The sequence below is a fragment of the Argentina anserina genome, chromosome 1, assembly GCF_933775445.1.
Source record: "Argentina anserina chromosome 1, drPotAnse1.1, whole genome shotgun sequence".
Classification (NCBI taxonomy): domain Eukaryota; kingdom Viridiplantae; phylum Streptophyta; class Magnoliopsida; order Rosales; family Rosaceae; genus Argentina; species Argentina anserina.
Window position 1 is genome coordinate 19,927,836 of NC_065872.1, and position 72,089 is coordinate 19,999,924.

Genomic DNA, 72,089 nt, shown 5'->3' on the forward strand with positions numbered 1-72,089 from the left:
TACTTTTTACCTTTACTAAAATTAATTTACATTTACCGTACGTAAATCACATTTTTACATTGACCGTACGTAAATAAAATTACAAAATTACCCTTTCGGAAACACTGTTTTTGGCAGGCCGCGCGTGGTGCTCACGCGCCACTCACTGTGGCAGTGCGTGGGGCCTACGCGCCGAGCCCAAAACCGGCGCGTAGCACGCCACCGCCGCCCCAAAACCAATCCTTTCCTTTCCCCTTTCCTCTCCACGGCCTCACGCCGCCTCTAGACCCCTCCACGCTCCCACACGCGCCGCCTAAGGCGGCGGTAACCTCCCTCTCCCCACCTCCTCCAATCTGTCTCCAATCAATCAAAATCCAACAACAAACACACACAATCCATCACTTACATCCAACCATACCTCGATTTGAAGTTACAAACCCCTATCTTGCATCGGAGAAGCTCGGATTCGTCGGCGATGTTCAATCTCTAGGGATGAACTTGAATCGACGCGATTTGGCCCCAAATCAGATGGCAGAGGGTGCGAAGGGTGAGGATCGACGTCGTGATGCCCTCCTCCGAGCCCTTGCGTCGCCAGAGATCGAGTGGCGGTGAGTTGCAGAGGCTTAGTGGCGTCGCGTAGGCCTCACGGTGGCGCGGAAAGTGACGTCGTGCTCGGGGTTTGGAGAGGAGAGCCGTGCGGTGCTCCTCGGCTAGGCGGTGAAGACCACGTCTCCTTGTGAAGGGAGATCGGTGGTGAGGCCGAGAGGAAGAGGGAGAGAGCTCGGGGAGAAAGAGAGAGAAGAGAGAAAGAAAAGAGGGAGGCGGAGAGAATGAGGAGAGAGAGAGAGTTTCCAATTTTGGAAACCCTAACTGATAAAAATCTCTTTATATACTAGTTTCCAAAATCGGAAACAACTTCTATCGTTAATAACTTTTACGTAAAACGTCTGATTAGAACGTGTCACATATCCACGAACTCGTATCGACGAGCCCTACAACATTCGTGAAGGAAGTTTTCGCAACCGAGCGACGAAGTAAAAGTCAATATATACGTTGCGGAAAAGTAACGTCTTTCTAATTTAAACGTTCCGAGAGCGTTTCCGTTTCCGTTTCGTAAGGTCGCAACCAATCAAATTCTTTTTAATTAAATTTCACAACTTGAAAGAATTCAAATCAAACTAAATATTGTTTGAATTTTAGGGTTATTACAATCTCGGCATCAGTTTGTCAATGAATCAGCATCCCACTAAACACGGTAATGTTGCCGGGCGGAACGGAGACGCCATGGATAGAATACGTGTCATGTTTTGGGGTATCCACCACATAAGTATGCCAATTAACACCAACCAAATGCGAAACATGAGTATGAGTTTGTTTGTGTAAGCTTGTATTCAACGCCTTGATTATATTATTGGCAATGCGACTAACCCTCTCACTGTCCCGGTGTGTACTTGGAAGCTTCACCTTCAACATTTTCTCCTCGACAAACTCAGATAACCTGTCCTCCATCGTCTTCTTCACAACCCCAGGCGGCAGCACAAGTAACACATGCCGGCGATTGGTGTACAGCACAGTCACTGAAGTCCCTACCTTCTCCGCGAACAGACTTAAACACTTGATTTCCCACCCAAAGAGAAATAGGAGTAAACCAAAACCATGCCATGGTTCCATTCAACGAATTGCAGACTATCCACCGCGTGAGACGATCTCAACTGTGTCTTCTGGTACTTATTGTCTGTGGCTAATTTAGAGGAGGCCAAAGGTGAACAAGCAGGCTTGGGGTAGTAGCCTCTCGAAATGGACTCTGCTAGGGTTAGGATTGTAATACCCCGAATTTTCGGGTTTAATTCGTATAATTATTGTAGATTATTAAGCTTGGTAATTGGAGTAAAATCGCATTTTTTCGCCTTCGCGTCATCATCTTGCGAAACGAAATTGATTTCGGAATTTTAAGTTTAAAAAACGATACGTTTTCTATGGCTCAAGAGTCGACTTTTATTATGTCACTTATCTCTGACAATTTCCTTCACATAAGTTGTAGAGCTCATCGATACGATCTCTTGGAAACACGGCACACCTTAATCGGATGTCGTATGTGAAAGTTATTATCAACGGAAGTTGGTTTCCGATTTTTGAAGGCTATAAAGGACTTTTTTTTGGAAACATGGAGCGAATTGAAGGTATGGTTACGATCTCCACCATGTGATCTACGTTTTCAATGTTGGGAGTTTGCTGATTTAAGAGGTTTGGGCGGAGGTGATGGTGGCGCGCGTGCCGCCATCTGTGGCGGTGCGTGGGAGTAAATGACGGCGGCAGGGCTAGGCAATTGACCTAGGACGGTGTAGGAGGAGAAATGGAGGGGTTTTGGGGGCTGCGTGTGAGTTCACGCACGCTTTTTTGGGCGGCGCGTCAACCCCACTCGTGGCTACTATGGGCGGAGCGTGAGCGCCACGTGTGACTGCAGGAGGGTGGCGCGTGAGCCCACGCGCGGCCGTTTGCGGAAGCGCGTGAACAGTGTTTTCGTGAACAGTGTTTCAGCTGTAATGAGTCATCACCAGTGATTTTATGTATCGTTTTCTAAGCACGTTGTTATGTTATTAGGTGACCGACTAAACGAGTGAGGGAATGATCCTCAGTGTTGTTGAAGTTGCACGCTGAAAATAAGGTGAGTAAATTTCACTATGACAAGTTTACCCTTGGCGGTGACTCGTATTTATGATTTCTTAAAAAAAGAGTGGACTGTGACATCTATATAATATAGCATATATACATTTTATATATAGAAAACCACTAACCAGGAATGTACCAGCTCACCCTACCTGATATAGCAGTGCCAAAGTCTGCGTCTCAAGTCTTGCTCCGCGTAGAATCACGTCCCTCAAGCTCATCTCGTACCTAAACAATAACAAAAAAGGGAAAATAAGGTCCATGACGTTTTTAGTTCATTTAGTAATTGAACGTCGGTTCGACTAGTTTGACAACCCGAGTCGAGTTCTCGGGATGATTTTTCTAAAGATGTGTGTGAGTTTTGATTGTTATGTATTCGCATCTTAGACTCAAGACGCGAATAACATATTATCGATGAAGGTTACATTATTCTTCCGACACTTAATTTCTTACGTTTACAAGTTCCTTTGTTTCTAAACTAGGCGGGAATGGAGTTTAACTTTTACCTAAAAATTATTTGATAAAGGTTATTCATTACCTTAGTAACAACTACCATATATTTTACCTAAATATAAAAGTAAAACAGCCTAGGTAAAAGGGTTATTTACTAAATCTGTGAAAGTAAAACAAGATAATTGAATTTCTACTGTCGGGTAAAATAATAAACAGTTAAAGGGTAAATTCACCGCGGTAAAAACCAAGAAATTTACCATGTCGGCTCTAATGGGGTTTTCCGGCCACAGCTCCTCCCAAACTCAACCAAATGCGACATGCAAATATACTACAAGCAACAGAATGAAATTCCCAACACAACCACATCAAAATCAAAAGGATTTAAGCTCGTTTGGTACCTCAACCAAGAGATGCAGTGATTTCTGTCGCCTCCGAGCTCCGACACCACAGTTCCGAGGTATTGGGAATCCCTTCTCACCTCTGTGACTCTTCTACATCTGCTGCAAGCTCCCAGATAAGCCCAAAGCTTCAAAACGATTGCTGAATATGAAGGATTCTCTCGCCGGAGTTCAGAGACCAATGATTTTGAAATGATGAGTTAATGTTCTAAAACTTAGAAAAACAGTGGATCGACTGGGCAATGAAGAATAGATTAGGATTTTTACCAAGAAGAAGCCCACGGGGTGACCGAAGTTTGAGAGTTCGGCAATGGCTCCTCATGGCTTCAAAACTCAGATTTGCCAGAAGTAGGTTGCATGTTGGTTATGTTGACACCGTCGGAGAGATGAGAGGGAGAGGGTCACGCCGGTGGTGATCTTGTGGCGAGATGTTGCCGGACGGCGACGGTGCGGCCTGCAGAAGGTGGCGATAGTGCCTTTGTTTTCAAACAGAGGAGAGAGAGAATGATGAGGTGAGGGAGAGAGAAAAGGGAGAGAGAGAGAGAAATGAGATGCGTTTTGGGCTGAGGCAAAGGTTGGGCTTTCCCTTTAAAGGAAAACCAATGGCCCAGATTGTATGATGAAAATCAAGGGCTGAGATTAAATCGTGGGAAAGACATTTTCTGCAAACGCTCCCGCGTTCGTGACGATGCATAGTTTAATACAAAAATATTAAACTACATTTTTGACATCTCAGAAAAATGTTGGTTAGCATGAAAATTATGCCAGAAAGATAAAGAAATTTTTCCAGGGGCACACAATATTGCATCCCACGCAGAAACTAGAAACGTAGTGCACATAGGGAACTGTATATTCAACATCAATCCCAAGGGATATGCAATAATCATCATATGATTCTGATGTAAACTCTTTAGTACTATCAAGCCTTATATATTTTATGGGATAATTTGATTGGTGAACCGTGAATTTCATGATCAGTGTGAGAGTTTAGCAGCAGCAGCATTTCTTGTGGACAATAGTGTAACATATGATCACTATGTTAATGCATCAACCAAAATTATTCAAGTGGTCCTCATTTTGGTTGGATATGTCAACTAATTTCCCTTGCATTCTGTGCGGAAGAAGGTAGAGTATATATTGGTCTTTGCATATGATGGTTTAGTAATTTTCGACATTTATAACGAGCAATTTTAACATAATTTGAAAGTAATAGAAAAACCCTTATTCATAAGGGGATACTCGTGTAATGGGATGAGAATGACATATCACATTTATACATGGTAGTCCCAAACATGGATGTCAGAAAAATAATTTGCTCGAACAAATTAGCTTCTAGCTAATGAATTTATATTAGTCCAATGTATGCTTCTAGTAATACACTTAGTGTTATGCAAAGAGAATTCACTCATTTTCTTTAGTAGTTTCAGTGTGATAACCGTTGGTTCGAATATCCTTAATACTTAATAACGTTCTTCTGAAACGTAAAGATATTAGGTCTCCTTAATGGCAAGTTCACTACCATTAGACAACATAAGGGGGGGGTCTTTTTATGATATAGTTGTCATAGAGGTATGAGTAGAAACATTTCCCACATAATATGTCTACTCATTTATTTAATTCAATAGATCACATGCATATATAATATATCAAATTAAATATATTCGAAGATAACCATATCGTAACCTTTATATTAGGTTTATAATAAAACTAGCGCATTATGAAGCGACTATATGAAGGAAAATTCTCGGGATCGATCGATACCATCCGATATGATCGATCAATATATTTAGTGACCCTGTAAAAATTTCATCCAATTCGGACATCGTTGGACCGTCGGAATTTCCGTAAATCGAAAACACCACTAATATGCCCGAAGGGAAGACCTATTACAAATATGCGAACGCCGAAAACCGTTTACATGTCTGAAATCACCTAATTTTTGTTACCTATTGTGAGCGGTCGCACTGAAGAAATCTATTTGGCAAAGCCCCGGTCAATGAGGTTTTATTATGTGAAAACGCCTCTTTTTTGGTTGACCGTAGGTACGGACGGTCAAATCATGTTCAAAACGGATGAAATTTTTACAAGGTCCCTAAATATATATATTATCACATCTATTGTTTCGAAATTAGAATTTATTTGTGACGTTTTTAGGATGTTTTCTAATAATTCTTTTATTATTTCAAACCCTTAAATTAGAGTATTATATATATTTTTCTAATACAAGCTCGCAAGGCCCGACCCGTAAAAGTTGGCGATCGCCTAAGTGTTAACTAATGTCTCATGTGAGTCGTTATTGATACTTATTCGCTGAGAATATGGAACATTAATAAAATTGTTGATTAGAGAATTCAATTTTTAGAGTGACGGTACAAAAAGAAGCGACGGAAAATAGAGATCGAAGGAAGAGGGAGGAGAGAGGAGTTATATGGACTGGTTTTGCGGAATGAAGTAAACTTTTACTATAGCGCTAAACTAAGGATTGAGGATTTAGAAAGAGAGGGTCATAAGTTTTTTTTGTCTGAGAGATGAGAGAGACCGCAAGATTGATTAGATTAATTAGGTTTATGCTCGCTTTAGTTTTACTTTTTTAAAAAATAAAAAAAAGTAAAAATATACCAAAACGATGACGTTGACCGTTGACTTCGGGTTATTTGGGTCGATTCGGTTTTGTTCGGTTTATGAGGGACTAAACCCAAAACCCAACCCAAACATAATCGGTTCGGTTCGGTTTTTTTATTTTTAGTTCGGTTTTTTCTGATTCGGTTTGAGTTCGGATATGTTTTTTTCGGTTTTCGAGTCTCCATGTCCACCCCTAGGCTCACCCTACATGATATAGCAGCGCCGAAGTCCGCGCCCCAAGTCTCGCTCCTCGTGCTCCGCGTAGAATCGCGTCCGACAAGCAAGTCTCATAGCTTCAAGCTCCACGGAGGCGAAAAACAAGAAAAGAGGAAGAGTTTGGAGATTTATTTCTAAGGATTCGTAGTGAGATGAGTTCATAAATGGGGTAGAGGTGTCGATAATTACCATAGGTAAGATTGGATCGTCGGAGCTCGAAATCTCTCTGGAATCCTCAAGAGCACACCGGTTGTCCACCTCTTGATTCGTTGGTAATCAATCTCAAATATCACATGCAAGATATGGGTTTTGTAGAGAATGAAGAAATAAATCGAATGGAGGTGGTCTCATGGCCTGGGTCGGCCAGAAGGCGGCGCTAGGCGGCGAAGAAGCCGCGTCAATGGGGTGAGCTGCGTTGCAGCAGAGATGGAGAGAGAAAGGGATGAAGAGAGAGAGAGAGAGAGAGAGAGAGAGAGAGACCGGTGTGTGGGTGTGTATTGTAGTTGGGTATAAATATAGGTTGATCTGACGGTCTAGATCAATTCGTTCACATGGACGATCAAGATGTAAAAACATAAAATAGGAAATTCTTAAAATACGTTTAAAAAAAGTTAACTTCTTAATTGCGTAGAAAATTAACCGAGCGTTGGAACAATATTACGTGAATACTCCCGCGTTCGTGACGATGCGTAGTTTAATACGAAAATATTAAACTATATTTTTTTGACATCTCAGAAAAATATCGGTTAGCGCAACAATTGTGCCGTAAAGATAAATAAATTTTCTGGGGGCTCACACTCTACCCCCTTTAAAAAATTTCATCCTCGAAATTACCTAAGTGTTAGAAACGATGTGGATCTGCCTCTTGCATAACGGTCTAAAGTTTACAAGTGGCCTCATTGCGGCTCTGACGTTCTCACTGTAACTTCACTACGGACATTAAGCGGTTCCGTAGTTTCTTGATATCTCAGTCTAGAATGCAAATCGGTTGCTTCTCGTAGGTAGCATTACTCTGAAGCTGTAGACCTGTCCAAGCTATGTACTGGGGCGTGTCGGGCGGACTTTTCTCAACTGGGAAACGTGAAAGACATTATGTATATGTTATAACTGTGGCAAAAATACCTTGGTGCCAACTTTCCTTAAACTCAAAAATAGTTAACTCCCATGCACATTTACTTTCAAGTTTATTAACTTGTTTATTTCATGCATACATTGAGTTATTGATAAGTATTTATGTCTTGGTGTAAGATTATATTTTTTTAAGTATTTAGATATTGTCTTAATTACTAAACTTGTGATATTCTATTGACGTTATTGAGTTAGAGGTGTGAAGCCGGGTGATTAGTACTACCCCGTGCTTAAGTGAATTACTGGTAAAATTGTTTTGTGCTTTGTGAGTTAGTCTTGGGCCATAGTCTCTACATATAGTGCACTATTATACTCATACTCATACGAGAATTGACCTTGAGTATACATACTTTGGTGTTGGCCTCGGTAGGGCTGAGGTTTATCCGTGTTTTGGGTAAACATGAACCCTAACATGTGACTTTGTGATTAATTTCTAGTTTTCTTGAAAATTCACATAATTGATTGAATATCTTGATGTTGATATGTATATCTATATGCATAAGTAAGAATTCGTGTGACCAAATACACCTGGTTCTTGGTACATTTTACTTGGTTGTTCATATTTGAATTTCTCATTAGCCAAATTATTATAAGAATATATTATGTACTTACTGGGTCTGTGTTACTCATGATGCTACACAATCTTATTTTCAGGTAATGAGTAGATGCTTGGGGAATGAGACGAATCTACTAATTCGGAAACCATATTTCCATATAATTCGGAAACCATATTTCCATATAATAGTGATCTTAGATTTGGGGGTGTGACACTAGCGGGTAGATTAATTTTGAAGTTCGCTAGAGTTGAAGATATTCAAATGCAAAAACTGATCTACAATACTAGGGTTGATTAATGGTACATGTTCTTTTGTTTATCATAGATGGTCAGTTTTCAATCAATTCTAAACTCTTGGTCAAAAATCAATTTAAGAGTCAAATAATGGTTATTTATCAAAATCTCTCACCAACCACTCTGCACAACTTATGCCACTTATACAAAGCGAATTTACCAAACACTCAACAACTTTACTTATCAGTAACTTATTCTAAGAAATTAATATAAAATCAGTTTCTCTTATAGAAAAATTCATATAAGTCCACCTTTCACCATAGTCCCCCAAAGAAGGGCACCCTCATTTTTTGTCACTTAAGTCTACTCTTCTACACCATACTCAAATTAAATCTCATATCTATTACAGTTTTAAGTCTCATGGTAATCAAAGCAACTAAACGAAAAATAAATAAATTGTAAGTTAAACATGGTACCTATAGCCTGGGAACTCGGGGATGGACTCAATGCCTCACTGATGCTAAGGAGAGTCGGTAAGCCTCTGAACTAGACATTTGAAAACAAAAGGCCCAGGGGTAAGTATTTAAAACGTTAGAGTGAATAGACAAAAATAAATTATTGAATCAATAAAAATAACTTTAATATTTACCCAAAAATATCAATCAGAAAAGAAAACTTATGGGTTGTGTTCTCATATAAAATGTACGTTACTAAACAGAGTGGTCTAGCCCTGCTAGACAAAAATAAAATAAGAAGATATTTAGAAAATATAATCATTCTAGAACGTAAAGGTCTAGCCCCACTAGCTCAAGTAAAACAACACTGAAGTAATTATAAGAACTGGACTAGCCTCGCTAGTTAAATAAATGAAATAAGTGTGGACTAGTCCCGCTAGTCTAGAAAAAATAATCAAGCCATACAATGTGTCCCTCAGGCAAAATAAGTACTTCCATACTCCCGAAATAGTCACGTCACGTTAACGGAGAGAGTAACGGGCTCCCAGAGGCCCTCACGGTTTTATTTTCGGGAGCTCAGGAGCAACTTCCCAGTAGGTCACCCATCATGGGATTACTCTGGGCCAAGAAAGCTTGACTTCAGAGTACTGAACTCATCGAAACCAGTGAGCCCCCAAAAGGCATTGTCTTAGATGGAGGTGGGCATGTACATATAATGCATATCACCCTCTCTCCGTTTTCCGTTGTGGGATATTACAACCCTCCCATCTCAAGAGTCCGACATCTTCATTGGCACACTCGCACCACAAGGCAGAGTGGCTCTAATACCGTTTGACAGACTCCGCCCAAAATTCTTAGGTAAGTCCAACGGAGATCATCCCAAATGAAGTTTTACGAAAGTTGTAGTATAACCTCCCTTTTTAATGAACAACCCTTTTCTAATCAAGCGGTAATACTTTTTTTTAATTATCTATAACCAAACAAAACTCACATCCTTATTTCCATAATCATAACAGCTCCCAATTCCATCATAACTGTAATAATCAAAATCACTAAACTTATCAACCAGAAAACTTGAAAGTACCTTCAAGAGTTCTTACAATCTTTCTTCAGAAGGACAAAAGTATTACCGGCAAGATAATAAACCAAGATAGATAATTGATAGGTTGAAATCAAATTCTAAAGTCAACACCCCATTTCAGCAAACCAAAATATAGCTAAATCATTCATATCGATATAGCTCAAATCTAGACTCGCATGCAAGTATCCAACACCCAATTGCCCAAACTCACATTGAATCAAAAACAACGAAAGCTATCAATCATCGATTTGAAATCACCCAGTACTCTCAAAACACAAACTAGAAAGCAACCTGATCCGAGGGGTGAACCAGGCTCTCATACCAATTCTAGATTTATGTGTGTCATTCTTGCGCATGGGTCATGCTAATCTTCTATGTATCATTCCAATTTTATCGGATGTCCCCGACCCAATTGTCACATCCCGAGACCAGCTCCATCCTAATACGATATTGTTTTCTTTGGGCGCTCTCCCAGAGGCCCTCACCTTGTTTCTAGGAGCTCACGAGGAACTTCCTAGTAGGTCACCTATCTTGGGATTGTTGTGGGCCAAGCAAGCTTAACTTCAGAGTTCCCAAATCATTGAAGCCAATAAGCCCCTAAAAGGCCTCGTGTTAGATGGAGGTGGGCATGTACATATAAGACACATCACTCCTCCGTTGGCTGATGTCGGATATTACAATCGACCCCTCTCAGGAGTTCGACGTCCTTGTCGGCACACTTGCACCACATGGCAGAGTGACTTTGATACTAAATTGTCACATCCCGGGACCGGCTCCGCCATAACACGATATTATCCGCTTTTGGCACTCTCCCAAAGTGCTCTATACAAGGGTAGAATCAATTAGGCCCTCACGACATGAGTAACTTCCCAATAGGTCACCCATCTTGGGATTGCTCTTGGCCAAACAATCTTAGCTACACATCACCCCCTCTATGTTGGCCGATGTGAGATATTACAATCCACCCCTCTAAAGAGTTTGACGTCCTCGTCGGCACACTCGCACCACACGGCAGAGTAGCTCTGATACCAAATTGTCACATCCCAGGACCGGCTCCGCCGTAACACGATATTGTCTGCTTTAGATACTCTCCTAGAGGCCTAGGGTTTTGTTTCTGGGAGATCACAAGCAACTTCCCAGTAGGTCACCTATCATAGGATTGCTTTGGACCAACCAAGCTTAACTTCGGAATTCCCAACTCATCGAAGCCAGTGAGTCCCAAAATGCCTCGTGTTAGATGCAGGTGAGCATGTACATATAATACACATCACCCCTCTCTGTTGGTTGATGTGGGATATTACCATCTACCCCTGTTAGGAGTCCGACGTCTTCGTCAGCACACTCGCACCACACGGCAAGGTAGATCTGATACCAAATTATCACATCCTGGGAACTACTCCGCCATAACACAATATTGTCCATTTTAGGCGCTCTACCAGAGGCCCTCACGGTTTTGTTTCTTGGAGCTCACGAGCAACTTCCCAGTAGCTCAACCATCCTATGATTGTTCTGGGCCAAGCAAGCTTAACTTTGGAGTTCCCAACTCATCGAAGCCAGTGAGCCCCTAAAAGGCCTCGTGTTAGATGAAGGTAGACATATCACTCCCTCTCCGTTGGCCGAAGTGGATATTATAATCCACCACTCTCAAGAGTTCGACGTCCTCGTCAGGACACTCGCACCACATGGCAGAGTGCCTCTGATACCATTTGACAGAACCCACTCCAAATTCTTAGGTAAGTCCTGCGAGGATCATCCCAAAGGAACTTTTACGAAAATTTTAGTATCACATCACTTTTTAATGAACAACCTTTTTTCTAATCAAGCGGTAATATTTTTTTTTTCATCTATAACCAAACAATACTCACATCCTTATTTCCATAATCATAACATTCCTCAATTCCATCATAACTGTAATCATCAAAATCAGTCAACTTATCAATCACAAAACCCGAAAGTACTTTCAAGAGTTCTTACCGGAAAAGCCTTATATTATAGCTTGAAATCATAAAAACAATAATCTTTCTGCAGAAGGACAAAAGTATTAGTGGCAAGATATAAACCAAGATAGATAATTGATAGATTGAATTCAGATTTTAAAGTCAAGACCCCATTTCAACAAACCAAAATATAGCTAAATCATTCATACCGATATAGCTCAACTCCAAACTCGCATGCAGGTATCCAACACCCAATCGCTCAAACTCCGATTGAACAAAAAACAATGAAAGCTATCAATCATCGATTTGAAATCACCTAGTACTCCTAAAACACAAACTAGAAAGCAACTTGATCCGAAGGGTGAACCAGGCTCTCATACCAATTCTAGATTTTTGCGTGTCATCCTTGCGCATGGGCCATGCTAATCTTCTTTGTATTGTTCCAATTTTATCGGATGTCCCCGACCAAATTGTCACATCCTGGGACCGGTTCTGCCCTAACACGATATTATCTGCTTTGGGCGCTCTCCCATAGGCCCTCAGGTTTTGTTTCTAGGAGCTCACGAGCAACTTCCAAGTAGATCACCTATCTTGGGATTGCTCTGGGCCAAGCAAGCTTAACTTCAGAGTTCCCAACTCATCGAAGCCAGTAAGCCCCCAAAAGGCCTCGTGTTAGATGGAGGTGGGCATATACATAGAAGGCACATCCCTCTTCCGTTGGCCGATGTGGGATATTACAATCCACCCCTCTCAGGAGTCTGACATCCTTCTCGGCACACTTGCACCACATGGCAGAGTGACTCTGATACTAAATTGTCACATCCCACGACCGGCTCCGCCGTAACACGATATTGTCCGCTCTGAGCGCTCTCCCAAATACCCTCATGGTTTTGTTTCTGGGAGCTCACGAGTAACTTTTCAATAGGTCACCTATCCTGGGATTGCTCTTGGCCAAGCAAGCTTAACTTCGGAGTTTCGAACTTATCAAAGCCAGTGAGCCCTCAAAAGGCCTCGTGCTAGATGAAGGTGGGCAGGTACATATAAGACACATCACCCCCTCTCCGTTGGCCGATGAGTGATATTACAATTCACCTCTCTCAGGAGTCTGACGTCTTCATCGGCACACTCACACCACACGATAGAGTAGCTCTGATACCATTTTGATAGAACCCGCCATAAATTCGGAGGTAAGTCTTGCGGGGATCATCCCAAAGGAAGTTTTACAATAACCTCCCTCGCTAATGAACTACCCTTTTCTAATCAAGCGGTAATACTTTTTTTAATTCCATCTATAACCAAACTAAACTCACATCCTTATTTCCCTAATCATAACCGCCCCCAATTCTATCATAACTGTAATCATCAAAATCACTCAACTTATCAACCACAAAACCCAAAAGTACCTACAAGAGTTCTTACCAGAGAAGCCTTATATTGCAGCTTGAAATTAGAATCAATAGGAAGGAGTGATACAACTCGCCAAAAATGCCCAATGCCAAACTCGAACAAAACCCCACATGTTGGTTGGCGTATTAATGGCCAGGCTCTCCAGGAGCCCCTCATCAAACTAATCCGGAATATTCTTTCATCTTTTTGATTCTCATTGCATCCCGTCACCACCACAAATTGATAGAGAAGGAAAAGAGGTTATGAACGCCACCAATTTGCCCCCAAGGCCTGGCCGGAGGACAGAGGATGTGTCGCGCCTCGTTGTTTTAGTACCGCTCGACACTGAGGTCTGGTTCCGTTCATATCCCCTCTCTCTCTTTTTCTTCTCATTCTAACTCAAACCTTTTATAATCTTGAATCAAATCGTCGGTTTAAAATATCGAATGGTCTAGATGAAACCAACATAAAACATGCCGATTTGCACCTCAAACTTGGTCTTAATTTTCAATTTGCACCTCGAACTTGCATTTGAGTCAATTTACCTCCTAAAATTGGTAAAAATTGCCGATTTATACACTGAACTTGCATTTGAGTCAATTTACCTCCTAAACTTGGTAAAAATTACCGATTTGTACCCTATCCGTTAAATTTAATGTTTTCAATCCAATTTTAAGTCACATGTCATGCATTTAAGGGGCAGTATTGTCATTATATATTTATTCATATTTAATAATGAAATAAATTAATAAAATTACTTAAGAGGAACACTTGCTACAATGTTTGTTTTTTCGAAACATGTTATTGATTTATATATTTATTATTTTATGTGATATGGTATGTTAAAAGATATTAGAAAAATATAAATAAATAAATACATTGAAAATTCAAAATCAATGTGTGTTCCGAGAGAATTACTATTCTACCATTGTGTGTGTCTTAGTCTTATTAGGTTTCATGTTAGAGATAGATTCGCATCTCTGTAATAGATTAGGACTCTGAATCCTACGAGATTGTGGTTATGTAATGCCTATATATTGGCCTCATTATCAATCAATAAATGATTACGTTCTGTTCTATTACGTCGTTATTAATTCTCATTTTGTTTCTCCTCCAACAATGTGTACATATAAAAATATATTTATACACAACACACTATATTTGAATTGGTGGGTATGTTGAATATATAATTCAAAATAGGGTTTAGTATATAGAAAAAAATGTAAATAAATAATTTGATTAACAAAATAATCCTTATTTTAAAGAATATTTTTATTTGTTTTTAAGAAAAATATAAATAGAAAATGACAACATTACCCCTCATGTGCATGACATATGATGCAAAATTGGATATAAACAGTTAAAGTTAATGGATGGGGTGCAAATCGGTAATTTTTACCAAATTTAGGAGGTAAATTGACTCAAATACAAGTTCGGGGAGTAAATCGGCAATTTTTACCAAGTTTAGGAGGTAAATTGACTCAAATACAAGTTCGGGGTGCAAATTGACAATTTCAGCCAAATTTGAGGTGTATTTTGGCAATTTTGCCTTATCTATTCAATTCAATATAGTTCGAGGGTATATGTGCAGTACCCCATTATCACATACATCCAAATAGCTAATTGACATTATAGGGGAAGTTTTAATTTCACCTCTCATCTCAATACTAATTGTACATATATGCACATATTTATTTATGATTTAATTACTTTGAAAATTATCGGGGTATTACAATGTACATGCTAGCAACACCATCATCTTAATGTATGGCATAAAAATATTGTATCATGAAAATCCGGAAGTCCCATTCCAAATATATATTTTGTCTATACCTCATTGATTCCAAAAGAATAACCGGGTTGATAGGACTTAGTTGAGAAGAAGAAAATAACCTAATATAATATCAAATGCGGTTCCCAACTATATAGAATAAATATGACTCCCAGAAATCTCATTTCCAACTCAACATTTAAAATCTCAACAACAAATATTTTCCAAGGAATTAATGGCACCAAAATAAACATGCATGCATTTTCTTAAAAAATAAATGTCTACTCACAGTAACTTATTATGCCGGGGGCCGGTCCGAAGTCTCCCCAACTCGAGTCTCCAAACATCCTATTTAAGAGGCATCTCTAGGATTAAATTCTATAACTCGGGACAGGGCCGACCCAAAGTATTAGAGGGTCCGGTGCGAAATAAAATCGGACTCTTTATATTTATAAAAAAATAAATAATAATATAATTAATGTTATAAAGAAAATTGCATTTATGCTTCATGTAAACGTAACTTGCATATATTTTAACATGTAAATGTAATTAAGTAAGATTTATGGTAATCCAAAGCTTAACTAGTTCAATAAGGAAAAATTAACTATCTTCTTGCATTTTAAAGAATAAATGGAAATTGAAGCAATTTTGGGAAGATCCAAATCGTAACTAGTACAATAAGGAAAAATTAACAATTACAAATTAGTTATAAAAGGAAGGATTTAAAAAAACTGAAAGGAAGGATTTTAGACTGGGAGAGATAAGGGGAAACTGAATAGGTTTTATTGAAGAAAAAAAATGGAAAACCCAGTAAATAAGGAATGAGTAGAAAGAAAAAAAAAATAAAAAAACTAGCAGAGCCTGGCCTCAAAGCCACGACCTCTCACTGTGCTAAATATCAAAACACGTAGTAACCACCCCGTCAACTGTTAACATTGTAATAGCTGGGTAATGTTAAATATATATATATATACAAACATTTTATATATTTTATACCAAAAATAAAATTTTGGGCCCTTACCGGCCGGAGGGCCTTGTGCGGCCGCACCACCTTGACCGCACCAGGGCCGGCTCTGACTCGGGATAATTAACAAGGAAACATAAACGTCCTCACACACCCAAAATCATTCTAAGTGCAACAAAAAATCTTTCAACTTCACCAACGATTTCTGTACATACACTTTCCAAAATAATCTAAGATAATAAAATTGAGAGTTCCCTAATTAACAAATCGAGAACTCAACTCCTTAATCAATTAATTTGGGGATATAATTGCATAATCTACCCAACAAATCTTCCTAAAAAATTTCCTACACCATTCTCGACCATCAAACGATTTAAAACACCATCGAAAATGCCTCTAGTACAGCGGCAGCCGCCCCTGGCACCCCCGGTAGTGGTGGCTGGCTGCCCCTAGTACTCCTACCACCACCAATAGCTACCAAATTTCACCACCACAACCTAAACAAAATTTCTAACAAATTTCTCAACTACATCAACATCCAATTGTCAGCCTAAACAATTCAATTTACGAAGAACACAAAATTGGCACTATTCACAAACCCTAGGATTAGAATTTTTTGACTCGAGCACTTACACTTTGATTTGGTTTAATTCCTTTTGTGGGAATATTGATGGGACTGAGACAAGCAAAACCCCCCTAAGGAATTCGGGCTAGGGTGGCCGGAGGAAGAAATTCTGACCAAAAGAGCGATATGACGGTGGCAGAGCTTCTAAGTGACACTGCTCCGTGGCACGATAGGGTTGGCCACTAACCCAAAAATGACGAGCGTCGAATCCGCTTCTGATCAAGACAGGTGTGCCGGTTTAGTATAGCTAGATGGTGGCGGTGCGGTGGGTTGAATCTGCTGAGGTCAAGCTCGGGCGAAAATCTGCATATCCTTTCTTCTTCTTTTTTCTTTCCTTTCTCTTTCTTTCTCCGAAAATATATTATATATATATATATATATATATATATATATATATATCAACCCTCACGGAAATAGTAATTGTCTGAATCGGTTTTACTCCGATAAGCTTTGTTTACGACTAACCCAAAGTTTACGAGTTCAAACAGAATTTCCGTATTCTAACCAACGCCAAAAAACTTAAAATTCAGATTACAGTAGAAATCGTACTTAGGCTTAAATAGAATTAAATGCGACAAAAAGACTCGGATCGTAACCATTGCAGTACCTAAAATACCCTCATCTCTCCCAAATCAAATTTGATCTCTCTCTCTCTCTCTCTATCTCTCTCTCTCACCGACGTCGATCATCCTCGAGTCACCAACTGCAACTCTTCTTCTTGTTCACACCTTCACGCTCGTCAGCAATGTAGACAACGATTGCGTTGACAATGGGCTGACACTTTGTAATGTCACTAGCAAGATCCATGCCGCCCCTAAGTTCGACAACCGCTCCTTCTCCTCCGGCGACAAGGACTTCAAGATCATGGATGCCGATGACGAAACCTCAACATTGACGGTGACACACATGCTCTGATCTCCTCCTCCGCCAGGTTATCACCGCCACTTTCCCCTACCTCCAGTTCTGTCTCTACTTCTACTACAACCCGATGAGGGTTGGCGTCATCAGTCGGTGACAGTGCTAGGTAGAGATAAATCCGAATTTGACGTCGTCGACAAATCAGAATTTAACGTCGTCGACAAATCACAATTGATGAAGATGTCGATGATTTTAGCCTTGACAAGTGGGATTGACTGTTAGAGCATACAAAGTCTTCACCTCCTCCTTCTCCTCTTCCTACGTTTCTCAGATCTCAATGCGACACTGTAGCTTTCTATTTCGGATGTAGTAGCTTTTTTTCACTTGTGTAGTAGATTTTCGTGACTAGTGTAGTAGCTATTGTTACTAATCGGTATCTTTTTTACACTGGTGTAGTAGATTTCGGTTACTTGTGTAGTAGCTTTGTGAGATAAAAGAGTTGTTTGTGACAAGTAGCTTTTGTTTTACTCGGTGTAGTACCTTTTATCTATATTGGCAACAAATTTTGGCTGAAGGTGTGGTAGCCTTTGTTTGTATTGACACTAGATATTTAGGTCTCTATTAGTATCTTTTCAATTCATTGAAAATATTATTTTTTCAACGTTGTAATAGACTAATAGTATCGTTTCAATTCATTGATGTAGCTTTTTAACGTTGAGATAGTATATTTTCAGCACATCGTTAAGAAAGTCACTATAGTATCTTTTGTTGCTTGTGCCACTGTCTTTTGTTGTTGTTGGTAGTCACTTTGTTTGACATTGATAGTGATGATGATAGTAGCTATAACTTTGTATGATATAAGCTATGTTTGCTATTGGAAATCACTTTTGATGACAATGATAATAGTCTTAGCACGGTAGTAGTAACAGCTTGGTAATAGCTTTATTTCTCATTGATAGTAACTTTGGTAGACAGACACAATAGCTTTTGTGTGGCTCAATAGTAGCTTATGAGACCTCGTTGGAGGTTACTGGAAATCTCATCGTAGTAACTTTTACGTACTGTTGGCGATAGTACCTTTTGGTGCTCTTGTGACTATCTTTTTGACATCTCCAGAATCTGTTAGTCACTTAAGAGTTTCCTAGAGCCGGCCGAAAGTCGTCAGGGTCTCGCCGGAGACCTAAACAAGGAAGAGAGAATGTTTTAGTGTCTTTAGAACTCTAGTAGCAGTCTGTAAATTTCTTTTCATTTTATTGCCTAAAATGAAACTCCTTTTATAACAAAATGGTTTTTATGTGGGAAACAATATTTAGGTGTCCTTAAAAAATATGAATTATAAATTAGTTTTTGTTTCAGGATGAAATAATTGTGTATTATTGAATGATATGAGGGCCTATATATAAGCATTACAAAACCACAATCCCGTAGGATTCAGAGTCCTAATCTATTACGGAGATACTATTCTATCTCCTAACAGGAAACCTATTAGGCTAAGACACACATAAGAGTAGAATAATAATTTTCCCGGAACACTCCCCCTTGTGTCGCATGCCTAGGTTACATGGTGCACACATCGTTGCCTCGGTAAAAACCTTGTCAAGCAAAATAAAAACCTCTTGGGTAAAAACAAAAGCTTGATCGAAGGGAAAAAGAGCACAACGCACCATCTACATTTGATAGCATCATGTGAGCTAGACTCCCCCTGAAGTCTACGAAATAACTCCCCCTGATTAGTGCCATAATCAAGTTGTACAAAGAACAATGTATACAACGTTCATTACATGCTTCTCAAACGTAGTCTTGGGCTAATGATTAATCATGAATCTAGCCGCACATCCTTAGATCATCCATGCTATAATTAGCCAAACTTAGATCTTAGGAAACAAGATTGCATAACAACTCAAAACAAGAGTTTGCAATGAAAATCAGATTCTCGGATAGAATGACCTTCACTCACTTAAACGGCCATAACTTCTTCGTCAAAATAGATATCAGCAAACCGTAAAATGTTCTGGAAAGTAGACACCCGTGGCTTTCCAGTGACATAAGGTTCACAACCTCATCCGATCGGAGCAATTCACAATGCTCTGTCGAAGTTGACTGACTTGCAAATTTCCGGACAGAACTGTCCTACTTTGCTAAAACGGCCATAACTCACTCAATATGATAGCTATGAACGAATGGTTGGTGTCCCTGGAAAGTAGACACACAGACCTTTCCAACGGTACCAATTTCACCATATTTCATCGAGCAAGCTGTCTTGTAGTATCGTTGAAGTTGACCTACGAAACTGGACAGATTCTGATTTGTCACATTCAATGTGTCTTTCACAAAAGAATGGGTTAATGGACCAATGAAGGACTGATTTTGGTCCACAACGGAACCGTACGCATCCTCTATGCTACCAGTGTCGACTGCTACACCAAGGCGTACGTTGATGTTGCTGGAGCTGCTGGCGGCGTTGGTGTGGATAGGATTTATGTTGGTTCACTAAGTGTAGAACTAAACCCATGTCAAAGAAGCAATGCAAGTCCAATGACAATGCATAGGCGCATAGTTAATCACGTCATAATGAAAGCAATAGTGTCCCAACAACACTAACATGTATGAATGTATAGCTCATTGAATCTCTTCATCATCTATACTTAGACGGAATAGAGAATCAAGAATTAGCTTCATATGAACACATATGGGTATGAGTTCTTGCAACCGATTGTAGTACGTTCTCTCGAACGTCGCAATCTGATTACATAAGCTCTCCGTGGTCTGGAGACATTTAAAGTCCCTCGGGCACTCTCATATCTGCGTCAAGATCCCTTTACAGATATTCTATGACCACTATCATATGCTGCAAATCAGTTTTCATGGACACTACTACTGATCAAGTAGCGGAAAGCAATTATGTCCATAACGAGAGAATATAACGCATCGTAGTCAATACTAGGATAATGAGACAATCTTCGCACCATAAGTCCTGCATATATCGCATGACTTCATCTTTCTCATTACACTTACGAACAACGACCAACATAACAAGTCTAGTTCAGCATGTATTGATTCTTTCCACTTCGGTCAAGTTGCTCATCGTTGATGCTTTACAACAGAATAAGAGCATAAGCGAATACATCATCAATCATGGGAGATCAATCCATTAAATACACGCGCGCGCTGTATATGATCAATTTGTGAGATTTCTATTCTTCTCTAACATCAACAAAAGGAGTCTGTAGCGTCCCACAAAAACTTAGTTGATACACATGTTTAGAGAATATCTCTTGATGATGGGCGAAATACTTGTGCCTACGCATCTCGCTTCTTTATGGTTTTGATTCCAGAGAATAATGGTCTCCCCCTCATCTAGGCAGGAGCCAAGACCGAAGCTATGACCCTTACTAGTCCATCTTTGCGTTTGCCGCCCTTGTTTTGTGGTGCAATACTACGGGCGCCGACAACACCACAGCGTACGATGGTGCCATCGCCGGCTTCCTTCCCACTGTCAGGGATGGTGCCAACGGTGCTAGGACCAGGTCATATGAAATTCTCTCATATTCTGAGAGTTCCAACCTTACCGGCACATTACAGCATTTATGTGCGATCTCGTCACTTTCGCAATATCGGTAAAGTCATTGAGCATCAAATTTTTGACTTTTTGGAGGTAGATAATGCGTTGCACATTTGCTCACTTTGAGTAGTACGGGATCTTAATGAGACATAGTGCCACACCACGTCAATTCCTGGCGTTAAAACCGGAATGAGAGCATTCCATATCTCCCCCTAACGACGGGAAGTATGTCTCATCAAAGTGACCGTCTGCTAATATCGCAAGATAGAGATCAACGGTTATAGATTGGAAATAGCGGACAAGTGTTGGTGATTCATAAATCATAACCAACCAGAATACTTAATCGTTTCAAGTAGACCCATTGAGATAACTACAATAGAGGTACATAAACAACTTCAACTAAATAGGCGTTTAATGAAAAGAATATTGGAATCGTATCCAGTAACCATCTGGTACGCACTAAACGCTTGGCAAGTTGTGGGTCTGAAACGAATAAGTGTCGTTGCATGCAACATCATTACATAACCCCATGCAAAAATCGGCAGGTTAGTACCCATAACCAAGTCCGAGCTCTGCTAGATCGTACAGTGAATGAACATGAGGAATAATATGTTCAACGACGATCCCAGTAGATATGCACAATGAAATCATCAAAGTCGTGGAGGTGAACTCTCCAATGGTATCCAATCAAATAGATTTGAGAGCATGGGAAGGGTGGTGAGCCCTTAGGATGATGATCATAGCTAAAAACTTTAGTGAATGCAGCGTTTCTTGTGGAAAGCAAAGCGACGTGTGACCAACGCGTCGGTGCTCTTAACCTATACCATAAAAATACCGAAAAATGTCCGCATTCGGTTGGATAGGGTCCACTAATGTCACCTTAAATATTTCGTAAGAATGGAATGTTCTCGGTTGGAGCCTTAGCAAATAAGGACTTCCTTGAAATCTAGCAAAAGAACAAGCTTTGCAAAATGAGCGATGGGCATTAGAGATTACCATGGAGGCATTAGAAAACACGGGAGACATCACAAGCTCCTGTAAAGGATGGGATGCCGTCACCGATGGCCTAAGTGCCATGGAGCCGCCGAGAAGGGCAGACTCGGCCTCACCGTGCATGGCACGGATAGGCACGACCTCACCGTGTGGAGCACGGGTGAGGTGGTCCTCCAATCGCTTCGTGAACATGAAAAATAGATGATAATGTGAATTTCAAAAAACTCAAATCATCATATCTTGTTCAAAATGACCAAAAAACGATCATGTCAAAACCGAGGAGACAGCAAAACCGAACCCATGATTCAAAGAATCTTGAGTTGCTTATAGCTACTGCTGCAGACAAGCAAAGCTATGTCTGCAGGCTAACAAAACTACTGTCTAAGCTTGAAAAAGCTATTGTCAATGAAATCTGACAGATTTATTCCTCTCCATTCTTACGCCGACGGGAAGATGCCGGAGGCCGGAGACGACGGCGGTCGGCGGCGGAGAAGATAAAAAAATTTCTAGGGCTCTAAAAATTCAGGGTTTTAGAGCAACGTGCTGATAACGTGTTTCAGGATGATATAATTGTGTATTATTGAATGATATGGGGGCCTATATATAGGCATTATAAAACCACAATCCCGTAGGATTCGAAGTCATAATCTATTACGGAGATACTAATCTATCTCCTAACAGGAAACCTATTAGGCTCAGACACACATAAGAGTAGAATAGTAATTTTTCCGGAACAATTTTATGTATAATTTGCTATTTTTTTATAAACCACAGTTGCGTCAAACACATATCATGGGCAAAGCGTCAGCGTGCTAATTATATAGCCGCGCCATGACTCCGGGTTTGGGTCGGCCAAGAAAATATACAAATGGGAAGAAAGAAAAAAGGAAAGATAAAAAAAAAAAAGAAATAAAAACGTTATGAGTGAAAGAGGTCGGTCGTTAGTATAACCAACGCTGTAGCGCTACCTCTTCCCTATTCTTCTTCTCAATCTCCGTACAAGTCCGCCATCACTGCCTGCTTCTGTTCTCATCATAGCGTAAGTATATCTATTTCGAATTTCGATAACAAATTGGGGGAAAATTTTTAGGGTTTAAACCCTGCTTTATTAGACGTAATTAATTTTTTGGATTCTTGTTACTTATTTTACATCAATTCAATCCTCAGTGATGAATATATGAATTAGATGATGCCTTAGTTCTTGGCGTTGTATTGTTTGTTTCTTCGTCTAAATCTTAGTTGAATTGATAGTTTAGTTGAATTCTGTAATCTATTGAATCTTTTGGACTTTGAACGGAATCAGGGGAGTTGATGATTCTGTGTTCAATCACTACTTCCATATTACTCTGTGTTCTTCATTGCTAAGTTACGATGCCGAAAGCCCGAAACCGCAGTTTAGTGATTCTATGAATTTTGAGACTTTGTATGCAAAGATTTATCATATTCTTTTTGTCAATATTGGAAAATAGAACTTTTTATATTTTTATTAGTAAATTTCTTCTTCGAAAGACTACGAAATGATATATCCCTATTCGTTGTAAGTAGCAGACTTTGTAGGTCGCTAATACTTGATGTTTTAATACGTCTGTGGACAGCATGGCAGCGATAAGTTCTTTGGTGGGAAGTGTTCCCCAAATCATTCCGTCGTCGAAAATATGCAGAGATGATGGTTATTCAAGAAGGCGGGCGAAGAATTCTGTGGTCTCCATTCGCGGCTCTCGTCTACCCCTCTTTTCTTCTCAGACCAGGTATTTTGTTCTATGCCACTAGTTTTGAACCTAATGGATTATTTTATCCCTGCTGATTTGGTTAGCCCTTGACTAATTAGACAAGTAACTATGTATACTTATAGATGATTTCAATCATAAAAATATTTGTATTTTAAATAAGAAAATGAAATTGACTAAAACTTGAACATAACTTAACTCGTATATATTGCAAATCAAATAAGTTCATATTCCTAGCCTGCAGTGTTGTGTTGACTTGAATATAGCGCACAACCCATTTATGGAAATTTAATAATTACTTTGTGCTATGTAATAATGTGTATCACTTAATTGTTAATTTTCTATTATATAATACCATTGGTATGACTGAGAAATTTCATTATTTTCTGGGCATTTTTGTGGATGAAAGAAGTCTGCTTGATGTTGGTCCCGGTAGATCAAGTTTACTAAGAAAGAAGAGTAGTAGTTGGGAACAGCGTATCTCCATATTTGGAGAGCCTTTGATTGGAGCATCTTTTCCACAAAAGTATAACAGCATTTCTAGCTCCTTTTGCAAAAGTAGATGCTCTTCCTGGCAAAATAGAAGCCGTCATCGCCTCAGGATGTCCACACCAAGTGCCTTTCCTGACAGAACTTCTTTCAGTTTATCCAACCGTAAACTTGAGAAGGCTTTTGTAAGTGATAAACCCAACTTTACTTCTATTGGAATTTTTCAAATCCAACATCTTTGTACAGTTTGGAATGGATTGGCTCTAATTTCTCTTCCTCTGGGCTGTAGAAATATTCACCACAGGAATTGTTGCAATTTTTTGAAATGTTGCTCACTGATTGACCTAAATTATATTCTCTTACATTATATGGTTTTTCCTTGTCGCTTTTCTTTCACACAGATGTTGTAGGTTGATTGGAAATGGTTTATTTAGACTCCCTTGATACAATATAATGTGAATACTAAATGCCTTGTGTTTCCCATTTTTTATTTGACCATATACATATATTGATATATTTTTAAGGTTTTAATTAGAAACATTACTGTACTCTGTACTACTAGTCATGCTTCAAGACATTTCCTGATTATACTGATCCATATATTTTTAGGTGAAGGATGTTCATATTCCATTTGCAACTGTTGGGCCAGATGAGCCACATGCAGCAAGTACATCCTGGCCAGGTGGTATTCTTGAGAAACAGGAGCCAGATTTAGTATATTCTGGAGTAGAACAAACAGAGGTAGAGGCATTTCTAAGCTCTGAACTTCCATCTCATCCAAAGCTGTATCGAGGACAACTAAAAAATGGGCTGCGCTATCTGATTTTACCAAATAAAGTTCCGCCAACGAGGTTCGGCCTCTCTAAGAGCACATCTTATTGGCTTATATTTCTCTTATTATGTTGAAAGATATTGTTTAGGTTTTTTTTTTTTAACTCATACATATATTTTTACAAAGAACACATTTGTTGGAGTTTTAGGTTTGAAGCACACATGGAAGTGCATGTTGGATCAATTGATGAGGAAGAGGTTGAGCAGGGGATTGCACATATGATTGAACATGTTGCTTTCCTTGGAAGTAAGAAACGCGAGAAACTTCTTGGGACAGGGGCTCGATCCAATGCTTACACCGATTTCCATCATACAGTGTTTCATATTCATTCGCCAAGTAGTACAAAGGTTTCTCCCTTCACATTATGCTTACTGGTTGGATATGATTTTTAATTTTTGAATTTAGTTCTGATATTTTTATATTACTTAAGTCAACACCAAAGTTAATTAATACATGGAATATTTAGTCATTCTGGGTATGATGGGCTAAACATAATGCTTACATTCATTAATATGAGCGAATTTATGAATTTTTCTTGTTAAACGACTCTAATATTTTGAAAAGAAAAAAAAATTGGAAAGAAAGAAAGACTTGAAACATCATGTCCTTAACAGAAGAGAGATTTATAATACCAAGAGTCATGTACACTTTGATATGAAAGGAGAAATTGTAAAATCAATAATCATGATTGGTGAAGGTCATGAAAGGAGCAGATAGGTAGAAGCTGAGAATTTTTAGGGAGGCTTGGCGGAGCTGGGTGTATGTAATAGGGTGTTAATGTTTTCCTTTCAAGTAAATTTTCATGATAATAAGGAAAAGGGCCCTTGTCTGCCTAGTGGGCTTCTGGTCAAATTAAATTAAATACTATCTTTCCTCCATTTTCTAGTCCGGTTGTAGTTCCTTCTGTTTTATTTCCTGTAGCTTACTTAGAAATTCTTGTTTCTTGTTTCTGGTTACCTCTTGCAATGAAAGCCTTTTTTTTATTTTCCAGAAAGGTAACAAAAAAGTAATTAAGATTATCACAATCTAGTATCTTATAAATATATTGACAACAATATGTTGCTTTACAGGATTCTGATGAAGATCTCCTTCCCAATGTGCTGGATGCCTTGAATGAGGTAATAGTGATCAATTGTCTGTTATGAATGCACTACATGCTTAGTATGGACTCATTCTAGTCTTTCAATCTAAAACTTATATATTTTTTTTTTGAGAAGATCTAAAACTTATATTTTTACCTTACATATTATTATTTATATATTTTTGAAAAAAAAAGATATTAGGAGGTTTGTAGTTTTAAGGTCTCATTTGCTTCTGCTTCATGCATGCTACAGATTGCTTTTCACCCGAAATTCCTTTCTTCTCGTGTTGAGAAGGAACGACGGGCTATACTTTCAGAACTACAGATGATGAATACAATAGATTATCGCGTTGACTGCCAGGTTTGGACTAGGGAGGTTGATTATATATTAACTTGTTATTGAATTTGTACTTCCAAGCATCATCTGAACTTGTGCATGGTTTCATCTGGAGCACAGTTATTACAACACCTGCACTCTGAAAACAAGCTAAGCAGAAGGTTCCCGATTGGATTAGAGGAGCAGATTAAGAAGTGGGATGTAGATAAAGTGCGGAAATTTCATGAGCGATGGTACTTCCCTGCAAATGCAACCTTATACATTGTTGGGGACATTGAAAACATCTCAAAAACAATTTATCAAATTGAGGTATCCAAGACTTCATCCTTTATCATGGATAGTAATTAATGATTCACTTCTAGAGTCATGGACAGACTAATTTTTACTGCAGGCTGTCTTTGGACAAACTGGTCAAGAAAATGGGTCTGCTCCTACGCCTAGTGCGTTTGGTGCAATGGCTAGTTTCCTTGTCCCGAAGCTTTCAGCTGGCCTGACTGGAAACTTTCCCACTGAAAGATTGTCTGATTCCATTGATCAAACAAAATTCCTTAAAAAGGAAAAGCACTCTGTCCGTCCACCTGTGAAGCATAATTGGTCTCTGCCTGGAAGTAGTATGGATTTGAAGCCTCCACAGATTTTTCAGCATGAATTGATACAAAATTTCTCATTTAATATGTTCTGCAAGGTACAAGGCACAAGGCACTGTAGAGTTTTTCCACTTATGTACTAATTAAGTTGTGTATCTATTGAATCTTGAGCATTTTCAGTCTGACATAATTCTTAACTAATATGTTTATTGATTTGTGATCACAAAATTTTACTGGTATTCCACACACCGTCTTCTAAGCATGTACTGTGGAACTATTGCAGATTCCTGTGAACAGGGTTCAAACTTATGGTGATTTGCGAAATGTTCTAATGAAGAGAATATTTCTTTCTGCTTTGCATTTCCGAATTAATACAAGATACAAGGTCCACTTTTAGACTCACCAAATTTTCAGTTTTGTACCATGGCAAAAGTTGCTACTTTGCCGGATTCCTTTTATGTTCTATATTTGAGTATCTTCATGATACTTCATGCACTGACTTAGATAATATTTGAAAATTTCAGAGTTCAAATCCACCATTTACTTCAATTGAATTGGATCATAGTGACTCTGGAAGGGAAGGATGCACAGTTACTACTCTTACTGTAACTTCTGAACCCAAGAACTGGCAAACTGCAATAAGAGTTGCTGTTCATGAGGTTTGCGTTTCTGTCTTGCACTACTCTGGAATTGAAAAACTTGTTTATGGGTTTTTATTGTAGTACGCATGCTATCAATACTGAGAAGTTCTGTACTGCCAATAGATGGGACCTTGACAATATTGCAACATTTACAAAGTCAACCTTCATTTTATCTCAAAAAGAAAAAAAAATTTGACCATGGAACATAACTCTTCACCTTTTATGCTTATTTTTATATATATCCCCTTATCTCACAGCAATGAATCAACAACATATTTGATTTCCTTTTGTTTTTTTTTTCTGTTATGAAACTAAGAATAATGAATGACCACTTAGACGTCTTGGTCTACAAGCTGTAAACAGTGTATACTGTGTTCCCTAAATTTTTTTTTCTTTGTTGTTCTGTGTAGGTTAGAAGGCTGAAAGAGTTCGGTGTTACTGAGGGTGAATTGACACGTTATATAGATGCTCTATTAAAAGACAGTGAGCATCTAGCGGCTATGATAGATAATGTATCTTCAGTTGATAATTTGGATTTCATTATGGAGAGTGATGCACTGGGCCACACTGTAATGGATCAGAGACAAGGGCATGACAGTCTGGTTGCTGTTGCTGGAACTGTTACTCTTGAGGAGGTAATAATTAATCATTCATTATTTGTTAGTGTCACTTGGTATTGTAATTTAAGTGTGTGCATATATATATATTATAAAAACCAGATATGAGAACATGTAGACTGTTTGTATTTTGATTGTACAGAGCACATAATATGTTCCGGGCTGTACAATTTAGATGATGATGCAATTTAGAGGGTCTGAGGCTTGTAATGGATAATGTAGTTTCATTGTTTTTTTGCTCCTGAAAATTGGATAAACAACTAAGTTGATTTTTTGAAGCAAATATATTGTTTTTTATTCTTTAAAATGAAGTCCCAAAATATTGTCTAATCCTTGAACTTTATATTTATTAAATTTTCAGTTATTTTGTTTTTTTTTCATTTTTCTAATTTTTTTGTAATTGTGTAGGTTAATTCTATTGGTGCCAAGGTGTTGGAATTTGTTGCTGATTTTGGAAAGCCTACAGCACCCCTTCCTGCAGCAATTGTTGCTTGTGTTCCAAAAAAAGTGCATGTTGATGGAAAGGATGAAACTGAGTTCACCATTTCCCCTGATGAGATTACAGCTGCTACGAGAGCTGGATTGGAGGACCACATCGAACCTGAGCCAGAGGTGTTGTTCCTTATAAACTTGGCCTGCTTCCTCCCTTAACTTCGTTGTTTGGATATCTCTGGAAAGTTCTTCCTGACTACATTGTTTTCTGGTCTTCTGTTTTTGTTTGTGCAGCTTGAGGTCCCAAAAGAATTGATATCTTCATCGCATTTACAGGATTTAAGGCAGGAACGCATGCCATCCTTCATCACCTGTAGTCCAGAAACAAGTATGACAAGAATTTATGACAAGGAAACAGGGATCACTAGAGCTCGTCTTTCAAATGGGATTTCTGTAAACTACAAGGTATCTCTTGCTTATGTTTTACTTGGACTTGGTCGTATACTTGTTTTTTAGTTTCTCTTCTATTGAATAAAGTTTCAGCGCTCATCACTGTATAAGAAGATTGAATTATATGAATATGTGGAAGGATGATGTAGCTTGATCACATCACGTCATACATTATTGTGGGCTATATTAGCAGTGGTGTAGCTGAGATTGATTGTCATTTAAAACTTCAGATGCCATGCCCCAGCTATATTTTCTCTAATTTGTGTGCTTACCAATGCAGCAAACTCGCTGCTTAGGAACTAGGATCTACAAGCTCTTAAGATTTAAGGAGTTAAACACTTACAGATTTTAGGAATTATGATTCACTCCCAGGTTTCTCACCTTTATTAGGCTACACACCCTAGTTAAGGCTTCACACCGATCCCATCACAGGAGAACTCAGAAGCATCTGATAATTCTCTCTGTTTTTTTTTTTGAAACGAAGATAACTCTTAATTAATAAAACATGATACAGTAATTTGGCGCTTGCACTTATACTAGAGCATATAACTGACAAACTAGTGTTAAAGACTCATTAGGACTCTTGAAGGAAATCTTAAAACTTCTAAACTGAAATAACACTTTAAAAAGACACAAAGCAGAAACTTGAAAGAACACAAATGTTAGAGACTTATAGAATCAGACTTAGCTTCCAAGCTGCTGAAATCATAACGAGAGCAATTAATCAAGCCCCTGGAAAGAGAATGATTAGATAAACTCTATCCATTTCTTTTGCACATAAGCCTTTAATGGTTTGACTGTGATGTCCTCAGCACTTACTTCCACGGTTATATATATATATATATATATATATATTATATGAGTAATAGCTACTAACACTTATTCATGTGTTTCTTTTATGACTTAATCAAAGATTTCAAAAAGTGAGGCTCGGGGAGGTGTGATGAGGCTTATAGTTGGGGGTGGACGGGCAACTGAAAGTTCTCAATCAAAAGGTTCTGTTGTTGTGGGTGTACGTACTCTTAGCGAGGGAGGTCGTGTTGGCAACTTTTCAAGGGAGCAGGTATGCTATTACTCTCTTATTCCCCTTTGTAAATTCTTTTTTATAGTGCTGCTCAATATAGGAGATTCTATTTATTGTGAGCCGTGTTACAATGTTTTACATACAGCTTCAATTGATCCCACTGTTTTGGGTCAAGGAGTTTTTTTTCCTTTGGGTTTTGGCTTTAGTGTCTTCTTGTTTTGTTATATGTTGATCAACTCCTTTCTTCAAGAAGCAAACTTGTGTTCCTTATAGGGGAAAGAAAACCTACCCCGCAAATTATTTTTAATTCCAGTATTCTATAGTATTCGATGTGTCTTGTACTGATGATGTTCAATTATTCATTGAAGCCAACTTACATTACACTGATTACAGTAATTGCAAGAATAGACATGGCTTAGTAATGATAGGAGAACCTGGTGAATATACTTAGATTATTTTATATGGTATTGTATAATAATTTTTTAAATAAGTATACGTAGCTGCGCTTAGCTCATTTTGAGATCGTTACATATACATGCATGATTGTTCTCAGGTAGAACTGTTCTGTGTGAATCACTTGATTAATTGCTCATTGGAGTCAACAGAGGAATTTATTTCTATGGAATTCCGTTTCACTTTAAGAGATAATGGGATGCGTGCCGCTTTCCAATTGCTTCACATGGTACTTGAGGTAATCCGATGGTGACTTTTAGTCTTTGTCCTAACTTTTGGATTTTGTGGGTTCATTTCTTGTTATTTATGTCCGCATGTTTGGTCCATGTCTTGTACAAGTCATCTCCAATTTATAGGCATGCATTATAAAGTATTATAAAGTATAAATTCTAGGACAGATGATTGACAGTAATGGTTGCTGACTTGCAGCACAGTGTATGGCTCGATGATGCATTCGATAGAGCAAGACAATTATATTTTTCGTATTACCGCTCCATCCCCAAAAGTTTGGAGCGCTCAACTGCTCACAAACTCATGTTGGCAATGTTGGATGGGGATGAGCGTTTTGTAGAACCTACACCATCGTCCTTACAAAATTTAACTTTGCAATCTGTTAAGGATGCAGTGATGAACCAATTTGTTGGCAATAACATGGAGGTGTGCTTTATCCCACCTGCTGATTTTTTTTTCTGCCAAATAATAAACATTCATTCATATAAGCTGTATGCATGTGTTTAGGTAAGTATTGTTGGGGACTTCACTGAGGAGGAAATCGAGTCGTGTATTCTTGATTACTTGGGAACAGTACAGTCAGCAAAAAATTCTGATATTGAGCAGAAGTATGATCCGGTTGTGTTTCGAGCATCTTCTGATTTGCAGTCTCAAGAAGTGAGTAGTTATAGATAATAGATCTATTTGGATGATTGAATGCTTATAATGGTTTTGATGATTACATGTCTATAAATGTTGGACCTATGCTTACAGTTTTTTTGCCTCCAAACAGGTGTTCTTGAAAGATACAGATGAGAGAGCATGTGCATATATTGCAGGTCCCGCACCAAATCGTTGGGGTTTTACTGTTGACGGTAAAGACCTGTTTGAGTCTATTACTGATATCTCTTCTAGTGATGGTGAGTTGCATTGAAATTGGAATTAGATATCAAATTTTATCTTTTTGGGATGTACTTTATGTGGTGAGGAATGGATTTTTTGAGCTCGATTTTGTCAAATTGCAGATGCGCAGCTGAAATCTGAAGAGCTAGTTGTGGAGACTCAGCATAGTCAAATTGATCTACAAAGAAAACTCCGTGGTCACCGGCTTTTCTTTGGCATTACAATGGGGCTCCTAGCTGAGATTATAAATTCCAGGTATGTCTTTTCCTGGGAAGTACAGAATTATCTGTCTTTGTTCTTCCGTATTCATTATCTGCTTTCTCTGTAATAGTGACCAAAATTGTCTTTTTTTCCCACTCTATGAGTCTTCCCTGGGAGGTTTTCTGATTTCTTTACAGCCATTTTGTAGCAACCACAACTTTATCTGAACATGAATGTTGGAGGTTCTGTTTAGTACCGAGACAGTGATATTTGTTCATCTCTTAAAGCCTCTGTTTCTAATGTAATAGGTTCTATTTTTCTGTTCCATTTAGTTAGACTGGAAAGCTCTTTTAGGTTGAGAGATAGGACTATTGGAGGCTTGTTAATCAAATTTGGTTTGGTGAGGAATGGATTTTTTGAGCTCGCTTTGTCTGATGACACTCTACGTGATTAGATTTGAGGGCTATGATGAGTCCCGCATCAAGACAACCTTACGTGTCATAAAATGTCTTAACATGCATTTTGCATTTGAATCACCGATCTCTAGTTATCTGAGTTTGTGATAGTGTTACCTTTTATTTACGTTTATTGTCAGTAATGTAATGTAACATGCTCGTTGCAGACTCTTTACTATGGTCAGAGATTCGCTTGGCTTGACATATGATGTGTCGTTCGAGTTAAACCTTTTTGATAGGCTGAATCTCGGATGGTATGTCATATCTGTAACATCAACTCCTGGCAAGGTGCGTTATTTAGATTTATATTGAGCCAAACTATATTCGGTTATTCCAGTCTCATAGGTTTACCTGTAATATCAGGTTCACAAAGCAGTTGATGCCTGCAAGAATGTCCTTAGAGGTTTGCATAGCAACAAGATTTCCCAAAGGGAGCTGGACAGGGTTAATTTCTTCTCTTTTGCTTTACCCTTCCAATTTCTTCTTCTTCTTTTTTGTTTTTTTGTTTTTGTTTTTGTTTTTTTGTTTTTTAAAAACAAAAAAGAAACAAAGAAAAAGATAAATATTCTCATGACCTCTTCACTAACTACTTGTTTATACTGAAATTGTAGGCAAAACGGACACTTCTGATGAGACATGAAGCTGAGATCAAGTCAAATGGCTACTGGCTTGGGCTTTTAGCTCACTTGCAAGCTTCTTCTGTTCCAAGGAAGGTAAAGTAGAAATTTCTCAAGCATCCCCTCCACTTTATTTATAGACTACAGTTAGACTCACAGAAAATAAACTTGGATAGATGTTTTACCCTTTGTAAAAAAATTCTGGTGTAAACTCAATTCATCACTGCTGAAATGTTTACTTTGAAACCATTGTAAGTAATTGCAGTTTGAGGTACTCAGTGTGTGCTATTTCAGGATATTTCTTGCATCAAAGATCTTACTACTTTGTATGAAATTGCTGCTATTGAAGACGTATACTTTGCATATGATCAATTGAGAATAGATGACAATTCTTTATACTCGTGTGTTGGAATTGCCGGGGCTCAAGCTGGTGATGAAATAACTGGTAAGGACATATGTGCTGCATTGAACTTTTTTCACTCTGCATACACGGTGAAATTCATTAAGATACAGTGGATTTTGGGATATATATTGACTTAAACTAGTTGGAGTGGTTTTGAGACCTTGTAAAAGTATCGCCCGTTTTTGTCTTTCTGGAAACTGGCTTAATTTTTTCAAGTTATCTTTTATTATGTCTGCTTCTGCCTCATCATTTTGTGTTGTACTTTCTTTTTTATCTGATCACCCTATACTGTGCTGCTTCTTTAGAAGTTGAAGAACCAGAAGGTGGCTTACCAGGTGTTTTCCCTGTTGGGCGGGGGTTATCTACGATGACACGGCCTATGACATGATCTTAGGTTATACGTGCCATCTCACATATAGTCAAAGACGTATCTAGCATTAAGGTATCACACGACGCTCTAAAATTTATATCCCTTTTAATAACTGTTGATACAGCTTTCTCAATATCATCTTCCTTTAAGTTATCTTTTAGTAACTGCCTCTATACTTTCTGCATTAAATGCATTTATATGATGGGTTCCAGTCAGTTCATCTATATTCTATGAATGAAAAGGTTCTTGAAACGAAAACAACGAGATTCATACCATTTCAACGATTATATAATCAGTGTCAGGATATTTGTTTAGAGTATGCTGGTCAGGACAATTTCAAATCCTTGGTTGATTGCAGTAAATGACCATGTTCATGAAATTTCTATGCTAAGATGTTTATATTACTTTGATCGTTGTATGATTCGTATAAGTTATGAAGCATAAAAGCTGTAGTTACTTGGACGAGATTTGATTAATTATCACAGGTGTACAGACTTCCACATTTGTAAAAAGGTCCAGAGGGGAGAAGTGAAGACCATATAAAATGCTAAAGGTGGTTGCCAAAGTTGTGGCTGAACAGATTAGAGTACACACCATAGTCATGCCATTAGACAGGCTCCTGCGTATGATTTCCAGGGGAGCAGTTGGGAACCATTGATGCCTACTCAGATGCCGAGTTCATAAGTGAGATAGAAAACGGTAACATCATTGTCTTGTCCATAATTACGGGGTATATCAGACTTTCAGAGTGCCCAAGCCACTTATTCTTTGATATTGTAAATACATGAGCCTCGTCAGTTCTCCAAATTTTGCCTTATGCCGTCAATACTAGGCCAATCCGGAGGCCTAGCCTTTTTCTATTGATATACTAGATTCTCATGTTCATGCCGTGATGTGGTTTAAATTTGCATCTCTATATGATTGTGTTTTTTTTTTCGTTTTTTTTATAGCATATTAAAGAACCAGGCAGGACTGACGCAACTAGTCAGTATCTAATTGGATTACTCGTCTGAAAACTTGCGGTGAGCTTTTTAATGTAAAGTCGTGAATATGGATCCTCAATTATGGGAGTTGATTACGAAGCAATTGTTACCTGTCTGGGTTGTTTTGGCTTTAGTACATCTAGATTTCTATTAGAAGTGTTTAAAATGAGAAAAGTAGAACCAGAAAGCAAGAACTAGATCAACATTTTTTTTTTGGACGAGTGAATTAGATCAACATGAGGCAGAAGTTTTCAGTTGTTTGTTAATGGTTATCTTTCTTGTTGCTTGGCGTCACTCTTGTAAACCTAAAGAGGAAGGAGGCTTGGAGTTACGTGATCTATTTGAGGCTAATCGTGCTCTTCTAATAAAGAGATGTTGAGAGATGATCTCTTCTTTCTCTCCGGCCTCTATTTTGTTTAGAGCTCGTTTTTTAAAAGATGATTTCTAACCTATAAAGTCTTACAAGAGATCTCCAGTCTGGTTGGGTCTCAAAAAAGTTTGGCCAATGTTGTTAAATTCTTTGCATTTGAGTGTTGGTGATGGTAAGAGGATATTTTTTTTGCAAGATAATTGGTTGGGTGAGCCTCTTGCTACTAGTGTTGGAGTAAGTGGCTATATTCCACTTCATGTTAATGTGAATGATGTTATTGTTGATTCTCATTGGGTTCTCCCAGTAGATTTTATTTTTTCATTCTCTCAAGCAGCATAAAAAATTGAGCGCATTGCTCTGTCTGAGGAAAAGGCACATCTGATTCTCATTTATGGCCGCACTCCTCCTGAAGAATTCTGACAGTAAAATAAGTTTTTGTTTTTTCTTAAATCATAGTGAGCATAAGATTGGGGTAAAGTAATTTGGAGTAAAGGCTCTTCATGGGCGTTTGCTAACTGATGATGCTTTACAACGGCGAAATTTTTCACTTCCATCTCGTTGCTCCTTTTGTGGTAATCATGGGGAATCAGATACACATCTTCTTTTGCGTTGTTTTGAAATTGTGGCTTTATGGAAATCAGTCTGTCTTTCTATTTTCTCATTCATTCTCGCCTTGGGGTACCCTTGATGAAGTGTTTAACGGTGTTGGTGTTTCAGCGTTCCCCAAACCTAAACGTCAACTTTGGTTTCTAGTCTCCTATAATATAATTTGGTTTATTTGAATCACTAGGAATCTGGTGCGTTTCGAATGTAAGATTTTTAATATGTTGGAAGCCCAACGTCATCTTTTAGAATTGTTCAGGGAGTCTGCTCTACATTCTTTTCATCATTACAAGAAGCATCACGATATGTCTATTTTGTCTATTCTTGGTATCTCACAACTGTCTGCCAATGCTACCAGTTTCATCGCGTCTTTTAATTAATGGTTTCTTGTCTGAAGATTTGCTATTTGCTAGAGGTTTTTATATCTATGGTTTTGTATGGGTGGGTGTACACATGTCAGTTTGAACTTTTGTTTTTCCTCTATAATGGAGCTTATAAGACATAAGAGATTAGGTTCTTTTGTTCCCTTCTTTGTTAGTTTTATTTCAATAAATTAAAGGCCATTTACTATAGTAATAAAAAAAAATTAATGGTTATCCCACTTACCCGTTCTGTCACAAGAAAAAAATATTTATATAGAAACCACCAATTTCTTATGGTCATTGTCTACAAACTTGGACAAGCGACTCCCGTCATCGGAAAAGAAAAAAAAACTTAAGTTTAAGTGACTGACATTTTGCCATTGGCATTTCTGTAAACTACAAAATTCTGTTTTTGTAGTTTATATTAATCTTCGAGAATAGAAATAAATCTTTGGTAAACTTGAGTATGATTACAAGAATTAAGAAGAGACTATCACCTAATTAGCACCAGTCGCAATTCTTTAAATTTCTATACTGTGGCATCACTGCATCAGCACGAGAAAGAATTCCAACCAAGTAATTAGCTTCACAACCTAACCAACTGGAAATCCATACCTACATATTGATTGAGGTGTCCAAGAACAACTGATACAGCTAGTACACCGACAAATCTAACTGATAATCTCTAAGACTATGAAAATGTCCAATACAAACTTAGGGATCGTGTGTCGAAATGTGACTGATCCAACTATTTCATATATGGAAAACAAAATCATAAACTGGATACCCTCCAAAACATATTGTCTGCATAGCTTCCCTTCCATATTCTTATATATATTTGATTCTAAAAGTCACCCAACCTTCCTCAGAACAATGTAGAACCAGAATGTGGTAGGTTGCAGGTTTTAGATGATAAGGTTTCCTCAGATATTGGCCATTGGATGGAGCATTCATTATATCAAGCCCGGAAGGGAATCGAAAACACAAAACCCTTTTTGGAAATTCATCATCATCCTAATGGAAAGTGATGGTTTATAAATATGTGGCTGGAGACAATAAGAGAAGTGTATAGGTTAATGGGGGTGTTACAGAATATTCATATATCAGCTGCATCATCATTATCATCCTAATACAAACTGCCGTCTGTAAAATTTGTCTGGTCTCCTCTCATTTTCTGATGTGTTGGCAACATATATGAGCAAACACACTCATCGAATGGGCCACTGACCACTATATACCCTTTAGTTTTGGACCCAGCAGCAATTCAAAGTCTACAACACCTAAACCGCGTAGTTAAGTATTGATCGAAGAATTAAGCTTTGCCCTAACTAGCTAGCTAGCTTCCAATTTGACCTTCACAATGAAAGAGCTAGTCTATCTGTATGCATGTGTCACATATGATGTTGATATATATTCTAAATTATATATTTGAAAGGGATCGAAGCTAGAAAAGTAACCATTTCTTCCACCAAACTCGAAAGCGATGTATCTGCGCAACTTGGACAGTTCTATGCGCTGATTATTGTCACATTCCAATTAAAATGTTATTGCAGCTAGTTATATATACTAGCGGTCTCGCATCACATCTAAGAATAATATTTCCCACAACAATCTACGATATATAAGATGAAGTATGATGAAATATTGTGAACTATATAATAACTCTTATCAGGGAAGCATATGTTCCACTATTCCAGAGGGGTATTTTCTTGTTCTACTAATTTCCAAAGTCAGAAAACATAATAATCAATAATTGGTAATGTAACTCCATGATTAAGTAGAAGATATGAAATCAATCCTCGACTCCAACAAGCATGAGTTTTGATCCAACGAACTCGTTTGAGTCGATCTAATTGATACAGATGAGGAAAATGTTTAATCATTGACATATATTATCAGTAAGCATTGCATCATCTATTCATCTTGTTAATAGTGGTGAGTTGGTTAGATCATACTTAGTGCAAAGGTAGGGTTATAATATATACAACCCTAGCTATAAACCTTCTCCACTATCACGTACTGTGACAAGTGTAATTAAACGATGGGTAATTTATGATCTGAAATCAGTTTTGGCATGTACTATTGATGCATGAGAGCATCCCATTACTGGCTTGAAAGTATAAAGTAGTTCCTCAATATATGAACATTCATTGGATCATTGCTATTCATTTTTCAAGGGGCTGGGGACCCAAAACCCACTAAGAAAACATATGCACTAATCTGAATGTGTGCATGAGCGAACCGCCCCTATGATTCTGTTATCGACCGCCCCTATGATTCTGTTATCGACCGCCCCAGTAATGAAGCCATTGGTCGAAGCACTGAGCCTGATCGCTGTACTTAGCTATAGCTCTATCAATGCTGACAGATGGATCATATGAAATCATGTTCTTTCCTTTAAGCGAAAAAGAAACTATAACTTATCTGTCGACTTCAACTTCGATCTGCCTCCTTACATATAATAAAAACAATCAAAATGGCTTTAGGCCTTTAGCTATATATATAGCTTGGTTGCTTTCTTCGCAATCCAGTCAATCTTCCACTACTCTTATTTGTCCATGGCAATCATTAATGTTTAGCAGGACACCATAGCCTTTTTACGTGTGCAATTCTTTTTTTTTTTCTTTTGGTCTGAAGTGTGCAATTCTTTTATCAGACAATTTATACACATTTTAGCTTGTTTATTCTAATTTTGAGTACACTGTTTTCTGTTTTTGTGATCATACCATTCATACCTTATCCACCACGTACTCGAACGAACAACCTTTTATCTCTCTGATCAAACGATCACGAACAATTGAACATCTGGGGGCTCTCAAATGGTTTGGCCCATGAATTTCCGGTACCGTTTCAGTTAATATCTATATAACAGTAATAATGAACAGGGAATGCAGCTAGTGGCAGCAATGCAGCATAACGTACAAGAGAAAGCACTGGCATTGTTTATGTTTTCCGATCCTAACCAAATCATTTCATGTGTTTGCTTGTGGTATGTATCAGAAATTGGCATTTTAAATTTTTAATCAATTATGTACCCTGCTTAATTAGAAGAAATGGTGCGAAATGAAATTCAAATGAAATGGTGCGAAATGACATTTGCCACCACTGACAAAATTCCCATTACAGTACTCCAAACCACATCAACCACCACCGTTTTGGAGCAACTTCTAAACTTAACAAAGTGTGAATATATATATATATATATATATATATATATATATATATATATATAATATCCCTATCCAAAGTGAAGCTTCACTCTGAAATTACAGAGTGAAGTTCCAATTTTGGCACACTTTTCGGTCAAATGTTTTCACCATAAGCGATTCAATATTTAGGTATGGTATTCAAGATCATCTCTACAAAGTTTCATCCAATTTGACAATGGTTTGAGCTTTCAAAATTGAGATTTACACGAACGGTTCACGTTGAACAGTTTTAATTCATTTATTGATTTAATCTAATTTCAATACCTTAACGATGTCTGAATTAGATGAACTTTTACAGAGATGATCTTGAATAGCATACCTAAATATTGAATCGCTTATAGTGAAAACATTTGACCGAAAAGTGTGGCAAAATTGGAACTTCACTCTGTAATTTCAGAGTGAAGCTTCACTCTGGATGGAGACTGTATATATATATATATATATATATATATATGTCTTCTTGGCTGCGGAGGTCCGCACCAATGGTCTTGGTGCAGATTTCCATTTTTTACACCACTTTTCGATCAAATTTTCTCATCTCTACCGTCCAGTATCTAGATAATATTGTGTAGATCATCTCTGGAAAATTTCAGCCAAAGTGGTAATTATTAAGGCCCTCAAAATTGCGTTTTTCTGTTAAAAACATGAACGGTTCATGTTTGACAGAATTCAGTTCGTCCATTTATTTTTCGATTTTGAGGGTCTTAACAATCACCAAATTGGCTAAAATTTTACAGAGATAATATGCACAATAACATCTAGATACTAGACAGTAGAGATGCATAAATTCGATTAAAAAGTTGTGTAAAAATGGAATTCGGCACAAAAAATCATTAGTGCAGACCTTCGCACTTTATATATATATATATATATATATATATATATATATATATCAGTTCGACAGTCCCTATCCAGAGTGAGCATTCACTATGAAATTACAGAGTGAAGTTCTAATTTTGGCACACTTTTCGGTTAAATGTTTTCACCATAAGTGATTTAATATTTAGGTATGCTATTCAAGATCATCTTTACAAAATTTCATCAAATTCGGACATTGCTAAGGTATTGAAATTAGATTAAATCAATGAACGAATTAAAGTTGTTCAACGTGATCCGTTCGTGTAAATCTCGATTTTGAAAGCTCAAACTATTGTTAAATTGGATGAAATTTTGTATACATGATCTTGAATAGCATACATCAATATTGAATTACTTATGATGAAAACATTTGACCGAAAAGTGTGCCAAAATTAGATCTTCACTGTATAATTTCAGAGTGAAAGTTCACTCTTGATAAGGACTATATATATATATATAGTGTCTATCCATAGTGAAGCTTTATTCTGAAATTACAGAGTGAAGTTCAAATTTTGGCACACTTTCGGTCAAATTTTTTCACTATAAGCGATTCAATATTTTAGTATGATATTCAAGATCATCTCTACAAAGTTTCATCAAATTTGACAATGGTTTGAGTTTTCAAAATTGAGATTTACAGGAACGGTTCACGTTGAACAGTTTTAATTCATTCATTGATTTAATCTAATTTCAATACCTTAACGATGTTCAAATTAGATGATCTTGAATAGCATACCACAATATTGAATCGTTTATGGTGAAAAAGTTTGACCGAAAAGTGTGTTAAAATTGGAACTTCACTCTGTAATTTTAGAGTGAAACTTCCCTCTAGATAGAGACTATATATATATATATATATATATATATATATATAATTGGATGAATGAGTGAGCGGTGTGTTTGAGTGATCGTGATGTGGTCTGGTGACAATAAGTATGTGATCATGGGCCGGGAGACTCGATGGAGCAGCAGAAACTCCATTCAGTTTCAGACTCTGGTTTCAATTTGAGTGCTGCTTTTCATTTAGGAGGTTGACTATGTCGCTCTTGGGTTTACTACTCCAGCTACATCGATTCGGAGACCGGCACGTGGACTAGCTAGGTCATGCATGCTCTCCGATCCTTGTCTGAAGTAAGAAAGACTCAAACCCACCCGTCATTTTCTGCACGCAATTTGCCGTCGGCGTTCGCGAGTGGACTGGGAGTGCTGGCGCTCAGCGCGTTTTCATCAAGCTTTTTAGGGTTTTCAAATTAATGATTCAAAGTCAGAGCGGAGCTATATATATTGGTACCCCACGCGCAGGAATCTGAGATCCACACGCGTCAGTTTGAGTACTCTGCATCATCTCTGCATCATCATAGTGTCATATTTCAAGTTTTCAACCATGAGATTCTTATTAGGACTTCTTATAAAAAAAGATTAAAGAATTGTGACACCCAATATTTTAGGTGTAAAAACAGTTTTGTGCTTCTACTTTTGTAATAACCCTAAAATTCAAACAATATTTAGTTTGATTTGAATTCTTTTAAGTTGTGAAATTTAATTAAAAAGAATTTGATTGGTTGCGACCTTACGAAACGGAAACGAAAACGCTCTCGGAATGTTTAATTAGAAAGACGTTACTTTTCCGCAACGTATATATCGACTTTTATTCCGTCGCTCGGTTGCGAAAACTTCCTTCACGAAAGTTGTAGGGCTCGTCGATACGAGTTCGTGGATATGTGAAACGTTCTAATCAGACGTTGTACGTAAAAGTTATTAACGATAGAAGTTGTTTCCGATTTTAGAAACTAGTATATAAAGAGATTTTTATCGGTTAGGGTTTCCAAAATTGGAAACTCTCTCTCTCTCCTCACTCTCTCCGCCTCCCTCACTTCTCTCTCCCCGAAAACTCTCTCCTTCTCCTCAGAAAATTGCCTCCGTGCGATCTGCCTCCCTGGGCCGCCGTGTCGTGCACCGCCGCTCTCTACGGCATCGCGAGGCCCTCCGCACCAAACCCCGAGCTCGCGCCGCTCTGTCTCGTCGCCGAGAGTCTTTTCTCTCTCCCCGAGCCTTCCTCTGCATCACGTCGCGATCTCCACCTCCAAGCCGTCGTGTTCCTCACAGCCGGTCCCTAGAGCACCGTGGGATCTCCGCAGCAACCCTCAAGCTCGCCGCTGCTCGAATCGACGTCGCCGGCTTCTCACGCATCACCGACGACAAATCGAGCTTCCGCCGTTCGATTTAGGTAAAAATTGATGTAATTGAATTGTTGAGTGTGATTGTTTGATGTTTGGGATTGATTTGGGAGAATTTTGGATTGAATTGTGGAAAAATCGGAGGAGGATGGAGGAGAGGGTTACCGCCGCCTAGAGGCGGCGCGTGGGGGTGCGTGGGTTAGTTTAGGAGGGGTCTGAGATCGTGGGAAGGAAGAGGAGGAGGTGGGGAAGAGTTTTGGGGCGGAGGTGGGGTGATACGCTCCAGTGCCGAAGTAGGCGCGTGGGCCCCACGCGCTGCCACAGTGAGTGGCGCGTGAGCGCCACGCGCGGCCTGCTGGAGGTGGCGCGTAAACAGTGTTTCCGAAAAGGTAATTTTGTAATTTTATTTACGTATGGTAAATGTAAAAAGGTAATTTACGTACGGTAAATGTAAATGTAAATTACTTTTAATAAAGATAAAAAATAATTTTGGAAGGGTAATTCGGTAATTAATATTTACTGAGACAGTACGTACATTTTGAATAATATTTATACGTACAGAAATACTTAGACAGTATGTACTCGTACAGAGATACGTATTGGATGTGTATTTGTACAGTAATACATGAATAGTAAATCGTGAATAGTACTCAGTGAACAGTAAATTCGTAAAACCGGAAATTGCTGAACAGTAACCGATTATTACTGTTTCGGCATTTAAAGGTTTACGAAACGTTTCTAAATTCTTTCTTATCTTTTCAAGGTGATCGATAAATCAAGGAAATGAATTATCTTCGGAAATTGAGGAATTACGCTCGAGTCGATAAGGTGAGTAAAATCTCACATATTTACGAATCTACCCTTGCGGTGATTTCAAGATTTTTGCAAGAATTTTAAATATCGAAATACGACATGTATATGATATAGTGGGATATATATATATATTTGTATAAATGGTAAATAAGCACATATATATATAGTTTGCTATATTATATACTGTTATGAATTCATTGAGAATATGTCATTTCAATGACGAGAATTATATATTAAGCATGTGATTTAATTTGTACAATATGATGTGTGATTATTGTACGTGGTTTTAACATGGTGTTTATTAAACGTTTTGTCTTCGGACGTGTTTATGAAATATGACATGTATAGGATATAGCAGATTATATATATTGTATAAATGGTAAATAGGTACATATATATATGGTTTGCTATATAATGTACTGTTAGGATTTTATCGTGATGATATCATTTTTATGACAAGATTTTATCGAGCATGTGTTTTTGATTTGTACAATATAATGTGAGATTATTGTACGTGATTTTAACATGGAGATTGTTAAAATGTTGATTGTCTTCGGACTTGATTTTTGTACAATATGATGTGAGATTATTGTACGTGTTTGGCAAGTCGAAACCTAGCCTTTGGCCGGGCGAAAGTTACGATACGATTAGAGATCTAGTCTGTCTGCCGGAGTACTGCATTTGAGGTAACGGGTGGTTATCTGCTCATGAGTACTCATATTGTTTTGATGTTGGGTAGCGGGTGGTTGCCCAATATCAGCGGTGTACTACGTGAGGGGTAACAGATGTGTACCAACGTTCATTAGTACCCGTATTATAAATGTATTTGGGTAACCAGAAGGGTTCCCGATTTCTCATGAGAACTTTCTTTTCATATGTTTTTGGGACAACCAGCTGGGCCGTCCATTAACTCATGAGTGCATTTATATTTGTTGATTTGTGGAATTTCGTATATTTTGATATGCGAGTTATATTTTCATTTTACTCATACGAGCTATAAGCTTACCGGGTTTGTGTTTACAATCCCGGTGCACCAATTCGATGGTGTAGGGGATAAATCGCAGGTGTTGATTAGTGGAGATTGAGTGACGACTCCGGAGACTCAAAGTCGTTCGTATCCTGCTTGTGGTGAGGTTTCTAGCGTGGATTTGTGTGTGAGAATTGGTGTGGATTTATTTGTGAGTTTTGTGAGAGATTGGGAAGATTATTACATTTCCATCTTATGTAATGTTGAATTATAAATTTGGTTTGTAATAATTGGTTTTCTGAGTTGTATTGAGAACTCAGTAATGATCCGCTGTGCATTTAAAACGATTTCGATTATTTGAGATTTCTTTTGGTGTTTCTCGACTTTGAAATTTTGAGTTTTTAAGCTTGAAATTTTGGGGTCGTTACAACTTTCAAATTTAATATGTATATCCTTTAACTCTTATTTTTTGACAGTTTTGTCCATTCCGTTAGTTGACCGTTAAAAAATTCCGTTAAGCCGTTAAAATGTCTAAAATACCCCCAATTCAAATCATATATTTTTTTTTTCTTATGCCTTTTTTATTTTCTCTTTTGGTCTTTCTTTTTGTTTTTCTTGTTTTAAATTTCATTATTCATATGTGCTATCAAATATTTATAATTGTAATCAACACAAATTATCAAATTAATTGTAAACATCTTATAATCAATTAGATAATGCCTAAAATGACATGTGAGTATCAGTACTCAAATCCAGTTAGAAACTTCCTTTATATTATGATGCTCTACAAACATATTTTGATTATTTTCTGCAATACTAATACAAAAAAGACTTATACTACATATCCATACTTTGATGCAAAAATAGTTTCAAATTATCTATTTCCAACTTGATGTTAAGTAATTGTCATTAATTATCCTCTTGTTTACAATTAATTTGATAATTTGTGTTGATTACCATTATATATATTTGATAGCACATATGATGAATTAAATTTAAAAACAAGAAAAACCAAAAGAGAAAATATAAAAAGGCATAAGAAAAGAAAGAAAAAAATATGATTTGAATTGGGGGTATTCTAGGCATTTTAATGGCTTAACAGAATTTTTTAACGGTCAACTAACGGAATTGACTTAACTGTTTAAAAAAAAGGACAAAACTGTTAAAAATAAGAGGTAAATGATATACAGATTTAATTTGAAAGTAAAAGGACAAAACTGTTAAAAAATAAGAGTTAAAGGATATACATATTAAATTTGAAAGTAAAAGGACAAAACTGTTTTTACACCTAAAGTATTGGGTGTCACAAGTATTTAATCCTAAAAAAAAATCATATTTACTACATGAAATTAGATAAAAGTCAAGTAAAATTTCAATATTAGAAAAAGTCAATTTTCTAAATTACTTATAACGTTGCCCCTATTTTTTGGCAAGATTACAAAGAGTGCCACTGCCTTTTTTGTTCGCCACAGAAGTCGGTCACTAGCTTTGTCTCCTACCCGCGGCCTTTGACTAAGTCTAGATTGAGGTTGACCTCGTTGGCGTCATCGATGACGAGATCGATTTTGGCGTGCTCATCAAGGATGGAGAGAGAGATCCCGAAGATGCAAGCTTGGTCTTAAGTTCGCTTTGAGGCCGAGACGCCGACAATGTCAGTGAGGACGCCGGACGCGAGAAGCCTACTGAGTTTTGAGATGACAAAGGCGGTGGTGGAGTGGTGTCAAGGGCGATGACCATGCTTAACTTGAGGAGACGACGACGATATGGAGGTGGCAGCGGTGACGGCTAGTTAGCTACTGTAGCATCAAAGTTTCATAGCGATAAAAAGATCTGAAGGCAGTGACGAGGGTGACGATTTGGAGGCGGAGGTGACGACGCTGGGACGAGACAACTAGTGTTGCTGCAGATGCAGCTCACTGGAGAAAGAAATGGTGCTGCTGCAGATGCAGCTCACCGGAAAAAAACCAGATTTGGGTAAGGGAGAAGATGATTAAGGTGTGGGTGCCCATAGTAGTTTTCTGGGTGCCCATGAGAAATCTAAATTCATCACCTTGGCAAATAGTACCATCACCGGCCCTCGCAGCTGGTCTCAAACCCCTCACCGTAGCCGAAGCTTTTCGAGACCGCTTAGAATTCCTATATTTTTTTCAGCAAGAATCACATCACCAGTCATATTACCAATCACAGAACAATGTTAGTGTGACAAGTAGTGTGACAATTAGTTTACCCGTCAAACTATCTATCACATTACCCGTCACATTATCCGTCACACTACCAACAACCAAGGGTCTAAATATCGGTTATCGGGGTTGTATCGGTTGAGGAAAAAAATGATATATCGGGGATATGTCGGGATATCTCGGAATTATCGGATTTGTTAATTTTTAGTTAATATTAATATATTTCGGGGTTGTACTAAATAAACTTGGGCAAATAAAAATATTTAGATGTTTTGACAATGAAAATACATAAAATAGACGAAATAGTACTAAAATAAACATAGGTGTCTAAATGATTGATTGAGATGGACATTGATCATAAACTCTCTCATCATCGGACTCGAACTCAAGCTCATCATCTCCATTACCTTCATCCTCATCTTCCGATGCAAAATCATCTTCATAAAGCTCCCGTACTTCCTGAAGTTCACTATCCACTTCGGATGCTTCTTGTTACATTTCCATATCATTGATAACATTATTTTCAACAAGCCATTCTTGTGCTTCTCTAGCAAGTAAAACCTCTTTTCCTATATTCTTCTTTCGGTTTTTTGTTAATAATCTTGGAATTGAATTGAACATAGACCAACTTGCTCATCCTTGTGGCATCTAGTCTATTTCTTTTCTTTGTGTGTATCCCTTGAAATGTGCTCCAATTTCTCTCACACCCGGATGAGCTTGTAGTCAAAGAAAGAATCCTTATTGCCATTTTTTGTAAATGTGGCACATCATTTCCATAAGTGTACCACCATGCAACTATAATAAAATGAAAATAGCTTAGGACATCTATATATATAGCTTTAATAGAAATAAAACATTTCTAATGGAAAAACAAAAAATATAATTCAAGTTGGAATTTAAACAATATAAGTATATAACATAGAGTTTAAACAAAAAACATACCCGGATCAAAGTCTTCTTGGCACATCCCGATTTAGCCAAATTTCTCTCAAACACACCTTTGTTTCTATACTTAGGCAACTCAACGTTCATGAGGGTTTCTTGGGATTGGTCATCATCGGGAAAGAAGTGCTCGGTACAACAAATACAACCTTGCATGACATCCCCATTCAAACATATGCCTTCATCTTTGAAGAAGTAATAAGGGTTGAATAAGTAAGCCGCCAAGTGCAATAGACCATCAAGTCGATCACGAGCTTTTAAATCCATAATCTCTAAGATTGGAGCATAATTTGCCTCTTGATTGTTGTATACTACTTTGATCTCCTTCCTTGCTTCTTGTAGCTCTCTATATAGGAAACCCATTGAAGGTCTTTTATCTCCATCAACAAAGCGAAGCACCTTAACTAAAGGTTCAAATACTTGCAAGCAAAGTGAAACCCCATTCCAAAATGACATACTCATTATGGTAGTAAATGCCGCTTTTCCTTTTGGAGTCTTTGAATACTTGCTTTCTTCTCATTCTTTACTTTCAAACAATAATCTCAACAAATGCTTTTTGTTATTCAAACTTTGTAAAGTAAGGAAAGAAGTAGCAAACCTAGTAACTCCCGGCCACACCAAGTCTTTTTTCTTTGTACAATTCCTTATCATGTCCAATGTCTTGTGATGTGAATAAATGAAGACGGTGAATGCTTTGGCTTTCTCAATTACTACTTGGAACTTAGGTATGCTACTTATTCCTTGAAGCATGAGATTGATGGTATGAGTGGCACATGAAGTCCAAAAAATGTGAGGCCTTGTTTCTTGCAACTTCTTTGCCGCCGCCATGTTGTTGGAAGCATTGTCCGTCACCACTTGTATCACATTTTGTGGTCCAAATTCTTGAATACAATTCTCAATATAAGTAAAAATGTATTCACCGGTATGTGAGTCATTGGAAGCTTCCTTGGAAGATAGGAAAGTTGTGCCCTCTTTACAATTCACACATAAATTCATGATACTTCTTTTTTTTTCCATCACTCCAAGCATCCGTCATGATTGAGCAACCGGTCTTAACCCACTCATATTCTTGATTCTTAAGTGCCTTCTTTGTTCTCTCAACTTCCTTGTTCAACAATGGTTCTCTTAATTCATATTGGCTTGGAGGTTTGTAGCCCGGACCATATTGTCCAACCGCTTTACAAAATCTTCTAAAACTATCATTGTCAAGAGCATGGAAATGAATATCATTCTCATACACCCATCGTGCCAAATATCCATGCACAATTTTTGTTCTTTCCTTACCAAATGCGTCATTGATAACTTGTTGTTTTCTTTTCTTGCCTACATCGGTTGGAGGATGAATAGAAGATGCAAATCTATCCATAGGCCCTCTAATATTTTTCTTTTTTTTTGTTCCGATAATTTGAACTTCCTCCTCCTCCTCATCACCACTACCATTACCATTATCTTCTTCTTCCTCTTCCTCTTCCTCTTCTTGGGATGTCAAGTGCACTTCTTCCCTCACTTTTATATCATGGACATTCAAAGCATTTTCTTTTCTTTCCCTTCCAAGAGAGCTTTTTTACACTTGGCTTTGGCTTCATCATTTGCTTTCTTACATGGGGCAACATTATCCTTTATACCGACTATGTGCTCTTTCAATCGAGTTATTCCACAAGTACTAACTCTCGTGTGACACAATGTGCAAGTAACCACATTCATCTCAGTAAGATCCTCACAATACCCATACTCCCAACCAACATCACTCGAAGCCGGTCTCCATAATGATTCGGAATTTTCTTGTGAAGGGGTAGACGTAGTGGTCATTGGAATAGAACCGGTTGCATTAGAAGCTCTTGAAGAACTAGTACCAACACTTTCAGCCATAACAAGTGCACAAGTTTAAACCTTCAAAACCAAACAATGATGGACCAGCTGTTATCAAATCACATGATAAGGCAACTTGATCAAGCACAAAGAAAACCCATAAATTCAAGACTGAAATGAAACAGAAACTGCAACAAAACTATCTCATATGAAACAATACTGAGAAGCAAAAAGAAATGAAGCAAAACTCACCAGCCATAGACTTGGAAAAGATCAAAAGAAACCAAAAGCATATCAAGTTATGATCTTTTTCTAGTTATAGCAGCAGACCTAGACCCTCCAAGAACAAAGAGAGTACATGGATGCTGAATTGCAGTAAATTTAAACCCAAAAACCAAAACCAACAAAGGAAATAACTACACAGAAATTAAGAGTAGCAGAAACACAAGTAGGTTTAGGGAAATGTAGAGTTGAAAGAGAGTTCATACATAAATAGCTAGCCTTGAACTTGCAGAATATGGCTATGGTTTAGGGAAAGTGTTGTTGTTGCAAGTACCACAAGAAAAAAAAAGACTGAGGAAAGTAGGCAACTGGGGTTCTCTTTTTCAATCTAGTTTTTACACACATTACCTAACAACATGGTCACTCGCTCACTCAATCACTTATTTAAACCCCACTTTTTGTTTTGTGATTTTAATTTCGGCTCTTCCAGTCTCCAACAGCTCTCCAAAAAATTAATTGGATGAAAATGAGAATTATAAATATGAGATGAGGACAGAGATAGAGAGAAGCAAACAAAGGGACAGAGAAAGCATAGCAAGACTACTCAGTCACTCACTCAAGGCAGATATACTAGATTAGTGTTGCAGTAAGGCAACTTGATCACATGATGTAACACCAGATTCTCCTATCCAGATCAAAGCACAGCATCAAAGTCAAAAATCAACTACTCATATCTGCCTATGCAGCTTGCTTTTATACCATAGTTCCTTTATTATTGAATAGATTACTTAAGAATGGTCAAGAGTTCACTGGTGTACAAAGGTTAAGTCGGACTTCCACAATCTGTAATGCATCTACAAAGTTCCCAGTTTATTCAGGTATTACTATAGTATCAACAATATAATTATACCTAGGTAGCTCCTATATATTTTTGCATTTTGTCTTCAACTCAAACAATTGCTATTCTGTAGTCCGGCATTAGCTTCAGTGACTCTTGGTGTAGTATTTTGTACGACCTAGTTGAGATACTCTAACCACAACAAGTTATTTTCCATAATTACGTTAGCTTGGTTAACCCTCAATTACTTGATATGTAATAGTTGTGGTGAACCAAGATTTTTCCTAATTTCTAAAGCACATTTAAGCAAATAGCAACACAAACAGGAAGATGTTGGAGCTAGTCAAGTACTCATGGATTGAAATTACACTGGTAAGCGTAAACTAGTCTCAATAATCATACATTAGGCTACACAGCCTACACATCCGAGTTCCTTATATCCAACTAATCCAAGAATCAAAGATATAATTCACAAACAACATTCCAACTAAGGGGTTCCAATCGCATAAATTAACAAGAAAATGAAGAACATTCATCCCATAATGATATGAAGAAAATTTACTTGTTGGCCTATAGTGAAACCGCGATGGCGATGGCAACGGCGACGGCGACGACTCTCTTCTCCGAAATCGGATTCCAACGGTGAGGTGAGGCGATGGCGACGGCGACGGCTCTTTTCTCGGAATCGGATACCCCCCGGTGAGGTGAGGCGATGGCGATGGCGATGGCGACGACTCTCTTCTTTTCGGCGCATTCTTCTTGAAGGCTGAAGCAGAGTTCCAGTCTTCCAGATCGAAGCGACGAAGTCAAAGGTTGAAGGGGAGATGGCGACGACGGGTTTCGATTTCATTTTTGCATCACTAGAAAGAACCTACAGATATATCGGGATCAATATCGGGTCAAACCGATATATCGCCGTTGACCGATAAATTTTGACCGATATGCCCTTATCGTATCGGATTCGAAATATCGGCGATATATCCGATATTTCGAACACTGCCAGCAACACTAAAAGTTCGTTATTTCTAATCTTCTTCTTCTTCTTCTTCTTCTTCTTCTTCTCACAACATGAGTGTGACATGGGTTGTGAGAGTCGATGTGTGACTTGTAGTGTGGTAGTGAGTGTGACAGCGGGTGTGACAAATAGTGTGAGAGGGATTGTGACAGATAGTGTGACAGTGGGTATGATAGGTAATGTGACAGGGGTGTGACAGGGAGTGTGATAGGAGTTGTGATAGGTAGTGTGACATCGGTTATAATAGGTAGTGTGATAGGAGTTGTGACAGGTAGTGTAACAGCGGTTGTGACAGGGAATGTGACAGAGGTTGTGATAGGTAGTGTGACAACAGTTTTGACAAGTAGTGTGATAGGGGTTGTGACATGTAGTGTGGCATCGGGTCTAATAGGTAGTGTGACAGTGGGTGTGATAGGTAATGTGATAGCTAGTGTGATAGAAGTTGTGAAAGAGGTTGTGAAGGAGTTTTGACAGGTAGTGTGAAAGAGTTGTGACAGGTAGTGTGATAGGTGGTGTGACAGGGGTTGTGACAATGGCAATGTGTGTGACAGTAGGTGTGACAGTGGATGTAACAGTTATTGTAATAGGTAGTGTGATAGTGGTTGTGACAGATAGTGTGACAGAGGTTGTGACAGTAGGTGTGACAGTTAGTGTAAATAGATAGTGTGACAACTTCTGTGACAGTGGGTGTGATAGCGGTTGTGACAGTATGTGTGACAGTTAGTGTAAGAGGTATTGTGACATGCCGAGAGAAAATGTGGAAATATGCGAAATTTTATTAAAAATAAAATGAGATTGGTATAAGTATGCTCAGAATGAAGAGAATATCTAGAATTAGGGAATCTTCAGCTTCAGTTTCGCCGGAATTGTTTGCAGCACCGCCATCAATGGTGGCAACCCTTTGCGATGGTTGTTGCGCCTTGGACGGTTGGTAGATTCATAGTGGCTAGTATATGAAATGAAAGAGGGGAGCGAGATTTTTCTAATGGTATTAATTGCATCAAAATCTATCGTCGGACGGGAAAGTTATGGCTGAAATTAGAAAACAAAAGGAAAAAAAGAAGAAAATGGTGAGAAAGGGAAAAACAGTACATAAAATATTTTTAAAATGACTTTTTCTAATTTCTTTTAAAATTTTTCTAATTTCCACTTAAATGTGATAACCTTTATATAATTAATTCATAAGTAGTGACCTTTTTCTAATTTGCCCTTCTTATTAATTGCAAATCTAATTAATGGGTGCTTCACAACATAGTATATACTTTAAGGAAAATTGTTTTAGCGCCATAATATGGCGCCAAATCGGGTGCTGTAATCTCATGTGGCATGCCATATCACCTTGTCATGTCAGCAATTACAATAATCACAAAATGTCATTTATGAATTAAAAGACGATCATATCCTTGTTAATCCAACAGCTCTATTATAATAAAAAAAATTTAGTTCTTTTTTATATCATTTATTTTTTCAAAATGTAATTAAAAAAATACGATATATATAAAATATGCTTGAAAGATATAGATATATATATATATGTGTGTGTGCATGTTACGACCCGGATCTTTTTGCCTCATTTCTAAATACAGCGACTCTAAAAGTTGATTTTTCGATGTATAATTGTTTCGGGAAAACTTCCTTCACGAAAGTTGTAAAGCTCGTCGATACGAATTCGTGGATACACGGCACGCCTAAATTGGAGTTCGTATGAAATATTTATGAATCAAAAAAGGTATGGAGTATTTTTGGAAAATAGTATAAATAAGGGGTGAAAAACTGAAAAAGGAAAAGAAAAATCAGAAAAAGGGTCGAGCCGAGTACTGTTCACCCTAGAAAAACCCAGAAATATTTCGGTTGGCCGATCTCCACTGTCTGGCCACCGATCGGCGTGCCACCAGTCCCGTTCGATGCGCATCCTCATTTCCTTTCGATTGGACCATGACTCACATGCCGGCAACGACCACACACGAAGCTGTGATGCCTTAAGCCATTGTCGTCGCTGATGTCGCCATTTCTGGTGACCCCTAAGTTCGGGACTACTCCATTTCCACCAAGTCCTTCCCTCTGGGCTCGATTCCAAGCTCCTTCAAGGCCGAATCGACCTATAAATTTGGGATCCGCGACTCACCCCACCGTCGGTGTCGCGGCTGTTTTCCCGCCACTTCTCGGCCGATCTAGGTTTCGACGCCGTTATAAAAATGTATGTTTTTTGATGATCTATAACTTTCATGTTGGAGTCGAGTCGTTTTGGAGTGGTGAGAGAATAGTGGCGCGTGGGGTCCACGCACAATCACTGTGGCAGCGCGTGCATAGGTATTTAGAGCAGCGAGTTGCTCCATCGAGTGGTATTCGTTGATACGAATCCAACGACATATTATTTGTGTAATTTGGTTTTAGTATTAGTGTGTAAGGAGTTATTGAAGTTATAATTTATGAAATTGTGAACGTTGATGAATATATATATTGATATGGTATTGTGTGTTTGATGGATGAATGACTATGAGGTTTACATTGTTAAGGTGAGTGTTGTAGGCTTCTTGTAAATGTGAGGGCTTGTGATATTGGCTTGTTGAAAAGTTGAACTACGAGTGGCTTGATCCATTTTCAACAGGTTACGTAGGCAGCCTGATCAAGGTTTGGGTGCAGCCACTATTATTTAGATTAAATATAGGTTATTTACTTGCGTGAGAAATGATCTATACGGGGTGAGTTCGGTTAATGTCGGTTGCTGTGTAATTGTCGCGGTTGTTGATCTATATAATGTAGGCTACTTATGTTGGTTTGGTGTTGGGTTGCGGAATTCCTTGCCGGATAAGATATGCTATTTGTGTGGATGATAGTGTGTGTGCTTGCATTGCTTGTGGGTTCATGTGTTATCAAATATTCGGTTTGGGTGAATAGTGTGGAGTGGTATGATAGTTGCAGTAAAGTTCTATTTGATTATTGTTATATAGTAATTGTTATTATTCTTTTCTCATAAAAGCCCTATTAACTCAGTCATTCAATTGGAACCAACGAGGTATAAGCAAGCCCTATAAACTCGGCTACTTGATTAAAATCAACGAGGTATAGGCCAGCCTTATCAACTCAACTGTCCCATTAGAATCAACGAGGTATAGATAAATTATATTTATTGTTGAATATGGGCCTTCCGGATGATGATATGATATGATCATGATTATATGAAATGATATGATATGATGATGATGATGATGCTAGCACTGTATATGTATATTCCACCTTATGGTATCGGTGACTACCTCAAGTAGTGCACCCAAGCTCTTTCCGCCTGGGAGGCGATGTGGAATACCGACAATGCCACAAAAGCCCGTTACCCTCTCTGTGAGCGCGACGTGACGGTTTCGAGAGTATGGGAGTACACAGTTATTTTGCCCGAAGGGGCATGTGATGAGAGCTAGTAGATTTATTATGATATCCCTTTCCGCCTGGGAGGCGATGTGATACCCAGAAATATCACTAAAGCCCGGTAATGGGAGTATGGGAACATTTCTGAGTTTGCTCGAGAGATGGCATAGTGTATAGCATATTGCATGGCTTGATTACTTTATTGAGGCTAGCGGGGCTAGTCCACATTGTGTGGACATGTAGTATTATTTTGACTAGCGAGGCTAGTCTATTTCTATGATTATTCTTATTACTTTAGTGAGACTAGTGGGGCTAGTTCATTTTCTATTATGTGTTTAATATTTATCTGAGATTGAGATTCTCAGAAATTGTTAAGATAGTTCCGTCATTTGAGTAATTACTTCAAGTATAAGACTTTCGGGAATTATGTTTTACGTTGATTAGTGACCGTTTTTTGTCTTATAGTGGGTTGGGCGGTTGTCGTGTAAGACGAGCTATGAGCTCTAGAGGTCGAAAGATATTAAATAACGATTATGGCATATTTCGTAATGTACTTTGTGAGTATTGTTGGATAATAATTATGGAATGTGACTGTGGAGGTTGGAAATTTTGGGGAGCATGGGAGGTCCATGTGTTGAGGTTGGATTTGAGATATTGGGAGTGTCGTTTTGTGCAGGTATGGTTGGCTACTTTCAAGGGAGACTATGCCGAAACTTTTGGCATATCTCCTTTGATAGTGATCCCCGCACGATCTGCCTTGATATTACCCTATTTTGGGGCAGGTCGTGTCAGGTGTATGTGTGCACACGGCCGAGATATATATATATATATATATATATATATATACGTGTGTATGAGATGTCTATATGGTAATTATAGTAATTAATTATAGTAATTCGTATATATAAATTAATTAAATTAAAAGTCATGAATCTTGACATATTTGTTACTAGAAATATTACCATAATTGTATTAAATATGGTATTAATTAAGATATGTATACTCTAGGAAAAATAACATTTGTTAGCTTACATATCCCCTTAAATCAATTATACCATAACAAAAGAATATTCTCTTTCAGAAAAAAAAAACCAAAAGAATCTTACCAAAAGTTTTCATCTAAATATAAATGTTGTAGTTACCTTACATCGTCTGAAATTTATGAATAAATATATTTTGTGCATATATATTTATATAGTCACTATCCAGAATGAAGCTTCACTATGAAATTACATAGTGAAATTTCAATTTTGGCACACTTTTCGGTCAAATATTTTCACCATAAGTGATTCAATATTTAGGTATGTTATTCAAGATCATCTATACAAAATTTTATCCAATAAGCTATTGAAATTAGACTAAATCAATGAGTGAATTAAAACGGTTCAACATGAACCGTTCGTGTAAATCTCAATTTTAAAAGCTCAAACCATTGTCGAATTAGATGAAACTTTGTAGAGATTATCTTGAATAACATACCTAAATATTGAATTATTTATGGTGAAAATATTTGACCGAAAGTGTGCCAAAATTGAATTTTCACTCTGAAATTTCAAAGTGAAGCTTCACTATGGATATGAACTATATATATATATATATATATATATATATTTCGTGCTTGCACACAAATATTTCAAACATATTTTCGTAAATTTCAATTTTTAAATTGTATTTTAGAAGCATTATTGTGATGAAAAAATAAAAAAATATTTTTATAATAATTTAGAACCATTGGATTAATAAGAATAATTGTCTTTTAAATTAAAATGAGATTTTTATATAATTTTAATTGTTGATGTGGCAATGTGACGTTGCGCACCACGTAAGATTGCGGCACCGAATTTGGCCCTATATTATGGCGCTCTAATACTGCTCATACTTTAATATACACTACTTGATACGACCCGCCCCAAAATGAACCATACTTTCAAGGCAGATCGTGCATAGACCACTATTAAAGGAGATTTACCAAAATTTCGGCATAGTCTCCCCTGAAAGTAGCCAACCCTACCTGCACGAAAACGACACTTCTAATATCTCAAAACCATCCTGACACCTGGAGCCATCTGCTCCCCATAATTTCACATTCTCCTCAAACACAAATATATCAACAATAAAAATTATCAACCTATAACATTCATAAAGACGTCAATTACGCTATGAGACGTTAGGACACAAACCTTGATCGATCCCTGGAGCTTTCCGCTCCTCTTACCACAACCTCCCAACTCACGTTACGACCACCAAAGTTGTTATTTAACGTAATATATAATTCCCGAATAATTACTAAAATTCCGGAACTATTTAATCAATTTAGGGGATTTCCCAATCTCGAATAATCATTCGGCAAATATAAAAATAAACTAGCCCCGCTAGTCAAACTAATAACTCATAAATAAAACTGGACTAGCCCCGCTAGTCTACATAAATAATTACAAATAGCTAGAAGCTAACTAGCCCCGCTAGTCGCAACAATATAACAATATCGTACCATAGGCCCTCGGCCAAAAGTATATATATACCTATCAAATCTCAAGTTTTCAATACCGTCACGTTACGTTCACAGAAAGGGTATTGAAACATCCTATCCTAGCCGGCTATATATCCTCGCCTCTCAGGTGGCATCGCCCTCCAGGCGGAAAATGATATCATGTAACCTCGCCCCTCGGGCGGCATCGCCCTCCAGGCGGCATCGCCCTCTAGGTGGAAAAGTGATATCACGTAACCTCGCCCCTCGGGCGGAAAAGTTCTATCGAATAACCTCGCCCCTCGGGTGGCATCGCCCTCCAGGCGGAATAGTGATATCACATAACCTCGCCCCCCGGGCGGCATCGCCCTCCAAGCGGCATCGCCTCTCAGGCGGAAAAGTAGATCAATATGCTAACATAGTCACTAAATAAATATCATTCATATCCGTTGATCATGCCCCCTTTTTGATGTTGCTAAGGAGAGGATACCGGATAGAATGGAATATAATTCCGTTGATCGTACCTCCTTTATAGGATTAAAAGAGAGAATACCGGAATAAGATAGAAAATCATTCTTATCCGTTGATCGTGCCCCCCTTAACTTAACAAATTAGAGGAGAGGATACCGGATAAGAATAATTAGAACGAGTACGGTTCCCAACCGTACGTATAAATCTCAATATGAATATAACAAATTCCGAGAACCCCGTTTCCGGATAAAAATCCACACTTTCCGATTAAATCAAATAAGGCGTTAATATATATATATATATATATATCTCATATATATCTCCAAGTCAACAAAATATCATCACAAAAAAATTAAATCATATAACGCCCGAAATCACATAAATAATTATTCATGCATGCATATATTTAAATTAACGTCCACTCGTAGCCAGAAACCTAGCATCAAAATTGGATATTTACAAACGTAAACCGATATTTAATCTAAAATAATTGTGGCTGCACCCAACCTTGTTTGGGCTGCCTACGTACCATTTTTCGAGGGATCAAGCCATTCGTAGTTTCCCCTAATATTTAACTAAAATTACTAAGGACACCCAACACACCGAATTCACCAAAACTCTCCTTTCGGCATTTCTAAGCCCATGCACCCTTGCACAATTAATATTGTAAACCTTACCCAACAAACACACATCAACACAACCATCATCCTAATCATCATACACCAAATATACCACAATCACAACAATCACATTTATCCTTTTATACGGTAATCTACATTACCAACAACATACAACGACTAACTACATCGATTAACATGTCGATAAGTTCGTATCGACGAATGCTACACAAAGGGGTAACCTACTGCCCCAAAAAGGTCACCACGCACCGCCGCACGCGCCGCCACAGTGGCTGCGCGTGGGCCCCACACGCCACCCCTCACCAACCACTCCAAAACCACTCTACTTCAACATGAAAGTTATAGATCACAAGAAACCAAACCTTTTTCATGACGGCGTCGGAGCACAGATCGGCCGGGAAGTGGCCGGCAAACACAGAAGAAGATCGGAACAGTGCACCGATTTCAAGATCACGATCTAGCCCGATTCGTCACCCAACTCCGACTGAATTATGCCCAGAATGGAGGATCACATCGATTCGTAGCAATCCCGAGCTCCGGAGTCGCCGGAAAACAGCCGCACGGCGGCGTTGACTTCTGCCGAAATTGGCGGCCATTGCAGCGCTGTGCACGGTGGTCGTCGAGGCGTGAGACCGGTACAGATCGACTCGAAATGGCGAGACGGAGCTAACGGGACTGGTGGCGTCCCGATCCGTGGCCGTCCAGCGGAGATCGTAGCCGGAGAAGAAAATCGGATTTTCAGCCATGAACAGTGGTGCGAAACCGATTTTCGAATCTTTTTTTTTTTAAACTTAACCCCCTATTTATACTTAATTCCAAAAAATGCCTAAATATGTTTTTGATTCATAACTTCTTCATACGAACTCCGATTTAGGCGTGCGACGTGTCCACGAATTCGTATCGACGAGCTCTACGAGTTTCGTGAAGGAAGATTTCTCGGAAAACTTACGCGTCACAAAGTCAACTTTTAAAGTCGTCACACGTAGTACGACTCTCGTTCCGAGGAAAAGATTAATTCTTGCCACGAATCGTAAAAGATTCGGGTCGTAACACTACTGGTTTGTTCAAAATTAGAGATGTTGTATAGTACGTATGACTATGAGAAATTCAAAATACCCTGGGCTCAATTTATCATATAAATTCTATTTTATATGATCAGTCGACTAAACCAAAATAAGACATACATAAATAGTCATTTCTCTTCTAAGTGAAAACGAAATTAAAGAGTTTAAGCAAAAAAGCATACCAATATGTTCACTCTATAATTAATTAACTAGTCAAATTTACTGGGAAATATTGTAAGGTTAGAAAGAGAATTAAAGAGAGAGGGAGAGATGCCAAACTTGTTGGAAAGGAATGCTTGGGGGTGGAAATGAGGCAATATCTACAAGCTGTAACTGTACGTAATTGATATAATCAAATCTAATGTTTACATGTAAGAACTTTATTGGCTCAGAATTTCTCTCTGGGTTACAGCCCGGGTGGTGTTCTACGTACTAAGCTCCGTCACTGAGAAAATGTTAGGTTAAACCACACTATGTAGGTACTATATATGAGTTAGTTATTTATTCTTATAGTGATGAACCAAACCTCACTAATTGTTAATTACTGCATAAGTTGATTATGGCGCTCGATCTACTGCAAGCTAGAGTCTTCGAAAAGAGATCGAGTTCTGGCTAGAGTATATAGTACGTACGCGCCGTAACGCGCGTACTATGTAAGTACGTAGTGTGGAGCTATATATGGACCCGTGGAAGCTGAAATGCTACATGAACTTCGACTTTGATCTACTTACGTAGATCACCCAAAATCGTGAACAACGTATATTGATTTAGACACCCAATTTGACCACTAGTTTGTATAAACCTAGCATCATACTACAACGCATGATTAATGTGAAACTACAGCGCATGGTTAATGTCAAAACATTCATGACTAGAGTACATATATAGTTATCTTTTTTTTTTATGAACATATATAGCTAGTTATCTTTGATATGATATGGTATACTGTTAATAAGTTCACTTGTTTAATTTATATATAGTTTCCAAACAAATCATATGTATAGTAAAATACACCTTGGAAATGGACCAGCTAAAGTCATGAAGTTCATTCGATCACTCTTATAACTTGGAAATTTGAGTGTGAACGAAAGTTCATAGAAGAATCCGCGAGTCATCGATGTTGATTGAGAATATCTATGTTATGAGCATGACCGATATCTTCTTTATTAGTTTCATTCAAACATTTCCCATGATCCACCACAAATCTTTAGATGTGTATCACAACAAATTAGATTGATTTGAGCCTCTACAGGATACCGCACGTACAATAATACTGGATTATCCTAATTGGCTGGTTTTAGATGTCAACAAGAAGCAAATCCTAATCGATTAATTGACAACACAACGTACGTATGCGCATCTTTTTTTCCTATGGAAAAGAAAGGCAATACATCCATATTTCTTGTGTTGATCTATCAAGGCAGTAGCAAGCACAATACGTACGACTGAAGGAAATTTTAGTGACCCTTTTTTGAAAAGATCAAGTATAGTATACTCATAACAAAACCAACTGAATTAAGATCGATAAACCATTTTTACCTGAAAAGGGATGGTTTATACAAATTAGTTTGGCAATAGAGACCTTTAATTTTGAGCAGTTAATTAAGTTTAGGTTGCATGCAGAAGCTTTGGTCGACATGTAAGGTAGGGAGAGAAATATTCTGAGAGCATCCGCACCGGCGAGCAAACGGGGAAGAGCTGCTCGAGCATGAGGTGGGACGGCCTAGGTTTGCTCGAGCAAACCCAGATCATAGCTCGCAGTGGCAGTAATGGAGGTTTAACTTGCTCGCCTAGTCGACCTTCCCGTTTTGCTCCATCTTCCGCTCGAGCAAACTTTGTTCGGCCCTTCGCTCGACCAAATGGCGGAGCCCACATCATGTGGGTGATGTCTCCTTTTTTTTTCTGTCAGTGATGATTGCTCGATTACTCGACATCAATATTTAACCCTGAACACATCATTAGTAGCTACATAGCACGGAAGCTTGGTTGGACGACCGATTCCCGCTTCGGAAGCGGAAGCGGGAGCGGAAGCGCTCGGAAGCGCGGGGAAGCCCGACGGAAGCGCGATTCCGAAAAAGGTGGGTTTGGAAGCGCGGCGGAAGCGTTGGCTTCCAAATTAGAAGCGCGACGGAAGTGTTGGCTTCCAAATTGGAAGCGCGACGGAAGCGTTGGCTTCCAAATTGGAAGCGCAACGGAAGCGTTGACTTCCAAATTGGAAGCGTGATTCATTCTCTACCTCTATTTCATCAATCAATGTCTTGAGACTCTTCTTATCGTCTCATCTTCTTATTTATTTCGTTAACCGGTTAAAGATGATCAGCATCAATCAATCTAATATGTGTCAGAAATAATAGGGAGAGATATCAGGAAAATCTAGATGAGAGAGATATATAGAGAGAAGACAGAGAGTTGTGGAGAGATATGAAAAAAAATCCAGATGAGAGAGAGAGACAAAGAGAAAACGAACCTTTTTTTTTATCAATTTCATCTAGTGATGTCTCTTTGACATGCACATGCCCAACATCTTCACACTATGTTGTACATTCTTTTGTTTGAATTTTGAAATGAAGCTTTAATAATGCTATAATTAAAGATAATCATGGGTTAGAAAATAAGTCATTAATATTTATCCAGTTATTTTAATACTAAATAAAATAATTAAAAAATAAAATATAAAAATATTATATATATATGTATATATTTATTATTCTGACGCTTCCAAAACGCACCCGCTTCCTTAATTTTTGAAAAAAAAAACGCTTCCGCGTTTCCAAACGCTTCCCTTCCACGTACCCGCACCCGATTCCATGCAGCCTAGATTAGTAGTATAAAGCAAGAGGGTATCGTTCACAAACCGGGGATCCAGCCAGGGCTTAGGATCACAATACTTAACACGAATTCATAAAGATATAAATGGTTTGATATATATTCGGATTGAGATATAAAAACAGTAAGTAAAACCTAAACTAATATGTACATGTGATCAACCAACCAACACATAAACAATCACCAAAACAACTCATATAAAAGAAATCGAACAAGCTTCATGACTTCCTATTAGAATCATGCCGAGACTATATAATGAACAACTAAGGATGGATCATGCATTTAGGGTTCTAAGCAGTAACCTAAACACATAGACACTTAACACATTCGATCAATACCAAGCAGTCATAATCGAAATCTAACATATCATCTTCATCATGTAATTCCAAAGCCATGCACATTGAATTCATCAAGTATGTCACTTACTTAACCAACAACCATGCAATTCGAAAATCACATATAAAAGATAAACATGTTCTTAGCATAAGTCTTCAATCCAACAACCTAAATATCATGCTACAAGCATAGTCATAACACTTAGAAATCGAAATTAATCAAGAACAATACTCGGCAGAAACCAAAACAGAAATTTCATAAAACCAAAACATAATTTCGAATCCTTTATATAAATTGAATCAAGTAGCTAGTTCATAGACAAAATTGAAACAAGATTACACTACACAAATCACAAGCTTCATCCAAGAACAAGAACAAAACCAAAACCGAATTTAAACAAGAGTGAATCATGGTTACACTTTATAAATCAAGCAATCCACAAGTGTAGCCGAGACTTCTATGGATGAAACCTTCTTCACAAGCGTGCTTGAAGGCTATTGATTGGTGGGGAATGGTGGAATCGGGTTTAGGATTTCTTGGAAGGGTGAAGGGTGAATTCGGCAGAGCTAGGCTTGTGTTTGTGTGTAAGATTGATGATGCCAATATGGGGAGGCCGAGCCTCTCTATATAGGAGTTTATTGAAGCCTCTTGCCGTCCTACTTAGGAGATAGAAACCAATTGGGAAACTGAAATCCTCTTTGTTATGGATTTGATTCATGTACTCCATATCCAACTTGATGTAGGAAACCAAGTCCGATCGGGAGATCACAAATAGGCTGCACGGCAACATTCTTGGTCCAACTAGGAGTAGCTAGGCCGGCCTCCTCTTCTCCTTCTTCAACTCGAATATGATTTCCTTGTTCAACTAGGAATGCAACTCGGCAACTCTTCTTCCATTCCAAATATGATTTGTCTTTCCTAAAAAGAAATCGTAGATTAAGGAATAGGAAAGAATGAAAATAGGAAAGTAGAGTCCTAGTCGAGTAAGGAATCCTAGCTCCATAAGGATTTCTGACACTTAGCACAATTTCATCATCAATTCATTCAATATTCGAAATAGCTCTCCCTAGAACATACAAATGACAAATATGAACCTAAAACAACTACGTAAAAAGTAACAAAGCATAAGAATAGGGCATATATACATTAAGAACGTCACACTTTGTGCTCCTATCAACAACCCCACACTTAGACTTTACTAGTCCCTTAGCAAACACTAAAAAGGGAAATCAAAACAAAAAACAAAATCAAAGCAATAAAACTAACGACACAACACTAATGCCTTCAACATTTTGTCTCAGAGATCTTCAAACTCATAGCATCAAGAATAACACTCAATCGAAATAGATAGGATGAATTCAACGGTTAATAAACATGAGATTTCGTTTAACAAGTAAGACATGGCAGAAACAAAGGTGATATTAAGCTCGACATGTTCAAAACAAGTTCAAATTCAACTCACAAAGGATATGCACTCCAAATCTTTTCTCTCAAAAACATGGCATATACTTAAAAGCTTTTCACACACAAGAGTTATGAACATAGTGAAATCGAAAACCTCATGAAAGACACCAATCATATGCACAAATGAACCCAAACCATATGCTTACTCATGAAACAAACTCAACAAATCAAGAGCTACTCATTTTAAGAATCATGTGGAACTTTAGAAAAGGGTAGGCTTAGGCTTAGACTCGGCATGGATATCATTTTTCAGGGTAAAGGAATCACAAAGGTCATCCTCAAGACTTAGCAGAGCAAAGCATCCACCTTATGTCGCCATACTCTATAAAACAAGGGCCAAATATCATCATGTTGGACCATCCTTCACTTTAAACATTGTGAAAACGAACAAAGGCTAAAATATAACATTATTGAGCCTTCAACAAATACATCACAACTCCAAATTCACATAAACAACATGTATGCCGAGATCTTTCATCATTCTTTTTCTTTTCTTGCCGTGCGCATATATACTTTTTCTCTTCTTTTTTTTTCACACGGCATCAATACATTTTTCTTTCTTTTCATACTCTTTTCATGGCATAACATACATACTATAGCATAACCCCACACTTGAATCAAATCATCACTCCATATTAACACCCAAGAATCGGCTCTGCCAAGCCTCAAAGACAAGGTAGAGATATAACTATACTAAGCAAGGATATAACATGTTGGTAATAAAAGAAAAGGCTTAACGTAGGCTCAAAGGGGTTAACACTAAGGTGTCCCAAGCAGGGCTCAAATAGGGAATACGGCTTTTTGGCTTTAAGTGGTGGAAATCCTATAAAGATCCAACAATCCTTTTCAAAATCAGAGTATATTATGACATAAAGTTTCGAAAGTTTCACAAAGTAAGTTCTAGCATTCTCTAGTTCATTGCAATTCTATGACATATGAATTGATCAAAATAGATGTAATGAGGATATAAAGCCAAGAAACGATAGAATAAACTCTCCAAAGAAAAAGGCACATATATATGGCTCGAATCTCACATAGGTTCCATGAATTCAAACAAGTAAGGAACATGCTCATTCTGTACCTAAGTTTCAAAATCCTCATCTACTACATGTTCGTACAAAATCTACACATCGATTAACCATCAAATAACAATGAAGTTCATTTCAATATCATGATCATCTATCAACCATAAATTCAAAGATCAACTCATCCTAGACAGTCAAAGGCATACCTAGGACTCAAAACAAAAACAAAACAAGTTAAAAATCGAAAAACAAAACCAAAATGACACAAAAATCGAAAATCAAAACAACAAAATTGAAACACATAAGCATCAAACAATAGAATTCAACGAATGATGTATACCCCACCACACACTTAAAACTTACATTGCCCTCAATGTACAATATGATAAGCAACGAAAATGAGAAAGAGTTAAGGGATGAGAAAATGCAAACACTCGTTGATGGCCCCTTCATTGGCTTAAGTTTAGAGTCTATAGCCTAGACTATCTCCAAATTATCACTTGCTTGCCGTAGGATCAAGGAGAGACGTCTCCTCCACGTTATGCTCCACGAAATTGTCATAGTACGGCTTCAAGCGATGTCCATTGACCGTGAATTCCTTTCCATGCACCATACTTTTGATCTGAATAGCACCATAAGGAAAAATATTAGTAACAACAAACGGTCCAAGCCACCTAGAGCGGAGCTTGCCCGGAAACAATCTAAGTCGAGAATTAAACAAAAGAACTTTCTGCCCAACGACAAAGTGTTTCTTCCTAATCATGCGGTCATGGAATATCTTAGTCTTCTCCTTGTAAACCATTGCCGAATCATAGGCCTCATTTCTAATCTCTTCAAGCTCATGCAATTGTAACTTCCTATGCAATCCGGCCTCATCAATGTCCATGTTAAAATTCTTCACCGCCCACCATGCACGATGTTCAAGCTCCACAGGAAGATGGCACGCCTTGCCATAGACTAATCGAAATGGTGACATGCCAAGAGGAGTCTTATATGCCGTCCTATAGGCCCAAAGAGCATCATCCAATCGTTGAGACCAATCCTTGCGTGATGGTCCAACAGACTTCTCCAAAATTCTCTTGATCTCACGATTAGATAGCTCCACTTGTCCACTTGTTTGGGGGTGATAAGGCGTAGCAACCTTATGCTTGATTCCATACTTCTTCAACAACGCCTCAATGGTCCGGTTGCAAAAGTGAGATCCTCCATCACTAATGATAACTCTCGGCATACCAAACCTAGAGAAAATGTTAGAACGAAGGAAATCTGCAACAACTCGAGAATCATTAGTCCGGGTGGCTTTTGCTTCCACCCATTTCGAAACATAATCCACACAAACGAGTATGTACAAGAAACCATTAGAGCTAGGAAAAGGTCCCATGAAATCAATACCCCAACAATCAAAGATTTCAACATATATAATCAGTATCATAGGCATTTGATCTCTAGATCCTAAGTTTCTTATGCGTTGGCATCTATCACAAGTCATGCAAAAATGATATGCATCTTTAAAAATCATAGGCCAAAAGAAACCACATTCTAACACCTTCAGAGCAGTCCTTCGTGAACCAAAATGTCCTCCACAAGATTCAGAATGGCAAAAAGTAAGTATAGAATGATGTTCATGTTCAGGGACACACTAATGATTTCATCAACACAATGTTTCCACAAGTATGGTTCATCCCAAACATAATACTTAGCTAATGCCTTGAGTCTATTCTTTTGAACATGCGATAAAGTATCCGGAAATTGCTTAGAAACAAGATAATTGACAATATCTGCATACCATGGCTCACTTACCTCAACTCGAAAGAGTTGCTCATCCGGAAAGCTCTCTTGGATAGCCAAAGGCTCGGCATCTCTCACCAAACGACTCAAATGATCCGCCACAACATTGTCACTGCCCTTCTTGTCCTTGATCTCGAGATCGAACTCTTGGAGTAGAAGAATCCATCGAATCAATCTTGGTTTGGCATCCTTCTTTGTCATTAAATACTTCAAAGCTGCATGGTCAGTGTAAACAATAACTTTAGATTGAAGTAAGTAAGAACGAAACTTATCTAGAGCAAAGATCACGGCAAGAAGTTCTTTTTCAGTTGTGGTGTAGTTTTCTTGAGCATCATTGAGTGTTCGTGAGGCATAGTAGATGGCGTAGGGCTGCTTGTCCTTCCTCTGCCCTAGCACAGCTCCAACTGCATAATCGGAGGCATCACACATCAACTCAAACGGCAAGGACCAATCCGGCGGTGCCATGATCGGTGCCGAAGTTAGGAGCTGCTTCAATTTCTCGAATGCATCCTTGCAATCATCATCAAAGTGAAAGGGAACTTCCTTTTGAAGCAATGAACTCATTGGTCTCGCAATCTTGGAAAAGTCCTTGATAAACCTACGATAGAAACCTGCATGTCCAAGAAACGATCGAACATCCCTCACACTTGTGGGGAGGGGTAAGTGACGCACAAGATCTATTTTAGACTTATCAAGCTCAATTCCTCTAGATGAAACAATATGGCCTAAGACAATGCCTTGCGTGACCATGAAATGACATTTTTCCCAATTCAAAACCAAGTTAGTTTCTTCACAACGTTTGAGCACAAGTTCAACATTTTCTAAACAAGTTTCGAAATCTTCACCATAGACAGAGAAATCATCCATGAAAACTTCAATTTTAGAACCAATATACTCAGAGAAAATGTGATACATACAACGTTGAAACGTACCTGGGGCGTTGCATAAACCAAAAGGCATGCGACGATAAGCAAACGTACCAAAAGGGCATGTGAATGTGGTCTTCTCTTGATCTTCTTCCGCAACACTTATTTGGTTGTATCCACTATATCCATCAAGGAAACAATAGAAAGAATGACCAGCTAACCTCTCAAGCATTTGATCAATGAATGGCAATGGCATATGGTCCTTCCTTGTTGTCGTATTGAGCTTCCTATAGTCAATACATACTCTATGACCGGTCACTGTCCTTTGAGGCACCAACTCGTTATCTTTGTTCTTCACCACCGTGATGCCTGACTTCTTTGGCACAACTTGAATGGGAGAGATCCACCTACTATCCGAGATGGGGTAGATCACGCCACAATCGTGCAACTTAGTGATTTCATCCTTTACAACTTGCATCATTGGTGGGTGAAGGCGTCGCTGACCATCCTTGGTTGGTTTGGCACCATCTTCTAGCAATATTCGATGCACACACATGGTAGGGCTGATTCCTTTGATGTCGGCTAAGGTCCATCCTATTGCCGTCTTGTGTCTCTTCAACACTTCAATCAATCTCTCCTCTTGTTCCTCATTGAGTGCAGATGAAATGATCACGGGCAATGTATCCTCATCTCCTAAGAATGCATACTTCAAGTGGTCCGGAAGAACCTTAAGATCAAGCTTTGGGGCTTGCACCACAGAAGGAAGATTCTTGTTAGTAGTTAAGAGAATTGGACTAGGGGAGACATAACTTACCTCACGTGCAACCTCAAGAGAGGTCACGTTCTCAAGAATGAAGGATGGCACGGCATCATTAGCTTCTAACACCGAAATGTTAGAACCATCACTTGTATATCCGGCCCCTTTAGCAATGGTGAGTGCCAACTCGTCATGTGCCAAGGTATCTAGATAGTTATCTGCAAGGGAATCAAGAATGTCAACTGAAAAACAATCACTTAACTCCGAAAGAGGATACCTCATAGCTTCAAAGATGTTGAAGCTAATCACTTCACCATCGAACTCAAAGGTGGGTGATCCACTCAACACATCTATTTTTGTTCGTGCAGTCCTCATGAAAGGGCGGCCCAACAAGATAGGGACCTCCTTGTCATCTGCCTCCGTTGGCTCCATGTCTATGACATAGAATTCGGCAGGAAAGATCAAGCTCGAAACCTGCACAAGAACATCTTCAACATAGCCCAAAGGGACTTTGTTGGAACAATCAGCCAATCGAATCACAACATTATCACGTTTCAAATCACCTAGACCTAGGTCCTCATAGATATAGTACGGCATTACATTGACAGATGCACCTAAGTCTAGCATTATCTTTTCAAATGTCATATTTCCGATTGTACAAGGGATAGAAAAACTCCCTGGATCCTTAAGCTTTGGTGGTAGCTTCCTTTGGAGCACGGCAGAAACTGTCTCACTCATTGTGACAACCTCCTTCTCTCGAGTCATCCTCTTATTGGTGCACAATTCTTTCAAAAACTTAGCATACCTAGGATTCTGTTGTATGCATTCAATAAGAGGCATGTTCACTTCCACCTTCTTGAAAATGTCGAGCATGGCTTGATCAGAGTCATCCTTCTTTTGCTTTGCAAATCTACTAGGGAAAGGAACACGAGGAAGATCATTAGTGGAAACCAAACCACTAGAGTTAGGATCCTTACCTTTGTCATGCACGGCATGATCTCCTTGTGGTAGAGGCACGGCATCATTGGCCTTAGAGGAGGCAGGGTCCTTCTCTAAGTCTTTGACATTCAAATTCTCGGCCTCTAGTCCTTTAGAAGGCACGGCCTTCTTGTGGTGCTGCAATGGAGCATCCAAGGTCCTCCCACTTCTTGTCATCATGGCCTTCACGTTAGGATTAGGCTCAGTTTGGCTCGGCAACTTCCATCCTTCATGGATCTTGCCCATGAAATCGATCACTTGTCCCATCTGCTTCTTAAGCTCGGTTATGTCCTTAGAATGAGCTTGTTGACTTGTAACTAAAGCTTGAGTAGCAGAGTTTAGATTTTGTTGCCCTTGAGCAAGAGACTTCAAAAGTTCATCATAGTTAGGTGAAGATGCATTATTCGAACCATGAACATTAGAGTTAAAGGGAACAGAACCTTGAGGTACCTGAGGCCTCACAAACAAACCTGAAGGACGAGGTCCTTGACCTTGAGCATTGGATGGTTGAGCATTGTTGCTCCAACGAAAATTTGGATGATCTCTCAGTCCAGGGTTGTATGTGTTCGAGTATGGATCGTACCTAGGCCTTTGTTGCCCCATAAAGTTCAACTCTTCTTCAATCATTGCACCATTTGGACAATTGTCAGTCGTGTGATCCTTGAAAGAACAAATGCCACATGCTTGAGGGTTGATGCTTGAACCATTGAATGCCTTGACTAGCACGTCAAGCTTCCTTTCTAAAGTAGCCATCTGATTCCTTGCATCAACATCATACACCCCACGGCTCTTGCTTCCTCTCTTCTCCTTGGAACTAAATTGGTGATTGTTGTCAGCCAAATCATCAATCAAGGTGTAAGCTTCTTGACCGGTCTTGTTCATGAATGTGCAGCCACATGCCGAGTCCACCATGCTCTTATTGGTGGTGTCGAGTACTTCATAGAAGAATTGCACCAAGTCATCCAACGAAATACCATGGTGAGGGCACTTCCTTTGTAGTTCTTGAAATTCCTCCCATGCCTCATATAGTGAATCACCATCCTTTTGAGTGAAGTTCTGAATCTCCCTCCTAAGTCTTTTCGTGAGTTGAGCAGGGAAGAATTGCTTCAAGAACCTCCTACTCATTTCGTCCTATGTAGTGATGATTCATGCAGGCAAAGAGTACAACCAACGTTTAGCATCATCCTTAAGGGTAAATGGAAACAAAAGCAACCTCAAGCCTTCTTGAGAAAGATGATGAATCGATTGGAGCTTGCAAATGTCCAAGAACTCCTTAAGGTGAACATTAGGGTTTTCCATTGAAGAGCCAGAGTACTTAGGCAGCTGCCCAAGCAATTGAACCGGAATGGAGAAGTTACCTTCATCAGGTGGAGTGAAAGCAATGCATGAAGGTGATTCAGGGGTGGTGGGGATGAATGCATTCTTGAGTGCCATTGGAGCACCAACAGGAATTATGTCACGGTCCGCAATTGTGTCTAAGTCTGAATTGAAGATGAAGGGGAAGGAAAGATCCTCCTCTTCTTCTGATCTAGGTGAAGAGTTTAAGATTGAATTGCTTGGAGATGTTTCGAAATTTAAAGGTCCACTTATGAAAGAGTTGTTTAAATCTCTAAGTGCTTGAATTCGATCCTTGAGCTCTTGTGTTCTCTTAGAAAATTCGGACATGCATAGTACCTGTTGTACGAAAGTTAAAGAGTTAGCATTGAAGAATACACACAGTGGACACATATAATTCGTGCCTTCCCTTAGTCACACATACGCACACTTATGGGGAAGGACACGGCAACTATGTCAAGTTTACAAGAGTTAGTTTTTTATGTTTACAAAAGTTCATACAATTCACAAGTTCTTTTTGCCATTTCAATGATTGAACGATCGATTGATTCTAAATTGTAAACCAAGGTGGACGTGCGACCTAAGTATGGATGCCTAGACACAAGATCAAGTCTTTGTTTCAGAAGGCCTTGTAGCTCAATCAGAGATAGTGAACATGGTAGGACTCATTTGTTGAACTACGGAGAGCGAACTCTCTATCGACTCCATCACCGAGATGTATGTCAGTCATTAGTTCTCTGAGATCCAATTTTGGTCACATGCACCAGAGTAATAAGAGAGCGTGCCCCTTACTCAGCTGGACTTAAACTTATGTTTTAGACAAATCTCCAAGTGTTAATAAAAGCCGCCCTCGACCTCATGCAAACTCGAGAGCTAGCATGAAGGGTTAATGCTAATATTAACAAAAGGGACTTTACCTATTTCGTTCGATTTACAACCTACAACAATCATTCACTCAAGCATCAAAACAACAACCTAAGATATATTTACTATATGTACAACGAAATAAGATAAGAATATACAAATGTACAATATAAACAATGAATTCGTATCAAAAGTTAGGGATCCATCTCTTATGGATCCCCGGCAACGGCGCCATTTGATGATTGCTCGATTACTCGACATCAATATTTAACCCTGAACACATCATTAGTAGTATAAAGCAAGAGGGTATCGTTCACAAACCGAGGATCCAACCATGGCTTAGGATCACAATACTTAACACGAATTCATAAAGATATAAATGGTTTGATATATATTCGGATTGAGATATAAAAACAGTAAGTAAAACCTAAACTAATATGTACATGTGATCAACCAACCAACACATAAACAATCACCAAAACAACTCATATAAAAGAAATCGAACAAGCTTCATGACTTCCTATTAGAATCATGCCGAGACTATATAATGAACAACTAAGGATGGATCATGCATTTAGGGTTCTAAGCAGTAACCTAAACACATAGACACTTAACACATTCGATCAATACCAAGCAGTCATAATCGAAATCTAACATGTCATCTTCATCATGTAATTCCAAAGCCATGCACATTGAATTTATCAAGTATGTCACTTACTTAACCAACAACCATGCAATTCGAAAATCACATATAAAAGATAAACATGTTCTTAGCATAAGTCTTT

At 38.3% G+C, this 72,089-nt stretch overlaps 1 protein-coding gene, 1 non-coding gene and 2 pseudogenes across 2 annotated transcripts; 2 read left to right on the plus strand and 2 right to left on the minus strand.

Moving 5' to 3' along the window:
- Window positions 1-10,099: 10,099 nt before the first annotated feature.
- On the minus strand, window positions 10,100-10,208 carry LOC126805327 (uncharacterized; annotated as a pseudogene).
- A 1,886-nt stretch (window positions 10,209-12,094) lies between these two features.
- LOC126805325 (uncharacterized) lies at window positions 12,095-12,203 on the minus strand (annotated as a pseudogene).
- Window positions 12,204-22,795: 10,592 nt separating this feature from the next.
- Window positions 22,796-34,599, plus strand: LOC126786585 (stromal processing peptidase, chloroplastic-like). The gene is made up of 26 exons (XM_050512443.1): window positions 22,796-22,924; window positions 23,481-23,633; window positions 24,022-24,286; window positions 24,711-24,952; window positions 25,082-25,280; window positions 26,004-26,051; window positions 26,268-26,375; window positions 26,472-26,660; window positions 26,743-27,036; window positions 27,222-27,323; window positions 27,463-27,597; window positions 27,990-28,214; window positions 28,605-28,808; window positions 28,923-29,093; window positions 29,992-30,141; window positions 30,656-30,793; window positions 30,985-31,212; window positions 31,294-31,443; window positions 31,559-31,685; window positions 31,791-31,923; window positions 32,492-32,612; window positions 32,688-32,768; window positions 32,936-33,037; window positions 33,236-33,386; window positions 33,650-33,786; window positions 34,200-34,599. The coding sequence occupies exons 2-25, from the start codon at window positions 23,482-23,484 to the stop codon at window positions 33,730-33,732; spliced, it is 3,798 nt and encodes a 1,265-aa protein (XP_050368400.1). The 5' UTR covers window positions 22,796-22,924; window position 23,481; the 3' UTR covers window positions 33,733-33,786; window positions 34,200-34,599.
- Window positions 34,600-70,075: 35,476 nt separating this feature from the next.
- Window positions 70,076-70,182, plus strand: LOC126805342 (small nucleolar RNA R71). The gene has a single exon (XR_007674014.1). It is a non-coding gene; the product is annotated as a small nucleolar RNA R71 (small nucleolar RNA).
- The last annotated feature ends 1,907 nt before the right edge of the window (window positions 70,183-72,089 follow it).

What these genes read in the sequence shown, in the direction of transcription:
- LOC126786585 (XM_050512443.1), top strand. Translation starts at nt 23,482, where the DNA reads ATGGCAGCGATAAGTTCTTTGGTGGGAAGTGTTCCCCAAATCATTCCG. An exon ending in ACATCGAACCTGAGCCAGAG is followed by an intron (nt 28,809 to 28,922) that starts GTGTTGTTCCTT and finishes TTGTTTGTGCAG; the next exon opens with CTTGAGGTCCCAAAAGAATT. An exon ending in TAACATCAACTCCTGGCAAG is followed by an intron (nt 32,613 to 32,687) that starts GTGCGTTATTTA and finishes CTGTAATATCAG; the next exon opens with GTTCACAAAGCAGTTGATGC.